Below are 60,948 nucleotides of genomic sequence, written 5' to 3'. Positions count from 1 at the left end.
TTACGTCTGTTTGTCTGTGTCCCATATATAGTGGCGCCGTTGTTTTGATGCGGTGAGCACTTGCCAAAACTACCTTCAATGGTACAATTCTTAAGGAATAATTATGATTTGGAGCCACAACGATTATTGTTGAATTTTTTAAGTTTCATTTATGATTTTGGTGAAAAATTCAAATATTGCGCATTTCTTCCACCATTGGACTATCGCAGAAGTTTTTAAAAGTGCGGAAACGCCAATAAAAGTGCGCAATGTCATCAAATCGGGTAGGTGTCTTCGAGGGATTTATTCTTTGTGAATCGGAGAATAAGTGCTCTGGAGACAACAACGTGATTCGATGCAATCCCGCACTTTCATTCACACTTTCGCACTTATGAGGCCGCACTTCGCAATCCAATGGTGAAAGAAATACACAATACTCAATATCATATTTTCAGCGCAAACGTTCTCTTGATTTGCACTCTTGAAAATTCGAGGTTTGGCTTCAGCTCAATATGGTGTCAATAAAAAAATTCCGATGATTACTTTAAAATAAATCGAGATTTTACATCAAGTTTGACATCCCTAGTGTGCGATGTCAGACTGACCGAAACTGAGAGAGAAGAGAGAAATTGCGTGGTGAATATCTGCATCAGAATCCATCGCAGCGAGATGTGACTGATGTCAAAAGTGAAAAATTTTCGAGAGTCGGCTGCAAACGAAATCTGGATCGAAAATTGTGGAATGCATTGAACGCCAGAAACGAAGTAAATACCGCTGTCGCGTTTGTAATTGCCGGAAGTACGTTGTGCAGTGTGGATTAACCGCGGAAAACGCGAACTGTGCGTGCGAAAGTGGCGAACAGATTTTCCCTTTGACGAAAGACGGGAGGATTAGGTGGCCCCGATAGACGGAGGAGAGAAAGAGAGTGAGTGTGACTGACAATCATCCGACGAATATAAAAAAAAAATCTTCCAGCCACAAAAAGAAGTGTTTTTGATAACGGAGCGGAGGGCTTCTGTTTGAAGTAGGAAAGAAAGCAACACAGAAGGAATATTGTTCTCCGACAATGTCCGGATTCGACGATAACCCGTTCGGCGAGCCAATAGTCGATAATCCGTTTGCGGTAAGTGTTTCTTTTTTTACGTTCAAAGGTGTTTTGCTGACGAAGTGAGTTTCTTTTCTTTTTTCTTCTGCGAAGTGAATCCCCAAAAGGGAGAGTGAATCATGTTCGTTGCACACCTATACGTCTTGTTCTGGGAGGAGGGGTTGTCCCCCTATTTAGTTAATGGGCCTCTCAATTTAGTGTGTTCTGGAAAAGTTGTCCATCTGGAAGTGTGTTTTCCTTGACAGGGTCGGTAGCGGGTCTTTTTTGAAGGCTTGGTCACTGAGAAGTCTCTAAACAGGACACTTTTTAGAGACTTGGTCACCATTTCAATGCAAGTCTCTGATAAGTCTCTATTTATAATTGAATGTCTCTAAAGTATCTTTTTTTATAATGGTCTCTAAAGTTAGGGGCCTTCCTTAGCCGAGTGGCTATAAAGCAAATCGGTGCTGAAGATGACTGGGTTCGATTCCCGATCGGTCCAGGATCTTTTCGTGATGGAAATTTCCTCGAATTCGCTGGCCATAAAAGTATCATCGTAGGTACCTGCCACACGATATATATGCGAAAATGGTAATTTTGGCAAAGAAAGCTCTCAGTTAATAACTGTGGAAGTGCTCATAAGAACACTAAGCTGAGAATCAGGATTTGTCCCAGTGAGGACGTAATGTTTTCCTCCTTGTAGTAAATACTAATGAAAATCTGAAAGCTCAGAAGAAAACTTTAGAGACTCTTACGCGAATATTCTCCAGAAATTTCTTCTCAGATTGCTCGATTCTTTCATCTCGATTTCTTCTGGAATACTTTCAGGGATTCCTCCGGAAATCCCTCCAAAAATTTCTTATGAATGTCCCCGGAAATTCAGGAATCCCAACGCAACTTCCATTAATTTCAACAAAGATTTTCTAGACGCTGTTCCTGTATTTTCTCAAGAGATTTTTCCCCTAAATCGTTCACCGATTGGTCCAGTAGTTACTCTAGCAGATCTCTCAAATATACCTACAGGAGTTCTTCCAAGAAAGTCTTCAAAATTTTACAGTTTTAAAGGAATTTGTTAAGAATTTTTTACAGGAAATCCTACATTAGTTCCTCAAGGAATTTCTACGTCAAAATACTACACATTTCTTAAGGGATTCCGTTTGAAGTTTTTCAACGAATTCCTTCAGAAAACAATACAGCATATTATCCAGGGATTAGATTGATTATTTAGCATATTTTGCAATTTTATTATCCACCAAGCCATGCATCAATTTCCAGTAAAATACATCAAGACTAGTAATCCTTTATAAGAGAGATTCGCGGAAGCTGACGTTTCTGTCAAAGTGTGAGCCAATCGAGCAGCGAGAGCTGTCAAAGTGTGAGCCGAACATGTGTTATGTTTGTTTTGAACTTTTCTTGAAGAGTAATGTAATCCGCTTGAAATTATTTCGGTAAAAGTAATTTTGCATGCAGCAAAATAATTAAATATGTTTCTTTTTAAAATTTTTGTCAATGTGATTATTAGTTCTCGATTACTTTTTCAAATCGACGTAAGGAACTTTCATACGGTTTTGAGAAAACTAATTGAGAAGAATCACAACCTGTATTCTAAAACTGTTTTAAAATGAATCACCTTTTTAACATTTTTTCGCCGTGTACATCGCTCAAATTTTGCATACAATCAGATCGCGTTCAAAAACTAGGTAGTTTCTATTAATTTCAACAAAAATAATTATAACAAAATGATAAGCCGTTTCATACAGTTACTTTCGACGTTTTTCTACCAGTGTAAAATCGGCTCAAGTAGTGTTTTGTTTTGGTTCGTGGTTAAGTCACTTTGTCTCTCTATATAGCGGGGCGGCGAAAGTAGTGGTTAGGTTGCGAAAGTTGAAAATCTTACTTTCGTCGTTTTGTAAATCTGGAAATTAAACGTTCTAAAAGTGAAAAGTTGAGTTGGTGCAGAGCGGTACGTGTAGAATTCCGCCTGCTTAACACGTAGGATCGATAAAGTAAGTTTGTATACTTTTTTAACTTGAGTCTGTATGAATAAGTTTTCGAGAGTTGTTGATTTTTTCGACTGTTTATTAGTTTAGATATGTAGCTCAATGATCTATAACGAAACAAAATACACTTTTTAGAAATGAGGAAGTCATGTCCGTGTTACAATATTATTCTCGACGCCGAGCAAAATCAGCACTGCTGGTCTGTTGCCAAATCATTCAAATTTACTTCCGCTTATCTCTCTATAAAGGATCACTAATCAAGACATCCTCAGGAGTTAGGGATTTTCATTTAATCCTTGCTAAAGTTTATCAGGAATTTATTCGGTTTCAATAGAGATTATTATAGGATTTGTATTAAAAATATCTTCCGGATTTTTCAGTTTTTTTTCCAACAACTACTGAAAATATTTTATATAGTATAGATAACACAGAGGTGAGGGGCGATCCATTAATTACGTAAGACAATTTTGGCGGTTTTTCGACCCCCCCCTCCCCCCAAAGTAAGATTTTTTGTATGAAAATTAAAAATAATTTGTATGGCGCGTAAGAAATCTCAAACCCCCCCTCCCCCCATAAACCCTTACCTAATTAATGGACTACCCCTGACATACCTGGAAATTTCTTGGTTTAATTCTTTGAGATCATACTTGGAAAATTAGGGGCCCTGATAGCCGTAGCTTTAAACGCGCAACTATTCAGCATGACCATGCTGAGGGTCGTGGATTCGAATACCGCTGGTCGAGGATCTTTTCGTAAAGGAAATTTTCTCGATTCCCAGGGCATAGAGTATCTTCGTACCTGTCACACATATACACATGCAAAAATGGCCAATCGGAAAAGAAAGCTCTCAGTTTTTTTTCCTTCTTAATAATTATTTTATTAAGCTGAATTCGCCATTAAGCATCACGCCAGCTGAGTACAGTTTGATATCTGAACACTTGAACGGTATCTGAATACACACTATTACTACTATGATGGTCTATTTTTGGATCTGACCGCGACGATGATGCTTTTTTACCTCTGCACGCAGGTAGAGTGAAGATCACGTAGATGTTAATAAATCTTCGAGCTGTTTAGTAGAATACCTATAAGTAGATGAAAAAACCGAATTTAGTACTATACCATTTAATTCCACTAGAGTTTGTATCCTTTGACAGATACGCGTATTTCGACCTCAACTGTAAGGCCGTCTTCAGTGTAAGTCGAGTCTAGTACACGACACTGAAGACGGCCTTACAGTTGAGGTCGAAATACGCGTATCTGTCAAAGGAAACAAACTCTAGTGGAATTAAATGGTATAGTACTAAATTTGGAAATCTTGGTCGAAATCCTAAGAGAATTAATGGAAGAATCACATATATGGATATATTTGTGAAAGCGATGAAATGTATGGTGGAAGATTGGGCGCGTTAACCAACTAAGCCTCAGAACGGGTAACGATTCTGCAGCGCCGTTGGCCAATCTGAAACCAAAGTCCGTCACGACCCCACATTCTCCTTCACAATTCTACATCTGGTTCGGCTCTCTTAGATGCCCAATTCGACTCCTGTGGTAATATCTGAAGGATAATTTGGTAGGCGAATACTTGAATAAGTTTCTGATGGGATTCCTGGAAAAAGCTTGGAAATATGCATACAATAGTATGAGCAGTGATAGTTGTCATAATCCCAGAAAATAACTATGAATATTATTATCTCCTGGTTCCTGTTAGGATGATTTTTGTTCCTATAGCATAAGCTATACGGCCACTTTTTGGCTTCTGTTCGGTCTCTTTTCTATCTTTTCACTCAAGCATGAAGCCTCTAAAGCTATTTTTAAGACACTCAGTTGCTATTAGCCCTGACTAAAAAGTGCCTATTTTCGATGGAAGCTTTCTAATGTCTCTTTTTCAAGCAAAATGGTCTTATAGGTACCTTTTTTTCCTTTTCTCCACTTTTTGGGTGAATCTTGATGCAAAACTCGTGAGGCTCCAGAAAAACCTTTAGAGACTCACGCGCAAATTCTTCTCTAAATCCTTGCGAAGAAGCTTCAGCAAATCCGCTAGTGATTTCTTCTGAAATACTTTCAAAGATTTCTCAGCCATTTATTCAGAATTTTCTCTAGAGATTTCCCACCAACTGTCCCAGCAAACTGCTCTAGATATTTTCCAAGAGATGCTCAGATGAATTTGTTCCAACGAAACTACCGGTAATTTGCACGTGGATTACTCTAACTAAACTGGTAGCGAGTCACTTTTTAGTCATTTGAACCACTTTTTGTATTAAATTGACCACTTTTGTCACTATTTACGTGATCTGATGATGAAGCAACTAAATATTTATTCACATCTAAAATAAAGATCTAAAATTAAACATAGTTTGATTAGGGTATTTTTTTTATCCTTCTGGAACACTTGAATGGAAAACGTGGATTGTTTCGTTGGGAATCTTGGTAACATTTGTGGGAAAAAATCTGGCTAAATAAAAAAAAAGATTTTGGGCTGAACAAATTTCTGGAAAAATCAGAACCAATATAACACACATCTGCTTTCTGTAGTAATTTTCGTCTATAAAAGAAATATATATATTCAATCTGTTTTCTAAAGAACCTCAATAAAATTCCATCGGAAGGTGATAGAAATGCTCTTAGTTATTCCAATAAAATATTTTCAAAGGATTCCATCAGAAACTCGTCCAGGACTTACGATTTTCGTAATTTTCCTACAAATAATCTAATGAATTACACTAGAAATTCCAACAAATGAGACGTTTTTCCGCTGATCAAACCTTAATCCTGTCTTTCTCACGACTTTAATCGACTACTTCTATATAAAAAAAATAATACGTTTTTATAACGAATATGTACTTGAATTAACAATTTTGCATAAATCAATGCAGCATGATGAAGCACGATGAGTAATTTGAACTGAGTAAGAAATAGCGGTTGAAAACAATGCCCTGAACGAGTTGAACAAAAAATCGATGAAGAGAAATCGATCATTATATGCAGTTACGTCCTTATGATACTGAGCACGAGAATTCGATTATTGAAAAGTTCAGTTTAAACGTAGATTTTTCTGATACGCATTGAAAGATTTTCTAATTTGTTAATAAACAATATTTAATTGATTAGGTTTGTTTCGAGTTCGTCGAAAACTAAATCTCACGTATTTCAGTGAACGATTTTCTCTTTAGCTAACTACTTGGCCGATCCAAGGTTTTCTATTGCTATATTTGATTCCGTATACTCATCGTCCTTCGTCACCCTGCATCGTAAGATTTTCCTAAAATCGATTGCATATCGGGTACTAATCCAAAGAGAAGATCGCTAAAGAAAAATCGATTAACGCAATCCATACCTTTTTGTTTGAAGTTTTTTTTTAATTCTGTCAAGAAGTCCACCTGTATCTTCTAAAGTTTATCCATAATAAAAATATCAGAAAAAATGTGTGTAAATACAATCAAATTTATCCCTAGTTCTTCCACAAATTTGTCCAAAAATGCCTCAATCAATATGTCCTAAAATTTCCGTAAACTACTATGTTCATAAACTTAAATATTTCAATGAACATTAGTAAGTTCCAACTTTTACTATTAGGCCGCTACCAGCCCTGTATTCAGAAGCTGCTCCCTCCCAAGACTTTTACACCAGGAACTAATTACTCCTGTAGTTGTTCCAAAACATTCTCAAAACCTTGATGGACTCTCCTTAATTAATTTAAATTTTCATACAAGCAAAAATGCATACAGAAATTATTTCAGTGATTTCTTACGTCATTCCTACGAAAATTTCTTCAGAAACAAATATTGGCTGATGTCTTTTCAAGGAGTGTCTTCAGAAGACTACTAGATATTATTCGGGGATACGACTCATTATTTTGTCAATGATTGTTTTACCATTCTTTCTAGAAGATCCACCAAAACTTTTTAAGCAGTTCAGGAATTTAACGATCTTTGCAAGAGTTCATGAGGAATTCCTACAAAAACATCATCAAATATTATTTTACGATATTTCGGAATACCTCCTTATTTTAGGAATTTCTCCGATTTTTTCTTAAGAAATATCCTCGTCAAATTTGATTCTCTGAAGGTGATTGAAGATGCATCGAAGCCAAACCTCGAATTTTCAAGAGCACACATCTAGAGAACCAGACAACCTTTTGTGCTAAAAATTTAACTTACTGGTTACTTGCTGGTGGTGACCAGTCGATCAAATTTCCAGTGCGAACGATTGTAAAGTTCTCTAGATTTGTGCTCTTGAGAATTCGGCTGCGATGCATCTTCATCTGAAGAATCATTACACTATAGAACACGTTTTTCTATCAAGCATCAACATCCCGCTATTTAATTAATTAACGGTTGCTGAATCCATTGCCGTTTCCAAAAATGTCATAGCACGTCTAGTTTTTGAGATATTGGCTGTTGAAAATGCAAAATTTGTCTATATGAGCCAACTTGCATGCAAGTTTTCCAGCTTGTAAGGCAATTTTTTTACTTAATTTGCCACAGATTTCAAACTTTATGTGTTAAACAATACTTGTCAGCAAAGTTCATAATACAATCGATGCTCAAAAGTTATTTTTTGATGTTTTAGAAAAGTATTGTATTTTGCCATATAAAAGAATTTAAGAGCTTTGTATGGAAATTGCAAATATGTTGAAAAAATCGACTCAATCTAAAATTTATCGTGCAATTTTAACCAAATTTTAGCTGAATCAAAAGTTTAAGTCCTAATTTGCATGCTTGCTTGATTAGGTCACAAGAAAGTTACTCATACTTAAAATTTCATGCAAACATCAATTGAACCAGTGTTTTATACAACTTTGGCGACCTGTAGCTAAAAATTATGACGTGCAGGGACATTTCTGAAAGCGGCATCACATTCAGCGACCTCAAATCTACTAGAGACACATAATTTGATCCTTGAGACACGCAAAAATGTCATTTTTGTTACGCTGTGTTATGATAGTTTTTATTTCCTAGTTCTTGTTTGATCTCACTTTGGTTCCTGTTTTTTTACCTTTCGCTCCTAGCCCTGCTTTGGGCAAACAAAATATAACTGTAATATTTGATACACATGTACTGTATTCTTATCCATATATTTTCTACACCTCTCCCACAAAGGACCCTTCGATTCAGGCAGCTACTCGCAACAGCACCAATCCCCAACAGACACTGGACGATTATGACCCGTTCTCAAATGAAGCGCAACAGCAGCGTACACAGAACAACTTTGGCCAACCTGCCACCCTGCAGCCCTCGTCACAAACCGTTCCGGCTTACAGTCCGAGTGCGGCGCAGTACAACAATAATGGAGCGCCCGGTGCCAGCAGTCCCTCAGCGATGACACAGATTTCCACTGCCGAACTGCAGGTAAGTGTCCTTGTGCAACCCAAAAGAAGGATGAGCGTCTGACCCTATATGAGTGTACCCCATTAGGGCGGGTAATCCGTTAGAAGGAATAACGCAAATTTGAATGAATCCAACCAGATCAACGTTTATTTCAGTTCCATTTGCGGTTCCAAAAAACTGTGCAAAATTTGGGCACAAAAGGTTTTGTCAACGATGTGCGCATCGTGATTGTATTAGAATTTATGAAAAAACCAGCATTTCTGTTTTATTTTTTATTTTTAGGCGCCCATTTTGTTAAACCATCAACACAAAATACGCTTAAGTGTACTTAAGAATGTGCCTAACAACTTTTATAAAGAAAGTAAGATGCTAGAGTATCTCTAGCAAAAGTTATAACCATCAAAGCTGAAAAGTCTCTTTTTAGAGACTTGCCCAAGTAACATTGGTAGCTGAATAACAGACTATTATGCTAAAGTAAGCAGTATTAAGCGCATTTTAGCTGAATAAGCTGTTATTCAGCTACTAATGTTTTTTGGGTGGTACTTATTTTTTAATGGAAGGTCTAATGTCACTTTTTTACAACCGGAGATTAAAAAAAACATAGAAGACACTTTTGAAATTGTTTCACAGGTTCTTAAAAAAATCGAGGAAAAGTATCAGTAATTATTCTATTGATTTATGCAGAGATTTCTACTGGAATACTCTGAAAAAATCCTCTGCACATTCATCCACCAATTCTTCCAAATTCCACCAGCGATTTTATTGGGATATTTAGAGAGATTTACTCCTTTCCAAATCTACTATCTTCAGTCATTTTTACGAGTATCACTGACAATTTTCCCAAAGACTATCCCAATATTTCTTCCAGAGATTTTTCTCCTATTTCTTTTGCCGAAATATCCAGTTGTTACTCTCGAAAATCCTCCAAACTACAGGAGTTCTTCCAAGAATATCCTCAAAGGTTTATTCCAGAGTTTTGAAGAAATCCTAGGATTTTTTTTTCCAGGAATCCTTTTACAAGAAATCCTTTAGGAGATCATACGCCGATTTTTTTGTAATTGTTTCATACATTTTTATATAGATTTTCTCAAGAAAATCTACGGTTTCTCCCTGAAATAGCTTCGAAAATTCGTCCAGAGATTGTTACAGTAAATCTAACAAGCAACTCTTTAGGAAACCTCATTTTGACTTTTCATAGTCATTTTAGCACTTTACTTTCTTTGACAAAGTTGTTAAGTACATTCTTGTATACCTATGCGAAATTTATGTTATGGTTTCAACAAAATTGGGAGTTTAAATAACAAAAGTACAAAAAATCAGATTTTCTTATATAAAATCCCATAAGAAATCAATCAAGATATGCACATCGTAGACGAAACCGCTTGCGCCCAAATTTCGTATAGTTGTTTGGGGCACCGAGTGGATCCGATAAATACTTTATCTGAAAAAATGGTCCCGATTACCCACCCTAGTATCCCCGATTTGCCATTCACTCACGCGTTTGTATCTTCCCTCTGTGCTTTCTTCTATTCCTGTTCCACTCTTGGGGGTGGGTGGAAATGATTCTTCCCACGCCGAAAACCAAAACATTGCCACACGGGCCATGCGTCACCCCGCACTGCTTGTGGTGGGCACTTTGCGTTTGTGTGTGCGATGTCGCCATCGTCTTCGTCATCATCTATTGTGATTTCATTCACCTGTTCGTTTCGTGGCTCTTGCAAACAGGAATTAAGGGTATGCCATTCCCATCTGCATAGTGCAGGATTGTTGTAGCTTGATTGGACCATGAATGGCGTTTTTTCGTTTCCTTCTACTCATTTTTGTGTGCGTGTTCGTTTGTGTGGTAGATTATCGCTTATCAGCTGGCGAAACGACATTTACTACGTCGGCTGAAAATGTGCTTCGAATATGTAGATCGAATGTAGTAGCACTCTGTTGGTAGCCGAAAAATATATCGCCCTCGTTAATTAGCTTAGGTCACTTTATTTAGCTTTTTCGATTCTGCTTTCAATTTACTGATTGTAGGGGAATTAGGGGCATAATGGACACGTTAAGCGAATGTTCGTTATAGGACCATTAAATGGCAATGTTTTTAATTTACCTCCGGCTAGTTTTCAAGTTTGATGTTAGTACGACGTGCCACATTCATTCATAGTGATAAAAATCATATCATATGTCAGAAAAGCGAGATAGAAAATTGGGTCGAAAACAAGGCTGGTAAAAAGGTATCGGGGCGAAATGAACACCTGCATGAAATTTAGTTATTCCAATATATTCAATGACTGTCAATCGTTCCGATATGCAAAAGGGCTCTCCCTCAATCATAATAGCTAAAAAGAACCTTTCTAGGTTCGTTACTTTGCTCAAAAATTAGATTCTTCCACGGTCCTGCTTATATGCCAATTTGAAACTGAGAAAAATTTGAAGTCAAGTTTTGAAGAACAATTGAAGCAAAAATTAAACTTTTATACCGTCAAACATTTCAAATGCATTACAGATTTCATGCAGTGAATAAACTTTTGATGAAATATGCGTATTATCAGATATTGAGAGGGTGTCCATTTCGCCCCGTATGTTCATTATGCCCCTAATCCCCCTACTATGAATCATCTGAGTTGATTATGTTATAGCGTTTATCACCAGTCATTTGGTTAAGCTTTAAATAATTCTTGTTTTTTTTTCTATCACTCAAAATAATCCAAACGTCAAAGCTACGTGAAAACATAGTTTTTTTTTCATCCTACTTTTCACGTAGCACTTACGTGAATCGTAGGTAGTCAGGAATGAACAAATGAACTCCCATTCTATCGCAGTACAACGTAGTAGCTACGTGAATTCCCCGTACCTATCAACAAGCGTGCATGTAAAAGTTACATTCTGTTCTGGCATATTTTATTGGAACTTTGAATGAAGAGCACGTTATTGAACAATAACATTCATAATCATTTTTTGTGAAAATCACATGGCCAGAAAATTATACAATATTGAACAAAAACATCGGCAATAAATTAGAGCTGATGGTAAAACATTTATTAATATCACATTTGGAAAACTGAAAATCCGGAACACGATCGGAGTAGTTAATTGATCGTTTGTGAGTGACTGTGCAGCACGATATGGCAGCTGGTCTTAGGCGGAAAGTCAGTCACTTTTGCAAGCCAGTAGTACCATCAGTGCATCATATTCCGCTCATTTAAGGAAAGTTATGTGTTCAAATGTTTATTATAAAATAACTATTGTGTCGATCATTTTTTTTATGTCACAATATAGCTCCAAGGGTAGGTAATCAGCGATAATAATTTAATAATTTGAAAAACTTTCATAAAAAAAATATTTAATTGCATTTGTCATTCCATCTTAGTGTTCCTATTTCCGCTCACGGTAAACAGATTTCGTGACGAACTTACTAAAAATCGCATTATTTCGAATTTCGTTATTTATCCTGATATGTTTTATAGTCAAACCATAGCTACTACCGCAATAAAGAAAACTGTATACTGCAACCGACATTTCTTCAAAATTTTGTTTAATTTTTTGCATGAGCGGTTATTGGAACACACAAAAATACCTAGTGATCTAATAACCGCTCACGAGGTCTTGTGTTTTCGATATAAAGAATTATATTATCAAATGAAAATAATGTCAGACGATTTCTTTTGAAAGTTGTTAATATTTCTAGAATATATCCGTGCGAAAAATGTGCCCTGGGCTTGGAATTATATTTTCCAGGGAGCGATGAATTTTGATAATTGATCGCTGTTGTTAGTAGTTTTGATTAGATGTTGGGTGAATTTTAAAGCAATGGCAACCTCTTTATTACAAAATTTAGATTTTATCTTCTGACCTAAAGACTCTGGTTAAACTACTGTACTATGCAGTTGGGCTGCACTACGCTATCACTCATCAAAATTACTTTCACTTCGGGAAAATATAATTTCAAACTGGCGAGAAGATTACAGACTGAGGGTGGGTTAGGAGCACAATCAGACCCTTGAATGTGCAATGTGGGGTAGTAATTGGGAATGCCATTGACGGTTTGTAATCTTCTACGAGGTTTTCGAAAACCAACAGGGCGCGTGCACCGGGTTGCGGATAGGAGCAAAGGGAGATCAATAGCATCTACCTAAAATAATAGAGCAAAAAGCCGTTCCATGATTAGGTAATGTTTAGCGATCTTCTATGGTGTTCTAGTACTATAAAATTCTTCACTCACTGGGAATTCTGGCCTTGATAATATCAATAGTGATAAAAACATAAAATAATATCTAATATTTAATAAGTACAATGTAGCTTCAATGTAGTAATAAATGAAATAAAATCAATTTTCTATACTTGACAAGGTTTTGAAGACAATCAATGAGTGAAAGAACTACCTATTAGAAAAGCCACATCAGCTAAGGCTATACTTATACAAATGTTGGTCATAGGGTCATGGCGAGCATTCGGTATGTATGTCTATGACTGATTCTTATCTAATAGGGGCACTAGAAGACCACGCGGACAATTTCGAAACAAATTATTTTTATACATCGGTCTTACGATCCGAAAGGCTCAGCTATGCTGCAAAGTTTTTGTAAGCTATTCATTACTACTGTTTAATCGTTTATAATTCTAACAAAACTACATAATTAACTCATTACTAATCACTGTTCCTATATTCTCTTTTTCTCTCCTTCTTATCTGTTGCATGATTATGAGCATCACTAATATAATGCATGAGCATGCACAATAAGAATAATTTCAGGATTGAAAGCAGTACATGGATACCTGGATAGAATAGCTTCGAAAAGGATGCTCAAAATAGAATATTTCTGGTCAGGGAAGTATCATCATCAAGGGTATGTAAATTTTTTCCATTATTAACTTATAGATTACACAAACAAATGAACTAATAATATCAAATATTTTTTATATAAATCAACATCGTCAATCAGTGCAAAAACAGATAAAGTTTGTAAAGTTATCACCATCGATTGAATTGCGCTCTTTATAGTAATGTTCAATCAGTATCAAAATCTCCTAAAGCGTCGCATCGTGCCATCAGCAGCCCTTTGCATCATTCTCATATTGTTATTATTTTGTTGTTTATAAAATTTCTAGAAAACGATCAGCATACTCTTTCTTACTTGTACAATGGCCGATCTATCTGAAATTTTAATAAGTCAAATCATCTATCTTAAATTTTAATAAGTCAAACTTCAAAACTCAAATTAAATTGCTTTCAGCACATTTACATTTTGCAGCATTAATCGCATTACTGTGTCAAGTCTTCTCCAATTCCTTATACCCTACCCCAACCCTTCTTATCCTTTCCGATGGTGTTCAAGTGGTCCGCATAGACTATTACGGCCATTACCTATCCCTTCCCCCGGCTTTGGACTGACTTGCGCTCTCATTGCCCCACCAAACGCTGCAAAATGAAAATGAAATATATCCGTGCGAAAAATGTGGATACTGGTGCACTGATGGTATTTCCGCTATTTCCCTAATAATATAAGGAGGGACGGACAAGGTTGAGAACACCTATTCCCCTCAGGACGTCGAGGGAATCAAGACCGTTATGCCGTTAAATCTCGGGACGCACAAAGGGGGCAACCCCTGTCCCTCGAAGGACAGCGTGGGAGTCAAGAACCATCAGCCAGCTTTATCCGAAGTACAAGCACGGACGAAATAGGGGTGATCGGGGCAATATGGGCCGCCTAAGGAAAACGTCATGGAATGCATAGAAAAACAGCGAAAAATATGGTTTAAATACAAGTGCCTTATACTATTACTATATAATGTTATCTTCCATGTTACGTCGATAATTAATGTTAACATCAACTTGCAAATTATTTCAGGAACTTTTTGGAAAACCATGTTTTTCTACGTGGTCACCAACCATATGGGGCAGTATGGGCCACCTCATTCAATCGAATGATTTTTATTTAAAACAGTATAGAGAAGAGTTATTTGTGAAGAGTACATTATTGGAAAGAAAATTGTATTAGCTTTGCTTGAAATTATTGATTCTAGCGGCTTATTTTTTAAAGATACACAATACATAGTAAAACGACCATCTTATACTAGTACTAAATTGCAATACTTGGTTCAACGTATTTTCTAGCAAAGTGTTCCATTTGTATAAATAATAAATAATCTGGTATGTTTAGGCAATGCATTTTTATGTTCAAAACATCGTTTGTTTTGCTTAAATCTAGGTGGCTCATTTTGCCCCGCTCCTTCATCTTGAAAATAATATATTGTTTTTCAATAATTTTGTTTACGAACAAATCTAATTTCACTCACGAACTGTTCATTATAACCAGAAGTTTCAAAGGATTGGTAAAATTAACCAGAATTATAAATATAATTGTCTTATAGGCTTAATTAAAAACTGCCAAAATTATAAGCTTTTCATGACGAAGGACAAATTTGTACATTTTTGTAAATATCTTGAGTGTTCAAACGTATATTCTTACGGTTTTTATTGTGGTGGCTATTTGAGCCATCCTTTAGCAGATCATAATGACACTAGACATTATCACACTGTTTTTGAGGTCAAAACCGGGGTGGCTCATATTGCCCCGTATGTTCATATTGCCCCCATTGTCCCTACACATCTTTTTTCCTACCGTCGGGACATCCTTGCCCTTGGTGGATGGACGAATTGGGGATATGCCTGGGGAATATGAACGCTCATCACCCTCATTGGGGAGGAAATCGTGCAGACCGTAGAGGGACTACTCTACTCAATCTTTTCGAAGAAGTCGACTTAGTATTACTCAACGATGGTTCCGACACTTTCTACAACGGTCACTTTTCTAGCGCCATCGACGTCACCGTAGTTAGTCGCTCAACTCTGCCTAAAGCTCCAGTGGCACACCATTCCTGATGTTCACGGAAGTGATCATCATCCGATACAGATCACCATAGCTGCTAGCTCTTCGATCACTAGGGTAACCAATATATTTTGGACCCCTATATATTTTGGACCCCCTGAGCCATTTTCCTACAAATTTCAAAGTTTAAATCGGAAGACCAACTAAATGCGCCTGCCATTTGGAAAGAGAGGATTATACCGCACTTGCATCAATCGTTTGTACATCCAAAATGTTTTTATTTTATTTTGTGTCCAAAATAATGAAAAACAGTGCTTCACAATTCAATTATTTTCGACGTGTTTTGGGTTGGACATGACCGTATGGGCATTTTTATCTCGTAGAGGAAGTTTTTCTCTACATTTTGGCATGTTCTTTGACTTGGTTACAATGTGCAATTAATTAATTGGGACAAAAAACTAAAATCACTTCCTTAGGGGGTCCAAAATACGACCGTTACCCTACTTGTCGTCCTAGATGGTTGTATGAACGTGCTGACTGGGAAATATAAAGTGGGGCAAAAGTTCGAGTGGGGCAAGAGTTTCTTTTTAAGATTTCTAGCTCAATTCAAAACAAAACTTATAAATGTCATGATGGTTTGAATGCTGTTCAAGTAAGAGACTTTCATTCCAAATATCATAAAAATCGATTGAGATTTGGAAAAGTTATGGTTATTTGTTGTTTTACGACGTGAATATTGTAGTTTTTGGTCAAACTTTCGTTGCATGAAACCAATTGAAGATACAATCTTTTTCAATACCTATTTTATGTAAGGGCGTTTCTAGGCCTATCATAAGGATGCTTTAAGGTGTATTAATTTTTGCATAAATGCTTGGAAACAACTTTTGGCCTATAATGGGGCAAAAGTTCGAACCAGCGGGGCAAAAGTTCGACCCATATATGAACTAACGGAAAAAATTGCAAATTGCCTAAAATCCACATATTATTTTCAAATTTTGCAAAATTTATCTGATCGTGCGAAAATTGTCACAATAATTTTACATTTCCACTTAATTCTTTCTTAACTTTAAGACAATCAGTTTTAAAACTGTTATAACTAAAAATGGGTAAATATTTTGACACAAATTTGTTAAGCAAAATTATAGCCAATATGTTGAAAGTTCACAGCATGGTATTTGTTTTGTTTCGATTGCTTCTGTTTCTCTGGAAACTTTGATTATACCACTAAGTTCGAACTTTTGCCCCACCTTACTCTAATGCTTCTGTTCGTGAAGCACTTCGGGCTGCCGAACCCACCAGTATATCGGTCTTTAACGAACTCATCCACAAAGCAGCTGAGGCTGCAGTACTCAGATCGAGCAACAAGCTTGGACGAAAAGCGCTTCGTTGATGGACGGATGACACGCGAAAAGCTGTGAAGGCTAGAAGAAAAGCGCTTTGTGCTGCAAAGCGGCTGCCACTAGGCCACCCTGAGAAAGAAAGCATGCTTAATCGCTATCGAATGATTCAGACAAACTATCAGGAACGCTAAACGCACTAGTTGGGAAGAGTTTCTGGAAGGTATGAACGCCTTACAAACTTCCGCGGAACTTTGGAACCGAGTAAACGCACTGAGCGGCAAAAGAAACTTAGTTCCATTATCAATACAATTGCAGGATAAATTAGTCACCGATCCTGTTGCGGTCGCCGATACCCTTGGGTAATATTTCTCAAGTCTCTCGGCTATTGATAGCTACGACGACCTCTTTAAGCGCCGTTACAATCCCTCGACATACTCTGTTCTTCATTTCCCCGTTCGATTTAAGAGGTGCAGTCATCAACGAACCTTTCTCACTCCAAGAAATAAAATTCGCTCTTGGCCGCAGTAAAGGCAAATCAGCTGGATCTGATGGCATTGGATATCCGCTGCTAAAAAATCTGCCGTTTCTCGGAAAAATCAAACTTCTGGAAATTCTCAACCAATTTTGGCTGTCGGACACTTTTCCAGCTGAATGACAGGAAAGCCTCGTCGTCCCCATACCCAAAGCCAACAATCCAACTCATGGACCATCAAGCTTCCGGCCGATTGCGCTCACTAACTGTCTCTCTAAGATTATGGAACGAATGGTCAATAGACGGCTCGAACAACAACTGGAGGCTGCAGGCCATTTTGACCGCCGGCAACACGCCTTTAGTGCTGGGTACGGGACTAAGGGATGGTACACACATTATGTCACGTTCAATTTCAACTTTTTCGACATCCTCCCCCCTTTTTGTCACACTTTTCGTATGAGCACTCCAAAAATTGTGTAAGGGTTGTCACGCTTGGCTCGACCCCCTGCACACTGAGGTGATCTCCTTGGACCTTTCCAAAGCCTTCAACCACACCTGGACTCCTCTGGTACTCAAACAGCTTGTAGAATGGGGAATGTCCGGGCACGTTATCCACTTCATCAAAAACTTTTTATCAAATCGCACTTTCCGTGTACTGATTGGTAACAACACATCCAAGCTTTTCGCCGAAGAGACCGGCGTACCCTAAGGATCCGTTATTGCAGTCACTCTTTTTCTTGTGGCGATGAATGGTGTTCTCCGAAATCTCCCAAGTGGGATTTACATTTTCGTATACCGTAAGGACGTCATCCACCGCTCATCGAATTATTTTGAAAAAACTAATTAATTTTTCACAATAAAAGTTATTAACATGTATTAGAATATCAAAATGGATTGTAATAGAGTGAATCTAAACTGGTTTTATATTATATATTTTTGATAATAAATAATTGTATGCTATTTCAGGTGGTTAACGTGAGTTCGTTAATGATTTTATTATGGGAGATCTAAAAATGCTTCTTAGCTGCTATGGTTCATTATGTTGTCGTATTATAGTACAAAGATAATTGCCAGCACGAAAAATTATGAAAAATCAATTTTTGACAGAATTTAATATGTTGAAATGCTGTTAAATGAGCGATAAATGGCATCCTTACGGTACGCGGATGATATCTTGCTGGTAATGTCAGGCCGCACAGAATTAAAACTCAAGCTGCAGTCAACGCCGTCGTCAAATGGACCTCGTCGGCGGGGTTTACTCTGTCGGCATCCAAAAGCATTCGCTATCATATTTGCATCACTGGACATCGAATTACCGGTTCCCCTATCACCATTCAAGGTCAACCCATTCCGCTAAAAAAGACCGTCAAAACCCTTGGAATCATAATCGATAGAGGGCTTACATTCAAACACTCGGTACTCGGTTAAACCTAGTGCGTACAATCTCTCGTCTACATCAATCTAACAATCGGGCGATACGTTTTCGAGTTGCTCACGCAATAATCGACAGTCATCTAGTCTACGGTCTGGAATTAACGTGTATCGCTACCGGAAGGCTGCTCCAAACCCTCGCACCAGTGTACAATACCTACGTTCGCATAATCTCGGGACAGTTACCGTGTACTTCGGCGGACGCCGCATGCACTGAAGCTGGTATACTTCCTTTTCGCCATGTTATATCCGCAACAATCTGCAAGAAGGCCGCTGCTTTCGCCGAGAAAACCTCCGGAAATGAAAGGATCTTCCTCCTCTCCGAGGAAGATCAGAATCCTTTGTACGGTAGCCAACGTGGATTTCCCTCCAGTGGCCAAGATTCATTGGTACGGAGACAAGAGTTGGCATGGCAGTCAGGAAAACCAAAAAATCGATAGTACAATCAAGGACCGTTTTCGTGCCGGTGACAACTCCATCACACTTCGAGCGTCTGTCATCGAATGGCTCCGTAATAACTACCCAAACCACCTTAGCAGATACACTAATGGCTCCCTATCGAACCGTGGCGTGGGAATCGGCATCTATGGAATTGACGTTTCGAGAAGCCTAAGTCTCGCCCCGCTATGTTCCATCTTCTCCGCCGAAGCCGCAGCCGTTTTTATCGCGGCTACTACTCCTGCCGAACAATCCATCTTAATATTTACTGACTCAGCTCTTCAGTCCGAGTCCCCCGCCCATCCATGGCTTCAAGGTATTTTACGGTTTGCCCCACCTGACACAACCTTTGCGTGGATCCTTGGACATTGTGGTGTACCTGCCCAAGTAGCCATCAAGCAGTTAAAACTGCATTTCTTCAGCATTATATTCGCTTCAACGGCAAGACAATAAATGCTCATTAACGATATATCTGCCTATAATGCTGTCGCAATGCAGGTTTTGGCGAAATAACGGGCTATCTTAGTGCTATACCTTCAGGAAAGTTTCCTATGACAGCTAAAAAACGTAACGCCTCAGTACTGAACAAACCAAAACAAAAATATTGGGCCGTATGAATAAAATTAGTAAAGTTGAGTTTACTACATTCTCGGTAGTAAACGCTACATGTGGAACACGAGTGGAACATGTTTGTGTCATTTTCCTTTCTACACCTTTCGAACATGCTACAAACAACGCATTGCTATGAATAAAGGTAGCATTTACTACAAAGCTACTGGTAGTTAGCTTCAGAGGTTGCTACACATGCTTTGAGATTGCGGAATTGAATGGAATAATTTACTTTTGAGTAAAAATCATGGGAAAACGATATGAGTTTTGATATTTCCGAAGGTATTTTGAGTTTTGCTTAGGAATTCTGAGGTTACGAAAATATTCGCCCCGCCAATGCTGAGATCCCGGTAAGATTACCGGCAGTAGCAATTTGTAATATCCGTGTGAATTCTGGCATTACGATAATCATGTTATTTTCTAGGAATTTTAGAATGTCGGTAGAAATTCAGATATTTATAATGTAATTCTGAATTTTACGTGTAAATTCTAACACCTCAGATTTCCTTTTGAATACCAGAATTCCTGTAGGAACTTTGAGATACCGGTAGGGATGTCGGATTTTTTATGATAATTCTGGAAGTATAAATACCATTCTAGGAATATTGCGGAAATATTAGGAATCTGTTAAAAACTCTAGAATTGGGGTGGGAATGGGATTCATAATATTAATCTCTTGGAATTCTGTGGGTATCTTTGAGACGGTATTTCTGTAAGAATTTATGATATTGCGGTGGGATTCCTGCGAATTATTGTGTGAATATTTGTAATTCTGAAAATCAATCTTTGTAATTATTGTAAAAAGATTCCATTGATCTCCAGTTCCGTTGGAAGCATAGCTTCAATATAAACGTTTTGAATGTCGGTAAATATTTTATAGATTTCAATGGGATTTTTTGTGAAATCGATAAGAATTTTAATAATTTCAAAGGGAACCATGGTGTTTTAGGGGAGATCCTCATTGAATTCTAACGACTACCAATGGAATCACTACAATTCCCATAAAAATTTCGACATTCTAAGTTCTAGAAATTCCAAGGATACTATCAGAAACCCCACCAAAATAACGAGAATATCACAGAAACACTTAGAACTTCCGGAATTCAACATGCTGTTAAGAAAACACACGGGGAGCATCAAAATTCTACCGCAATTTCACCAGAATCTCAGTACTGGTGCTAGAAAATATGTGGTTCAAAATTTGATAGCTGTTATCTCAAGATCTCTTCATAGATGTTAAGCTAGTATTTAAAAAATCATCAATCACTGGCGTTGGCGAAGGCCGAAAACTCCCAGAAAATTCTTTGATGTACCATCATCATAAAATCATAGACATAAAGTTCAAAGTTTTTTATTCATATCACCCATTGGGTGGTTTCAAAGTGGGTTCAAAGTTTTTTATTCATATCACCCATTGGGTGGTATGAATAAAACACTTTGAACTTTACTACATGTAGCATCTACTCAAAAACAAAATCCACAAAGTTTACTACACTTTTGGTATGAATAAAAAACTTTTCGAACATGTAGTACTTACTACTTTCGAACATGAGCAGTGACTGAAGCTGCACGTTAAGAAATTTACATTCAGAGTACAGAGTGATTCTGCACGTAAAGAACAATCTATTCAGAGTGACGCCTAAAATTAATACAATCATGCATATGAAGAAAATGCATGGAATCTAATCGATTACACGACAACTTGCACAATTGTAGTGTAATTTTGCGATTAGTCTGGTATTCTCTTTATGTCTATGATTTTATGATGATGGTACATCAAAGAATTTTCTGGGTGGTTTTCGGCCTTCGCCAACGCCAGTGATTGATGATTTTTTTAATTACTAGCTACTAGTTCTAAGTGTTTCTACGATATTCTCGCTATTTTGGTGGGGTTTCTGATAGTATCCTTGGAATGTCTAGAACTTAGAATGTCGAGATTTTTATGGGAATTGTAGTGATTCCATTGGCAGTCGTTAGAATTCAATAAGGATCTCCCCTAAAACACCATGGTTCCCTTTGGAATTATCAAAATTCTTGTCGATTTCACAAAAAATCCCATTGAAATCTATAAAATATTTACCGACATTCAAATCGTTTATATTAAAGCTTTGCTTTGAAATTCCAACGGAACTGGAGATCAACGGAATCTTAAAGGTTTTTACAATAATTACGAAGATTGGTTTTCAGAATTACAAATATTCACACAATAATTCGCAGGAATCCCACCGCAATCTCATAGATTCTTACAAAAATACCGTCTCAAAGATACCCACAGAATTCCAAGAGATTAATATTCGGAATCCCATTCCCACCCCAATTCTAGAGTTTTTAACAGATTCCTAATATTTCCGCAATATTCCTAGAATGGTATTTAAACTTCCAGAATTATCACAAAAAATCCGACATCCCTATCGGAATCCCAAAGTTCCTACAGGAATTCCGGAATTCAAAAGGAAATCTGAGATGTCAGAGTTTACAAGTAAAATTTCAAATTACATTATAAATATCTGAATTCCTACCGACATCCTAAAATTCCTAGAAAATAACATAATTATCGTAATGCCAGAATTCACACGGATATTACAAATTGCTACTGCCGGTAATCTTACCGGAATCTCAGCATTGGCGGGGCGAATGTTTTCGTAACCTCAGAATTCCTAAGCAAAACTCAAAATACCTTCCGAAATATCAAAACTCATATCGTTTTCCCATGATTTTTACTCAAAAGTAAATTATTCCATTCAATTCCGCAATCTCAAAGCATGTGTAGCAACCTCTGAAGCTAACTACCAGTAGCTTTGTAGTAAATGCTACCTTTATTCATAGCAATGCGTTGTTTGTAGTATGTTCGAAAGGTGTATAAAGGAAAATGACACAAACATGTTCCACTCGTGTTCCACATGTAGCGTTTACTACCGAGAATGTATACTGCTTCGCGACTAAAAATGGGTGAACCAACGTGCGAAGTTCGATTTTTGACCAACTTCGCCGCTTCGCAGCTCAATTCTCAATAGTGCGCATAATGCACATGGCGGCCGGCATAGATGCGCACTATAACAAAGCGACTCGCGACGCGGTGAAGTTGGTCAAAAATCGAACTTCGCACGTTGGTTCACCCATTTTTAGTCGCGAAGCAGTATAGTAAACTCAACTTTACTACATTTTATTCATACGGCCCATTGTCTACGCTCTCTTTTTCTCGCACTATCGCTTTTCGTCCTTCTCCTTTTTTCTCGTTTGGCTGTGATTTTTTGCCTCATACTCCATAATTGCGACTCGTACCTGCAGCCTGACGATGTCATGACTTTGCTCTGTCGCGCTCCAGAATGTGCTAAAGGTGATTTGGTTAGTTGCACTGCTTATTTGCCTTATTTAAACCACTGTTCATACACAGTCAACGGGGTAGGTCCTGATATAAACATCATAATATTGTTCATGTTCAGATGTAAATTCAACATGAACATAGCTTGCCAGCCCTTTCTAGTTCCCTTCTAGATTTCTCTAGATTGATCCTCCAACAAGGGTTATTTTTGAAGCAGGGGGTCATCTAGAAGTCGGAACGAAAAAAAAACATTGTTTGCCTGCTTCCCAGCATTTCTCCGCAACATTCTTGAGGGTGGTGGAAAGAGAATGGCGGAGGGAAGAGAGAAGGGTATAGTAAGTACGAGTGATACCACGAGGACGCGGAAGATGTGTTCGATAGAGAAAGAACATGTTGTCAAATTTATAACGTATCACCTGCGCTCTTCTCTCCTGCTGCTTAGAAGCAGTAGAAAAGCATTTGAATTGCTTCTAATCGAAGACTGCTCGTGCAGGAGAAGTGCTGGTTAGTAGCCAACAGATATTGAACAGCAGTGCAAATTCTGCTTCAAGACAGCTAAGCAATCAAACTGCTTCTATAAGACATGAAGCATATCAAATGTTGTATACAGTCCGTTCTGCGGCTTATTAAAATGCTTCTTGGTTACCTAGGTAGAAACACAGCTGCTGATCGCCTCGCTGGTGCAGGATACGCGTCAACAAGGTTCCTGTTCAGGACATCAAAAGATGTATAACCAAGTCCGTCAACGCGCAGTGGGCAACCGAATGGTCCCAGCAGAGCACTTGTCATCTACGCAAGATCAAACAAGATACCCAACCATGGATCGACGTTATTTCATTAAAAGAACAGCGGATCATCTCCCGACTGCTGACTGGATACACCCGTTTATCGCAGAACATGGAAGACTTGCCTTTCCACAGATTTTGCACCACTTGCAATACACACAACAAGGTGGAACATTTCCTATGCGTCTGCCCTCAGTACGAATTTCATCGTAGAAACCATGGACTTACGGGGAGCACTACTGGGGGGGAACCTATGCAACGATACGACTACACTCAACACTGTCATCTGTTTCCTGAAAGATTCAGGACTAATACTCCCAAATATAAGCTTACCACTACTTTTTCCCGCAGTCGGGGTATCTCTGCCGGTGGAGGGTTTCGACCATCCCCCGGGAGAGCTCTACCTTGTTCTTGCCTCCCCTCCATTCTCGGTCTAGTGAGTTCAGTTTTGCGTCGTCCGATAAATTTGGCTCACGGTTTCGCGCATGTTTTCGTCGCCGGAGATTTTTGTTTTCCTGTTTTCAAGCGTCTTGCTGGGTAGTGCTTCGTAAAGCCCAAGCAGGACAGTTCAGTTTTGCGTCGTCCGATAAATTTGGCTCACGGTTTCGCGCATGTTTTCGTCGCCGGAGATTTTTTTTTTCCTGTTTTCAAGCGTCTTGCTGGGTAGTGCTTCGTGAAGCCCAAGCAGGACAGTTCGGTTTTGCGTCGTCCGATAGATTTGGCTCACGGTTTCGCGCATGTTTTCGTCGCCGGAGATTTTTTTTCCTGTTTTCAAGCGTCTTGCTGGGTAGTGCTTCGTGAAGCCCAAGCAGGACAGTTCGGTTTTGCGTCGTCCGATAGATTTGGCTCACGGTTTCGCGCATGTTTTCGTCGCCGGAGATTTTTTTTTTCCTGTTTTCAAGCGTCTTGCTGGGTAGTGCTTCGTAAAGCCCAAGCAGGACAGTTCAGTTTTGCGTCGTCCGATAAATTTGGCTCACGGTTTCGCGCATGTTTTCGTCGCCGGAGATTTTTTTTTTCCTGTTTTCAAGCGTCTTGCTGGGTAGTGCTTCGTGAAGCCCAAGCAGGACAGTTCGGTTTTGCGTCGTCCGATAGATTTGGCTCACGGTTTCGCGCGTGTTTTCGGCTCCTAAGATTTTTTTTCTGTTTTGGAGCGTCTTGCTGGGTAGATATTTGGAAGGCACAAGCAATACGGTTTGTTTTCGGGACGCCAAGAAGTTTTGCTGTCAGTATCAGTTTTGTGTTCAGTCGAGGATGGATTACCAACTGGTGAGTTCGTTTCATTCTTGTGATAACACATATTTTCTTAAAAGCGTAACTTTTAAGTAATTTTAAAACAAACTTTGTATGGTTCGTCACTATAAGTGTCGGCATTATGTTTTTTTTTCTTATACAATTTCAATATACATATATTTGTCTCTTTTATACGTTATTAAAAATTATCTTTTGAATTGTTCGACATTGTGAATGTTGACGTATTTTTTAAAACTTGTACCATATCGAGACAAAATGCACAGTAATACTCATATGTAATTTTCAAACAAACTATGTATAGTTCGTCACTACAAGTGTCGGCATTATTCCTGTTTCATATAATTTAAAATATATACATGTAATTTTCAGTTTTCGTCATTAATAAAAACATCTTTTGAATAGAGTAGTGTTTGATCCTTCGACCTTGACACTTGCTCCTGCTGGGGCGGGTGATGAGGGCAGGATCAAACATGTCGCGCGTCGGTAGTGAAGCGGTGAAAAAGTGATCGGTTCGTAAGTAGTGTTTGATCCTTCGACCTTGACGCTTGCTCCTGCGGGGGCGGGCGATGGGGGCAGGATCAAACTTGTCGCGCGTCGTTCGCTCAGAGAAATGAAAAAGCGCCGCGGATCGCTAGTAGTGTTTGATCTATTGATCGCGTCGCTTGCTCTTGCGTGGGCGAGTGACGAACACTTGTTCGGCGTTTAATGCGATTATCGAATTATTTCGCGAATCCGGTTAGGCGTGATTATATCATGGCTCGCATCACCAAACATTGGTGACTCCCAGATCTTTACCTTATCCCACTAACCCAATATCCTCTCCATGACAACCGTGGAGATGCAGAGGTGATCTCGGTCTCTAGTAACAACGGTAGTCACACTAACATTCCTTCCCTTCCCCGATGATCGTAAGGACGTGGCCGGCGCCGTTATTGACTTTTAAATTTGAGCTCTCGATTTGTGCACATTGAAGAATGGTAAGCTAATCCCAAGCCCCATTCATTAATTCCCTGTGCAACTTCGATTGTTCTGGTCAATCACGGAGTAGCAACTACGAATTGTACGGTCATCTATGCTTATGCTTATGCTTATATGCCCCTCCATTCTCGGTCTAGTGTGAAACAATTATGTTTAGCTTGAACCTGTTGCTGGCGACTAATTTTATCTCACCGAAAACGTGTTTTTCAAATTTTGTGTTAGTTTATTTGTATTCTGATATGCTGCTTGAAAGTCTGTAAAACTTCTTATTAAAAGCAGCCTTTCTGGCGCTTTTCTGACAAATGGTGATGAACTAGCCGTATGCGCTAAAATCGCCTTAATAAAGAATAAAAAAAATGTGTCTGACATTAAACAAGGTTAAACAGGCCTGTCTTATGTTTTCATAGCTCTAGGAAGTCCAAAACATCTTGCACAATGAAAAACTATCAAATTTTGAATTGATGTACCCAGCATTAAGTAAATTGATTACTCTTTCAACCAAAAATCTCTTGGAGTAGTGTGTGGTCTTTGATTCCGTTGCACCCTACAGGAGGTGAGCGACGGAATCAAAATAAATCGTGATCGATACACACGTTAATGCTTTCAGTGGACGATTTGCCCTTTGAAGGAAGCACCACAATAGACAACGGACTAGCATGCAACGCCCAGTGGCACAGTCGAAAAACTTTCCTGACGAAAAATTTTCCGGACTGACGCGTTGTGCGAGTACGAACAGATGTTTGTGTTCAGTCGAGAATGAATTGCCAAAACTGCTCGTTTTATGCTTGTGATAACACTTTTTTTTTTCTCAGCCACGTTACGTTTATGCAATTTTTAAACAAACTATGGATAGTTCGTCACTACAAGTGTTGACATAAAACCTTATTCCTTTTTCATATAATTTTAATATACACGAACCTTTGTTTCCGTCATTCGTTCGTCAATTTTCTCAGAATTCAACCCCTGTTATGGATGATTCCTTGAAGGCTCTCACCAAATCCCCCTCAAGATTGCATGTTGCCCGTTTTTGTTTTCTCGTAAAGATGAATTATTTGTTTGCTGTTCTTTCTTTATGCTACACTGTTAGATGCTTCTATAGTTATAATGTTCTTGCGTTCTACTGTTATGTACCGATAGTAGATATTAAAGATATACTAATGAATTTCGATTTCCCTTCCCAATAGCGGCGCCAAGATGAGCTGGAAAAAAAGGCCCAGGAACTGGAACGTCGGGAGGCCGAACTGATGAACAGTGCCAACGCCAGTCGGCCGAACAATTGGCCTCCGTTGCCGTCGTTTTGTCCGGTACAGCCGTGCTTCTATCACGACATCAACATCGACATCCCGACCGAGTTCCAGAAGATCGTCCAGAACCTGTACTACCTGTGGATGTTCTACGCTCTGGTCATGGTGGTCAACATCCTCGGTGGGTTGGTGTTGTTGATTCATGATGGGGAATTCCGCACGTTTGGATTGGGCATCTTCTACGCGGTGCTCTTCACTCCGGCTTCGTTCCTGTGTTGGTAAGTGTGAAGGATGAATTGATAGTGGGTTAGAGTTGATGATTTGGTTTGTTTGCTTTCAGGTACCGCCCGGCGTACAAGGCGTTCAAGAACGATTCCAGCTTCAACTTCATGATGTTCTTCTTCATATTTTTCTTTCAAACGTTGGTCACCATTATCCAGACCATAGGTTTTCCTGGGTCCGGTACGTGTGGTGTTATTACGGCTATCTCGCAGTTTAGCGCTGGCGGTATTGGAATTTTGGTCGGTATCTTCATATTGGCTATCGCTTTCGGGTATGGCTCGTGCGCTGCTGGCAACGTTTTTATGTTGAGCAAGGTAAGTGTCCTCCAGTGTCAGTCTACTCCGTCAGTCTGCCAGTCGTTATAAATATAAAAACTAAGCTATTGTAGTGATATAGTTATGTCCAAGATGATAAGGTGAACTCAAGGCAAAATTAATTTCAAATGATCTACGTGATTTTTCACGTACCAAGGACGTGTGGATTATTTAGAGTGAAGGGAGAGAATATCGTCATTGGATTGACTTGCGCTCTTATTGCCGTATCAAACATTGCAAAACTGAAATACCGCTATCTGTATTTGATAGTAATACCACAGACAAACAAATGTAACACTCAATTTATTCTCATCATACCGCAAAATTGTGCTCAATTCTAATATTTCGTAGTTGGTCAACGTCTCACTCGCGGCGTTCGTATCATTTTTTGGAGATTGTGCATTACCCGCATCTAAGGAGTCGATGCCGGTTATGGATCCTTACAGAAATACGTAAAATTAACACTCAAAACAATCCAAACCCTTTGATTAATGGAAGAAAATTGATTAAATGAAAAAATGCCAAACAGCTGTTAAGCCAAACGACCATTATATCAAATAACAGAATGTCAAATAGCTATTATGACAAATGTCATTAAACCAAACGGGATCGACCGTGGGTCAATGGGTCAATGAATGAATGATCATTGGAACCGTAACATTTACCTCGATGTCTTTCGCAGATCCACGCCATCTACCGCAGTGGTTCCGAGACGAACCGAATCACGATGGACAAAGCTCGCCAGGAGTTCCAGTCCGGCTTTTTTGGGAATCAAATCGTGCGGGATGCGGCGGCCGGTGCGGCGAGGGCTACCGTGCAATCGCAGTTCAACCAGAACAGGTACTGAAATTCAATCCCAAATACAAAACAAGCAAACAAACACTACAAAAAAACATACAAACTATTACTACTATTATATTTACGAAGCATTACCCACTTTCGAGTTTACCGTTTATTTATATTTAAAATCTATTACATACTGGCGTGTAGTCATGACCCAGAACGGCTGTTGACCTGGTTTTCTACTCTCCTCACTACCTTTGCGATCACTACTTGATCCCCTCACAACCCGATTCTTCCCGTTGATTCTACGTTCTTTCTATAGTGTTCCCGTTTCCTCTGTCCGCTTCAAAGTAACCATGCCCTACTTACTTCACTTTTTTTTCTATTTTAAAAATTATCTGAACGAAAGTAGTTTCTGTTTCTTGTTTTGCTCCGTTGTGGGACTCGTTTCTTCCCATAAACGCTTTATCGATTAAGTATGGTCTGTTCCAATTTGAGATTCGATTTATCATGCTTGAGTTTTTGAGTTTAAATGACCACTCGACGATGAATCATAATCATTGAGAATAAGGAAGCAAATTGTTAGACGTTAGAAAGCATGGAAAGCAGGGCTAAATAAATTGTGAGAACAAACATTCAAAAAACCCTAAATTAAACCTTTATCACGTTAAATGGATAAGCTAGTAACTGCTAAGCATAAATCAAAAAAAAAAAAACAAACCAACACACTTCAGTGATCATTCAAAATGATTAGACTTAACTTTTAAACTTACCACACAGAGACTAAAAGAACCTTCTTGCGCGATATGGTATGCGACATAGACTACGGTAGCGATAACTGAAAGTGAACTGTAGGAGAGGTAGATTTGTTTTTCTGATAGTCATGAGTTGAGAAGTTAGACATGATAAGTTAAAGAGAAAGGCACTGCTTCGTTGTTTATTGCCTACTTAATAATTATTGAATAAAAGATAATGATCAACTCTGAAAAAGAAGCACGTTTTTGATCGTCCTTTTTGAATTAGTTGTTAGGCAAAGCGAAGAAAAGGATATCCGTCTCATTCGTCTTCGGTTGATGTAAGAAGTGAATATAAAATTAGTGAGAGGAGTACACATTAACTCAATTTACATTAAATTAACAAGCATATAAATGTCAGTGCCCTGTTGGTTTTTCGTACTTCACTTCAGGAAGACTGACTCTACTTTTCCAATTCGAGGCGGTTTCTGTAGAAAGATTTAATTTTATACTAAAAAGGGGTACAAAATGGGCGCACCCATACTTAAGCTTTTGTAGGTCGGTTCATGAAGAGCTCGATTAACTTTGTGAGAAATGAGAATTCCAGTTTGTTCGTTTGTTAAACGATTCGCGTGTCTAGATTTTTTATATTTTTGGCAATGGCAATAGTTTTGCGACACGAACAGCACGGTCCATACCCAGATGTAACAAATAACACATTACATAATAAACGTCAAGTCTATTTAAATCAGAATCGACGATTTTGACTTTTATTTCATATTTTTATCACATTTCTTTTTTTATAAATGCTTTCTCTTATTTCATTTTCGCTTCAGCAGTTGTTTCCGTTTTCTGAAAACCCCTTTTATTATGTTTCGCCCGATATCCTTCCACTTGTTAAGTCTAGGTGCCCAAAGCATGGTAGAATTGTTTCAGGTTATTTTTCATCACGATTATTTTATTTTTTGCTTACAATTGTTCGGAATCTTGTGATCATAACTTCTAACAAAATCAGCTGATAGGCATTGGGTTGAATTTGGAAGATTGATATACATTTTCTACGCCGGAGACATGAATGCAAGCATTGGATCAACTAAATTGGATTCTAAGCACCTTGTTGGCACCCCATGATTTGAAAGTATTTGCAACAATGTGTAGAGTTCTGAGACATATTGTTATCTTCCACCATACAGTGATTCAGGTCACGAGGGTTTTTGAAGATTGACGGGCTGAATATCAGCAGTTCGATCTTTAAAAGCTTTCTCTTCCTTTGACGATCGCTATATGCGTTCTTACACTCAGGCAAATGGACTATTGAAATACATAGGAACCCCTTACGAAAATTCACCACAAGAGAGCGCAAAAAAGTTTTCACGGCGATCTGGAATTGAACCAATAATTCACGAGATAATACGATCCAGGACAATCGGCGACGACCACAGCGACGTAAAGGGACAAGCGATTGGAAGCTCGGTACGTGGAACTGTAAAGCCTTGATTACACTACGCGCGCAATGCACGAACGTTCGCTCGAAAAAAATCGTTCAAAGTTCGCGCGAACTGTTCGAGCTTCTGTAAGTACAAATTGTTCGCCCATGTATTACACAGTTCGAAAACACGTCTGTGGTTCCATGACTGTTGGTCGTAGCAACCAATGTGTGGTGTATTCATTGTTCGTCAAAATGTCGCTGGTGCTGTTGTTGTTATCAAAGTATATTATTAACAAACGATTTCCCTCAACTAATCTTTCTTTACTTCCAGATATAATTTTGTGATTCCCCAATGAATTTCTTCAAAAACCCTTGCAAACATCAGTGCAAGATTGTTAAGAATTGTCTAAAGGAATGACCCAGTAAAAATGCCGAGGAAATCTTTTGGAAATTTCGTCGGAAACTCAAGAACTGCATTATTTTTTGAAATTCCCCCGGATATCGTTTATTGAATGTTTCATCGATTCCTTCCGAAACCCATTAGATACCTCCAGGAAGAACTTTTGTTCGGTACCAGATTTTCTAGACCGGTTTCGATAGGGCTCCAGAAATACCTCCAGCAACTCGTTCAGGAATTTTGCCAGGAGTTCCTTCTGGGATTCATCCATGGATTATTCCAGGAATTTTTGTAAGAATATGTATTTCTACAAGGGATCCTTTAACGATTTTGCCAGAAGTTTCTGTCGAAATGCCTTTAGCAAACCAAAGGATTATTCAGGCAACCATTCCAATTGTTACTCCTTCAGAGATTATTCCAAAGATTCATCAAGCGATTTCTACTTATAATCCTCTAATAATTATTCCAGAAACACATAATAATTCCTCTAGGAACATCGCTTTGGGGATTTTTGCTGAGATGTTCTCAAGGCTTTCTCAAGGTTTCACTTCGACAGTTTTTTCAAAGAAATTCCTCAAGTAATCCTCTCGACATTTTTCTAGGAATTATTTCCGACTTTTTCTTCATAGATCGCTCCAAGAATTCTTCCAGAGTTTCCACCGAGAATTCATCTGAGGATTCTTCAAGAAATAACTTCATAAATTCCTATAATGAGTTTCCTTCAGGAATTCTCCAAGAAAACTTACTACATAAATTATTCTTATGATTTTTTTTCCAGGTAATCAGAAATCCCTTTGAAATATCTCCAGAGATTCAACCTGGATCTCCAAAAAATCCCCAGGGGATTCCTCTAAAACTTCCTCAATAAATTCCTATATAGATTCACCCATGAATTTCTTCAAGGATTTCATAAAATAGAATTAGTCCTCCAGGTTTCAACTCCGATTTTTTTTAAGAGATTTTTCCTGGAACTCCTTTTCTGAAGAAAGTTTTTGAGGAATCCCTGGATAAGTTCCTGGAGGGATTCCTGGAGCAATCCCTGAAAGAATCACTTAAAAAAATCTAGAGTAAAGTCTTGAGGAATCATCGGTGAAATTTAAGAATCCTGAAGGAACTCTTGCAAATGCCTATGGAATGATTCCCAAGGAAATCTTTGGAGAAATTCTTGAAGAAATCCTTGGAACATAAACATTTCGGCTACACATACTTTATTTTTCCAATGTTTTTTTTTCTTTTAAAATAAAGTCTACGTAGACGAAAAGTATATTTCATTACAATGTACAGTTGATTCTCTACCAGATCATCCCTGGATCAATTTCTAGAGTAAACCATTGAAGATTTTATGAAGCCTAGGAGGAATTCTTGAAAAAAAAAAACTGTAGAAAATCTCTGAAATCTCTAAAGAGATCCCCTTGAGAGATTTTGCTAGATCCAGGGATTTGGAAGAATCTCTGGAGAAACGCCCATAAAAAGGATTTTCTAAGTTAATTGGAAGAACTTCAAGAGGAATCCCTGGATACTTGTTTGGAAGCCAGAACGAATCTCTCGAGAAATGCCAGGGGAATCCCTGTAGGATTATTTAGAGAGATCCTTAGAGTAGGTCATGGAGCAAGTAATATCTTGAGTTATTCTTTAAGAGATCATTCTAGTGTAATTCCTGGAGAATGCCTTGAAGATATCTTTGTAGAGATTTTCCAAGAGGAATCTTTGGAGAAGTCTCTGAAAATAAAAATTCAAGGATAAAAATTCCGGAGTACTCCTGAAAATCCTGGAGGAATCCTTGAAGAAATTCCTGGAAGAATACCAGTAAAGATTTTACTGGAGGGATCAATAAAGGAATTATTGGAGACATTCCTGCAGGAACTGTTGAAGGTAATCCTGGAGCCCTATCAGAAATGTTCTAAAATGTCTCATGGCGAAATCTCTTGCAAAAGCCCTGGTAGAATCACTGAAGAAACCCCTATAGAGATTTAGGGAGAGATTTCTAGTAAAATCTCTGGAGGAATCTCCAAATGAATTCCTAGTGACATCTTTGTCAGTACATAACTGTAGAAGTTCTCATGAGGACAATAAGCTGAGAAGTAGGCTCTATCCCGGTTGGTACATAACGTTAGAAACAAGAAGGAGAATTTTATATATGTCTTTCGGCAACGGTCTTTTAAGATCTGGATGAAAAATCATTAATTTTGTGCTGTCGAAAATGTTCACACCATACCCTTCTGGAACCGAACCGTCATACCACACATACGTATAAACTACTGAATGTGATATGTACCTTTCCAGTTCCAGCTGTCCTTGTGCCATTGTGCTCAGAATGGCCATACCTACAAAACTGTCCAGAGTTCTAATCTAGGAATCCCTATCTTTCATATAAAGCTTAAGGCTCAAGAATCCATCATTAAATCATAAGCAATCATCAAAAATTAAAAACCATTTTGTTCGTTAAAATTTCAATCAATCCTTATAAAAATCTATTATCGTATTTCAAGTGGCAAGTGAAATACAATGATAGATTTTCAAAAGCATTGCTTCGATTTTGAGCAAAAAAAACTGGTTTTGAAAATTTATAAAACGATGATGGTTATTTTCCTCTTAATATAAATGTGATTTTTTTTTCTAAATGCTTTAGGAAGGAGTAATTCTTGCACGGATTTTTTACAGGAACAGTTTCAGATCCATTCCAATGGCTCTCCAGAAATTTATTGAGGACTTTAACAAAACAAAACTTCCCGGGATTTCATTTTCAACTAATTGACCAGGCTAACGTTGTATTGCCACCCAGGAGGTCGTTTTATTATTCATAATTTTCTCCAAATCTCTATAGTGTCTATTTCTCCAGAGATTCTTCACATAATTTTGCAAGAAATTTAAAGTGGTTAAAAGGCTCTACAGATGAGGGAAAAAAAAAAAGAAATTTATCCAAAACATATCTCTAGGTATTTCCTTGAGAAGAACTTTCAATCACAACCGTATTGCCTACACTAGTTCCGATAAAGCTCTTATTCATTACTCCAGGGATTTCTTCACAGAGTTCTACCAGAGACTTCACTGGTGATTTCTCCAGACTTTTCCAGGTAATTCTCCATAAATTTAGCCATTTGTCAAAGGATTGTTCCAGGTATTTTTCCAGAAAAATATAGACATAGATTTCTCCAGCGAAATCTCTACAGCACTTTTTCCAGATTTTTTTCCAAGGATACTCCAGGAATTTCCTCAAGGGATTTCTCCAAAGATGTATACAAGGATTCCTTCAGTAATTCACCCACATCCTTCTGAGATTTTTCCAGCTTTTTCTTCAGGGTTTTCTCCAGAGATTACTCCAGAAAACCCATTTTATTGTTCCTCCAAGAGTTGTCCTAGGGTTTTTTTCAGAAATCCCTCCAGAGATTTTCCCAGGAATTCCTCCATAGATTTTCCCGGGTATTCCTACAAAAACTCCAGCAAGTATTTCTTCAGGGATTTTGCCAGAGATTTAACCAGAGATTCCTTCAGGATTTCTCCCAGAAGTTCCTTTAGGGATTCCTCCGTCAATCCTACAGGGAATTCTTAATATTGTTTCTATAGAATTGCTCTTGGAAGCCTTCCAAGTATTTCTCCAGGAATTTATTTACGGATTTCTAAAAAAAATCTTCATGGAAGGAGTTTCTGCGATCATTCTTGAAAGAATCCTTAAAAGGAATCTTGGGATTATTTCTGATGAAATTTCTGGAGGAATTCATGATAGAATTTATCTTTGGAAGAATTTCTGGAGAAGTTCATGGAAAGATCCCTGAAGGTATTTTTTGAGGCCTTAGTCAATTGTCTACAATTAACTTTAAGGTAAATCCCTGGAAGATTTGTTAAAGAAGTTTTGTAATTATAAAAATTCTCAAATTCTTTTTTTTGCGATTTTGCTAAAACTATCTCTAGGAGAATTTCTGGAGAAAACTCTTGAAGATCCCTTTAGTAATTAGTGAAGTAATTACTTGAAGAATGCTAGGAGAAATTTCTTGTCGAATCCCCACAGGAATTCCAGATAGAATCACTGAAGCAATCCGTTGAGTATCCCTGAAAAAAATCTCCGGAATAATTCATGGAAGAATTTTGAGAGGACTACATGTGGAATACACTGAATGCATCCTCTGAGGAGTTTCTGTAGAAATATCTGGAGTTATCCTTAAAGAAATTGTCCTAGTGTAACTCCTGGAGGAATCCCTGAAGACATCTCTGCAAGAATCCCAGAAGAAGCATTCTGGAAGAATGCTTGGAGAAGTCTCTGGAAGAATTTCTGGAAAAATATCTGAAGAAACATCATGAGGAATCACTTGAAAAATACCTGGAAGAATCTCTGGAAGAATCCCTGGACCAATCCTTGAAAAAAAATCATGGAGGAATTCTTGGAGATAATCCTGGAAGAATATTATTAAATATTTTTTTTCATGTTACTGCTCTTGAGGAACTCGGTGCGAAATTTCTAGAGGAATCACTGTAGAGATTTTTCTTGAGAAATCCCTGGAATATTCCTTGGAGAAAACCCTGGAAGTATCCCTGGAGGAACTCCAGGCAGAATTTCTGGAGGAACTGCTGAAGGTGCTCCTGGAGCCCTGTCTGATCCGGTCCTTAAAAATCTGGTTGCGATCAAAACTTCTTCGTGATGGAAACTCTGTCAAAATTGTTGTATGGATCACTGTAGAGATTATCTATAATAATTTTGCGGTAAAATCCATGGAGGAATCTTCCAAAAAAATCCTGGACAAATCTCTGGAAGAGCCTTGGGGAAATTTTCTACCAACACCAATGTTTTCATTCTCAATCTGACCAGGACGAATGAATATTTTGATTTCCTTTCCTACTACAAAACTTTCTACCGTTGCTATGCAACTCAAGTTCGACGAACCAACATGTTTGAATGCACGAATATGTTCCTACAAAATGTTCGCTAGTAGTTCGTGCACATATTACACAGTTCGCGCAAACATTCGTGCAACTTGCACAAATGTTCGTGCATTGCACGCACTGTGTAATCAAGGCTTAATTCTCTCAACTTCATCGGGAGCACACGCATACTCGCCGACGTGCTGAAGGACCGCGGTTTCGGCATCGTCAATCACGCAACTCAGCAGTAAATAAATCATGGATGAGTTGGCTCACTCTTTTGACTCATTGTCTCGTATTTCCACAGTTTAATCACACACAGCAATAAGTTCTTGTTAGTCTGGTAAAATTATAGTAATCCTTTCTAATGTAAACAACAACATTCGGGTTTCACAAGTTTTGCGACTGAATCATTTTTTACGGTTTGAGTTGATTGAGTGATTTTGCATCGAAATCTCAAGCGTGAGATTTGCGAAACAGATCTCTAATGAGGGAGAGCGTATTGATTGAGATTTAAGTGTGAGTTTATCAAAACTGGTTGAGGTTCAAAGGCCGGTTCTTCAACTTCAGCTTAATAAACGTTCACAGCCCTCACTCCGCAAGCACTGATGATGATAAAGACGCTTTTTACGCGCAGCTTGAAAGTGAGTACGACAGCTGCTCAAACCACGACGTCAAAATCATCATAGGAGATCTAAACGCTCAGGTTGGCCAGGAAGAGGAATTCAGACCGACTATTGGAAAGTTCAGCGCCCACCGGCTGACGAACGAAAACGACTTATGACTAAGGGCCCATTCACAAATTTCATAACGCTGGAGGGGGTGGGTGTCCTCGCAATGTTACGGCCCATACAAAATTTGTTAAATTTTCATACAAAAAGCGTTACGAGGGGGTGGGTGGGTGTCGAAAATTGCCATTTTTGGCGTTATGAAATTTGTGAATAAACCCTAATTGATTTCGCTGCCTTGTAGAATATGACCAAAGACAAAACATATGATATGACCATTCGTAGCACCTACAGTACAGCCTTCCATACCGATACACCTGAAGAACACCACAACAGACAGAATCACAAATCGACCACGTTCTGATTGATGGACGGCACTTCTCTGACATTATCGACGTCAGGACCTACTGTGGTTCTAACATTGACTCTTACCACTATCTGGTGACGGTTAAACTGCGCCCAAAACTCTCTGTCGTCAACAACGTACGGTACCGACGGCCGCGCCGGTACGACCTAGAGAGACTTCAGCAACCGGATGTGGCAGCTGCATACGCGCAGCACATCGAGGCTGCATTACCGGAAGAGGGTGAGCTGGACGAACTGCTGAGAGCATCTTCGGGTACGTGGGACGGAGTCGATGGAACGATTGGTTCGACGAGGAATGTAGGCAGATTCTGGAGGAGAAGAATGCAGCGGCGATGGAAACATACCAGCCCCCACTTTGAGGGAGGTTAACCTTCATCCAACAAACATTATTTTCAAATGCAAAAAACACACTGAAATGTGCATAACTTTTTTGTTTCTCGATGGATTTTGTTGAAATTTTTAGAACTTCTTGAAAAACTTCTAGTTTATGTTCCAGGAAACTTGGGAATATAGATCCTGATGCTGCATCGACGTTCGAAAACTCCAAGTGCTTGCAAGTCCTCCTCGATCATAGTCTACGTTGCAAAGGCGATCATTTTTCGAGCGCTTTGAATGTCTAAAACAAAGTTATGTTTGTAAGGCGACTAAGAAACTTTGAATCAATAATGAAAGAAATTCATCGACTACAGCGCCATCTATGATCAAAAATGTAATTGGAATCGGTTTTCCCATTTATTTGATCGATTTTCTTCATAAAAACTTCAAGCTATGGGGGTCTAAATGTATAAATTGGGGTGTAACTTAAAGTTTTCTACGCTTTGAATTTTCTTAATTGAAAAGTGGTTACCATCTGATGAGTAAGATCAATCCAACATGTTTCAGTAGTAAAATTTATGATAAACAATCACTTAACTATTGAAAAACAAATTTAAAAAAAAATCCAAATTTTTGCCTGTTTATTCAAGCGTTTCTTATAAAAACGCTTTTTCGTAGAGAAATAGTCGATCAAAATAGTGGGAAAGAAAGGGTTAAATCCTCATTCTAATTTTGAAAGGTATTACACTTTGTGTGGAAATATGCCATAATTTCATTGTGGATCGCTCATCAGCTATTAGTGAAGAATACTCATCGTTTTCGAGGGTTAAATAAAAAAAACTGATGTTTAGAAGTTATTATCACTTTCCTTATTTCGCTCACGCTCAAATCGATCATTTTTTTTTTCAAATTCGCCTAGTAGCAAACCTTATTTCTGTATTGATGCCTAAAAGATTACTTTACTCCTTATTCACTCGTTTTCTAGCGCATATTGATAAGAGCAAATCTATTTCGTCCGTCAATCTCGTGATAATCCCCTGGAGGTATAGGAGAACAGAACAAATTTCTGCGAAACTATTATTCTTACTCAAGTTGTTCAAAGTGATTCAGAAATATAACACTGAAACGTAGGTGTATGATTGTAAGGAGCATAAATTATTACGTGTATAGCCGCTGCATCCTAACACTGAATGGAAGTTCATAACTGCATGATTGTTATAACCAGAGGATCCTCTCCCTTTCTTATGCATAAATTATCTCCTTTCAACTCCGACAAGAAATTTTCTAAGTGTATAAATAGAATGATCAAGGTCCCTATTACTTGTCTGGGCAAAGTATGATTAGATTTGTAGATGTTGTTAGTCGAAAAGTAATTAACCATTCGGACGCGAAGTTATTCACAAAGTGCTAAATTTTCGTTCTCCTAACATTAATGAACTCCCCATAGGAAGTGTCTTTGAGCATCGCATAAATTACCAATATTTAACATGTCGCAAATAGAAGAAACACATTTCGCTTAACTGTAAATCTGAAGATATACTTACCTCATGGCACTATCCCCCTCGGCAGAGCAAATTTACCACAGTGACAGAGTGAAATCGGACAACAAGGCTAAACACAGAAATATAGATTTTATATCCATAGAGCTCAGATGTATTTGCCATAAATACAGCATGTAGCAATAAAGAAACCTACTGTAAAGAAGAAAAGTAACACTCCCGTGTGTTTCATTCAATATCCTAAATTCTACAATTCATCGTCTTCGTCCTCCTCATCCTCATCTTCATCGTCTTCTTCACTTTCCATATCTTCATCGGCTGCGGCTGGTTTGCCACCTCTACTGCTGCTTCCTGCTCCCTCATCGGCTTCCATCGGGCCAAAGTCCATGTCCTCCTTGTATTCCATGTCGGCCTCGTGCGCCAAGCTGTCGCCCATTTCCACATCTCGACACCGAGCCGCCATCAACTCCCGGCGGATTTCAGGGGTGATTTTGTAGTGGGTCTTTTTCCTACAAAAATTGGAATTTACGTAAAATTTTTGATTGTATTTTTTTAATTGTGTTTAGTTTTCATAGGATCAAGTGTTTTGAAAATAGGAAGTTGAGAGACCTTTTGCTTCAAAAAAGAGTCCAAACAGAAACCAAAAAGTAACCTAATTTGAAGCTTTTTTGGGACCATTGGAGCTAGAAGATCCCAAAAAAGCTTCGAATTAAGTCTCTTTATGGTTTACGAAAAGTATTGCTGCTCGTATTACTGTATGTAATTTCATGATTTTCTCCAGGAATTTCATAAAAAGAAATCATTCAGTATTTGCTCAATGCATCCTTCAGATATTGCTCAAGAGATTTCTCCAGGAGATACCATTTAGTGATTAATTTACGAACTTTGTAAAGTATTCCTCTGCAAGAATTCAACCTGGAATTTTTGTAAGGATATCCACAGAAATTACTTTACAGCGTACATCTGGAATTTCTTCAAAGATTCTTTCAGAATTCCGTTTAAAACATTTTTGATAGTTCAACCTATAATTTCTCCAGAGATACCTCCAGGAATTTATAAGGATTTTGTAAACAATGTTTTTCGGGTTCTGAGAAGAATCCTAATTCTTGCCAAATCCATCAATCACTGAATTATGGGAATTCCAGTAAACCTCAATGATTCATAGCAGACTTTTGGGAATTCTAAAGGTATCCGAAATAATCCATCGATATCGCAACAGTATATGGGGATTATAAGCGAAATCATCGGGATTCCTAGCAGGATCTATGAGTATCCTAACGTGCTCATGAGAAATTCCAGCGGAATCTTGTGGAAACCTCTATGGATTTCAAGCAGACATCTGGAAATGTCTAATGTGTAACTTAAGAATGCTGCGTGGAAATGGGTGATTCATAGAAATCTCTTGAGGATCGTAATGATTCCTTGCATAATTATTAATTATGCACATTCTTATCAACATTCCGAGCATATCTAGCAAAATCTTGTGAATTTTGAGTTACTGCACAGCAAAATATAAGAATTACTAGCGGTATTCTTAGAATTTTTATGTACGTTTGAGGATTTCCAAAGGAGTCCAGAACACATTCAGAGCAAACTCTTTGCAATCTGAGGTTTTTAAGAGAGGTTTAAAGCGAGATCTTGGGGATTTCTAGCAGGCATCTGGGATTACCTAACGAGATTCTAAAAATTTCTACTTGGAGCTTCTAAGCAACCTGTGAATTCTATATATATGTTTTAAAATTGTTGGCTTAATTGGTGTCAAATTATACATAAAAATCAATTGTAATGAAAAATGATCATTAATAGTGATTCAATACTAACTTCTCTCTGAATTTATTAAGCTTTTTGATGTAGGTAGTCAATAAACTTTTTGATGTATTCAGTGAAATTACTTTATAGATTGCTTTCATGGTTCTCGAGGGCCACATGCGGCTCTGAGCAGCAGGTTGTTTTAAGAATTCGTCCAGAAATTACTCCAGATTTCTTCAGGAAATCTTTCATAAACTTTTTTTCACTTTGATAAATTGTCCAATGAAGCCTTCATTTTTTTTAGGCGTTCTTCCATGGGAATGTCAACAAGCTTCAACGAAGTTACACAAAATTGATTCGCGAAAGATCGATTTCTTCTGGATCGACACACACTGGTGTTTAATTTAAATATGTTCGAAAATATTGCTCCTTTGTTAAATAATTTTGCTTTTTACATGAAGAATGAAGATACTTCTTAATACTAATAGTTCTCAGTGTGTCGTGAAAGTTGAGAAAATGAAGCACAACCCGGGTAGAGGAGAATAGCAAAAGAATAACAAAATTTACTATTAAAATAGAATGTTTGAATAGCAAAATTTGTTCTTTGTTTGTTTGAAATAAGAGATAAAATAACAAAAATAATAACTAAGTTTATATGGCATAAAAACTAAATAATATCATATTTTGCCATTGTAATAACAAAATAATAGCAAAAATATAGGCAACCGCAAATAACAAAATATGTTATTATTTAGATATTGATAACAAAATAATAACTAAATAAGCTATTCACGAATAGATCGAAATAATGGTAATTTAAGTTCTTTGACTTTAATGTCTAAATTTAGCATGTTTGAAAAATAAACTTTTTGCTTTCCTGCAAAAACATTTGCTTTTTAAATCTTCAATGAATATCATACGAATTGTAAAATGAGCTATTATTGCAAAATTTGATGTTGGTTTGTTCTCATGAATTATATAAATAAAGATTTCAAATATCAAAATAATGACATATTTTACTGTGATGGCGATGTTTGTTATTATGTAGATATTTAATATTTTTTAGTATGTTTGCACAAATAACAAATTTTACCATGATAGTATATTTTGTTATTGATTAGTTATTACATGACTCTCAAGGATAACATACCAATAACAAATTTTGCTATGATTGTATGTTTTGCTATTGATAAGATATTTATGTCATATATTAATAACATAATAATGGTTAAAAAAGATATGATTGCAAAATTTGTTCTTATTTTGTTATTCATTATTTTGTTATTCACCTCTACCCGGGAAATCAGCTTAAAATCCAAATCGATTTTTCAGAATATATTAAAATTACTCGGGGCCCAGATAGCCGTTGCGGTAAACGCGTAGCTATCCAGCATGACCATGCTGAGGGTCGTGGGTTCGAATCCCGCTGGTCGAGGATCTTTTAGTAATGGAAATTTTCTCGATTCCCAGGGCATAGAGTATCTTCGTACCTGCTACACAATATACACATGCAAAAATGATCAATCGGCAAAGAAAGCTCTCAGTTAATAACTGTAGAAGTGTTCATAAGAACACTAATCTGAGAAGCAGTATTTGTCCCAGTTGGGATGTAACACCAGAAAGAAGAAGAAGAAGAAGAATTAAAATTACTCACACGGTGTGTTTCAGAAGAGCCCGATTTTGTGTAATGGGCTGCAAAATGGTAAGTCGACAACTAGGAAGGAGCGTCCAACACAGCTCTGGTCCTCACAAGTTCCTACCTCACACTTCCACGGGTCAAACGATGACAAATACGGCCAGCGAAGGATTGCGTACTTAGCTGGTAGTGCAGCCTGGGCACTGTTGTCCTTCTGACATCAGCTAGATTGAGAAGGTACGTCTCGAGCGTTTCTTCACCAGGAGGTGCGACTGTTGTTGTATCCAGGGGCTGAGTGAGAAATGCTGTATCGCGCACAGCTAAATCCAAGGTAGTAGCCGCATCAGTGCGACCGTCCTAGTGCTAGTTGGGACGTTAAACAGAGCTGGCACGATGGCGCTCCGGCGAGACAGGATTGATGGCGTAGGCCCAATAAGCCACCCGTAAAAAAATCTTGTTGGCCTGGACAGAAGGTGTGGAAAAGCGAGCATCGAGCGGCTACCTTCTACCAAAGCTGTGGCACTACTGATGAGCTAGGCACTTGCTTCATAGTGTTGGGCAAGATGCAGCAACGCGTTATCGGGTGACAGCCGATCAACGCAAGGAAGTGCAAGATGAGGATAAAAGGCCGTTTCTTCATCTACAGCATCATCAACGTACACTGCCCACAAGAAGGGAGACCCGACGACGAGAAGGAGACGTTTTACGCGCAGCTGAAGCAGATATTTGACGGATGCTCGCCGCGTGACATGAACGCACAGGTAGGACGAGAGGAAATGTACAGACCGGTGATCGGGCGGAACAGCCTGCACGCCGTATCGAACGACAACGTCCAACGATGCGTCAACTATGTAGCCTCTCGTGGTATGGTAGCCGACATGTGCAGAGACTGGGACGGAAATCTTCTCACGAACGAACGTGAGGTGGTCTAAAGGTGGCACTACGATGTCCCTTAACGAAGATGTGGACAGTAGCGAAGGTGGCACGGAAGTAACTTTGAGAGCACGCGCGGAGGACGAATGATTACCGCCTCCAGATCTCCAAGATGTTGAAACGGAGATTGGACGGCTAAAAAATAACAAAGCCGCTGGGGTGGACCAGCGAGTTGCTAAAATACGGTGGAGATGCATTCGCAAGAGCACTGCTCCAAGATTTAGGAGGACGAAGTATTACCAGACGATTGGATGGACGATGTCGTATGTCCCATCTACAAAAAGGGCAATAAATTGTAATGCGCAAATTATCGTGCGATCTCAATTTTGAGCCTGCAAGGTACTCTCCCAAATTTTATGCCGCCGTCTATCACCAATTGCTAGAGAGTTCGTTGGGCAATTACAGGCAGGATTTATGAGCGAACGAGCTACCCGGATAAAAAATACAATACAAAAACAATATAACGTATTGGAACAGTACCATTCAATATATTGTAAATACAATACAGTATATTGTGAAATGACAATACAATTACAGTACAATATATTTTTTTGAACAGTTCAATGTATGGTATATGAGATTTTTGCAATATAATGTATGGGTGATTAAGTATCGTAACAATACAAATCTAGATATTTTCTCATACATATATTTTGAAAATACAATACGATATATTGTTCATGTATTGTCTTGATCAGCAATTCGTGTATTGTTGTACAATACAAACACAATTCAACGAACTGTATTCCAATGGATCATTAAAATAACCAAAACGGCCGCTATGGAAAGCATAGATAGCGCCACCGTAGTCTTGTGTGTTTGACATAACAGCAATGCTGTCACAATGTTAAATCCCATATATAGTGGCGCCTTTGTTTTGATGCGGTGAGCACTTGCAAAAACTACCTTCAATGATCCATTAGTGGTGAAAAGTATAGAATTTGTATTTTGTATGGATTGTCCCCCAACTTACCGGATATTTGTGCCAAAAGTAGCAAAATAATTTTAACTTTATAGAAGTAAAGTTTTTTATCATGGTTGCATTCGTGGTTACCAGGCTTTATTTTGCTCATCTTGATCTGATAGATGGAGCGACCTCGTACGCTCACAACAATTATGAGTCAGCATTCGATAGAAGAGTGCATGGTGACGTCACGAAAAATTCTCCTTCTCTGTCCCTCTTTCATCACGCTCAATTGACTCTCTTGCTCTTTGACACTCACTGCTGGAATTGTTTAGATTTTTTTTATATGGAGTTGACATTCACTGCTGGAATTGTTGACATTTTTTTTATATGGAGTTTCGAGGTTAGGTCAAGCGTGCAACGATCTATGTTGGTTGAATAATCCGTGGCTGAGAGAGTGGAGAGAAACGTTGGCTCTATCCAAACGCACATCTTCCATATGACAGCTCTAGCTTACTGCGAGGCTCTGCAAACACATCATCATTGCTTTTGGGATGAACTGAGGTTGGTTTCTCCGTCAACGCAAGAGCATGATTTCGCTTTCCTCTTTGCCCTTTTGGGCAAAGAGCTACAAAGAGACAACGAAGAGCTGTCTAGAAATGCTCTTTCCCGAACTGAGAAATGGGAAAACATGCTCTCCCTCTAACTGAGAAAGGGAGAAAATAATCTCTTTCTCTGTTAAGCACTGAGGTTGTCAAAATAAACTCTTAACCACTGTGGGAATGAAAATAACCAACCACAAACGTGTCAACTCTTCATCCCGCAGAGCTCGTACGCTCAGTTTGTGTGTGGGTAAAATCGCTTCTCTTTTGTAGTTGATCATTAAAAGGGGGAGAACGAGGATAAGTCAAGAGCAAGGAAGAAGCCTGGTCGTTACAGCTAATGTCAAGTGACTTCTAAAAAACTACTTATTTTTGGTTCCGGGTCATTTGGCCGAATGCCATTTGGCCGAACACCATTTGGCCGAATGCCGTTTGGCCGAAATAGGAAATAATAGTGAATTACAGTTAGCATATTATTGTAGTGAGTTTCGAAGCTGAATTTCAAAGAACTTATTCAGCTTACTTTTAAAGAAGGTATCATCATTGATATACACATAATTGGCTCTTTGATGTTAGTTCAAAAAACAGTCAGTGCTGAAAGAAGAACATCCTTAATGTAGGCAAATATTCACTTCTCTGCTAGTGGTAATAGCTGCCAGCAGATGCTTTTGCATTGTGCTTGTAGTCAGCTTTTGACAGTAACTAAAACGGTGCACGAATTATTAGTCCTGCTGCAGGACTGGAATGCTTCGATCCCTCGAAACTTATTAAGTAAATTATTTCAAAGTTCTAGTAACCATACATTTTGTCTGCTTTTTTCACAAAGGGGAAACTTTTTCCTCGTAATTGTTCACCGAGTCAATCGCTTTACTGCTATACGCAAGCAAAGGTGCAGAGCTCAGTTCACACGTTGCAATCGTAATATTGGAGGAGAAACAGAAAGAACAGCCTATGATCAAGAGAACGAAAAATCTCTTATGAAAATTTAAGCAAGTGCTATGCAAACAATTTTTATATTAGTATAACTACAAAGAACTGCCGATGATTTAAAGAAGGTAAAATTCCCAATTAACATATAAGCTGAATTATCGCCATCAGTCACGAAACCAGATAACTCGAAAGAATATCCTATGCTTAAAAGAAGGAAAAACTTCTAATGAAATATTAAAAAAAAAACTGTAACCCTATCATACCGTTGGTAGCCCCAGATGAAACAACCATGAGCTTTGAGTCTTGATGCAATGAGTGGAGTTCACAATTTCGTCCTAATTTAACGGGTCAATTGTATCATTCTCTTGGAGCACTTATATAGTGACAAACATGACGTCTCGTCACAGCATTAAAGTCAATTAATTAGCTGATCAATTATTGGGCAACACCTAACAATCTTAATCATAAGTGTTGTAGTAATTTGATATTTTTTTGTTCGCAATTCGACCAAATGACATTCGGCCAAATGGCGTTCGGCCAAACGGCGTTCGGCCAAATGGCCGGACACCCCTATTTTTACGTTTTGAATATTTTTCACCCAACATTTCTTGCTTTCTGAACTTGTTTTGTTTACTTCTTACAGCAAAGCTACATAGAAAAACACAAAAGTTGTTTTACGCGAAAATAGGAATTTGACCAAAATTGTAAGGTATAAGACCAATTAAAAACAATACAGTATTCTGTTACAATATATTATATTGTTTTTGAATTGTATATCCAAACAAGAATAATGTTTCTTCGACATTCTATTACAATACGCTGTATTGTATCCAATACGTTATATTGTACATCAATGGTTTATTCCATTCACTAAATGATACGTTTTTATCCGGGTACAACGGACCAAATATTCGCCATCCGCCAGATGTTGCAGAAATGCCGCGAATACAATGTACCCACACATCATTTATTCATCGACTTTAAATCGGTCGAGATCAGCTATGGCAGATTATGCACGAATACGGTTTCCCGGACAAACTGATAAGATTGATGAAGGCGACGATGGAGCGAGTGATGTGCGTAGTCCGAGTATCAGGGACACTCTCGAGTACCTTCGAATCTCGCAGAGGATTACGGCAAGGTTTCGTGTTTACTGTTCAACATTGCGTTAGAGGATGTGATAAGAAGAGCGGAGATAGACACGAGTGATACGATTTTCAGAAAGTCCGTCCAGCTACTTGGCTTCGCCGACGACATAGGTATCGCAACACGGAACTTTGAAACGATGGCGGGTACGTACATCCGACTAAGGGCTGAAGCTAAGCGAATCGGATAAATGTTTCGAAGACAAAGTACATGACAGCGAGGGGCTCACGAGAGGTTACGGCACGCCCCCATTTCGAGTTCATATTGACGACGATGAAATCGAGGTGGTCGAAGAATTCGTGTACTTGGGCTCACTGGTGACCGACAACGGCACCAGCAGAGACATTCAGAGACGCATCGTTGCTGGAAATCGTGCAAGCATCTACAAGACGCTGATTAGACCGGTACTCCTCTATGGGCACGAAAAATGGACCCTAAGTGCAGAGGATCAACGCGCCCTTGGTGTTTTCGAACGGAAGGTGTTGCGGACCATCTACGGCGGAGTGCAGATGGAAGACGGAACGTGGAGAAGGTGGATGAACCATGAATTGCACCAGCTGCTGGGAGGTTGCAGCTCGCAAAAAATAGGAGGTTGCGGTGGGCTGCCATATCACCAGAATGTTGGATAACAATCCGGTGAAAGTGGTTCATGAAAACAATCCGACCGGCTCAAGACGACGTGGTACGCAGCAATCAAATTGAGGACGATCTACGGACCCTTCGCAGAATGCGTGGTTGGCGACAAGCAGCCATGGACCGAATCGAATGGAGACGTCTTCTACGTACAGCAGAGGCCACCCAGGCCTTAGCCTGACCGATAAGGTAAGTACGATTTTGTGTAACTTTCTGGAAGGAAGTTTTCCAGTAAATTATTGAAGCATTTTCGAAAAATAAGAAATAATCCTTAAGGAATCCTCTGATGAAACTTGCATAAGGTTTAAAGTAATCCTTGATTAACTCCAACAAAGATTTCTGAAAGAACTTTTGCCTTTTGAGGAATTCTAGGAGAATTTCCTAGATAAATTGCTAAGATAATTGAAAACAATTATCGGTCGAATATACGTATAATATCCTGCAGGTTTCAGGCAGAATTCCTTGAAAAACATCGGATGGAATCCTTGAAGACAGAAGGAATCCAGAAAAAATTACTGGAATAATTGTTGTAGTAGTAACTGGTGTGAAACCTTCGACAAACTTTTGAAGAATCTATGGAGAATGTTACTTGGAAAAGTAAGGTACTCGAGAAGTGTTCAAAAACTCTGTAATACCTTAACCTTCGTAAAAGAACTCCTGTGGATATTTTGAAAGATTTTATTGAGTAACAGCAGGAAAGCTCTCAGTTAATAACTGTGGAAGTGCTCATTGAACACTAAGCTGAGAAGCAGGCCTGTCCCAGTGAGGACGTAATAATATTTATTTTTTTCTTTTAAAATGAAGGGCACGTAATGCCAAGAAGAAGAAGAAACTGGAAAATACGGGGGAAGAATTAGTGTTTTTCAAGGAAATCCAGTGATAGGCTGCAGAACTACTTGGACACTTCCATAATTCACTTTGGCAGGGAGGTTTTTCTCGGTCGAATTGTCTAAAACTTTACAATAAGAAGCATTTCAACAGACGCATGTTTTGGCCAAATAATATGATCTCAGTAGTTTAAAAAAAAAACTACTGCCGGAAAGACTGACAGAATGTACTATACGTTTGAAGTAAAAGCATGAAATGAGCTCACCAATCCTACCGTTATTACGATGGAAAGGGTGTCAGAATGTATTATACGTTTAAGGTAAAAGCATGAAACGAGCTCACCAAATTGATCCTCCTTTCTTGACTTAACAATCACAAATCAATTTCATCTTCGTCATCAACATGCTCAATGTACGCAAACAAAACGCGTGCTAAACAAGGATTAAAAACACCCCGGCGACGCGGAAACCAAACTCGATTACTAGGACCTTTGAAAATCACTTATTTGGAGACTAGTTTTAGCCTTTATTTTAGTTAAAAAAGTTAGATGATTTTTTAGAAGAGTTCTTAATAGATTTTTTCGAAAAATTTCTGAATACATTTTTGGAGCAATTCCTGAGAGTAAGTGTGGATGAATTCTTGTAGGAATCCATACGAAGATACCTCTGGCAGAATAAATAGGAAACATAGGCGTAGGAATTTTTACAGGTTTTTTTTTTGTAAAAATCCCTAAACGAAAACATCGTCAAAAAAAAAAAAAATCTTCGAAATAAACCTTTGTGGATTTTCTTAGAATTTTTGGAATAACTTCTTGATTAACTACTGGAGAAAATTATGAAAGAAATAAGCAAAAATAAAAATATCTAGAGGAAATCCTGGAAAGAAATCATACACACCTAAATTATTTTATAGGAATCCGTGAATTTCACTGTAATCTCAACAGCTGAACAGTTCGGTAAAATGAAACACCGTAATTCCGTCGAAATTTTACAGATTCCGGTGAAATTTTACCGAAGACTAAAAATTTACCGTACTCCGTTAATTTATTTCACCGAACTTTTCAGCTGTTGAGATTACAGTGTATTTCACGGATTCCTGTAAAAAAAATTCAAGTGTGTAGTAACCTAATCCCCGCAAAAATTTCAGGGGGGAGTGTTTGAGTGCTCAAGGGTTTCCTGGAGCAACTTCGGGAGAAAATTATCTAAGCATCCTTTAAACATTGCTGAAGAAATTGCTTTGATGGAAGTAAGAATTGATAAAGGAGTTTTTGAAGGAGTCATTGCACGTATTTCAAAAATCTCTGGAGTAATCACTTGGATACTTTCTAACGATTTTCTTAGAGGAATCTGAGAATTAATTCCTCGAGAACCTGTAGAACAGTCTCGTAATATTCTCTATAGTTTCCCTGGAGACTTTAAAAGAAAAAGTGGCGTCAGAGACCATATTGGTTCGCATAAATCCTAGACCTTCCATTAAAAATAATGACTTTCAGAGACCTGCATTAATATAGTGAATAGAAAGAGACCACATACCAGCCCTGAATTCATCTATCCAGGTTCTGTCGAATCGGAGAATTATTCCTAATACCAATTAAAGCAATCAATACTTACTTCAACAGCTGCAGCAGCGCATCCCGCTGCTCGGACGAGATATCGTTCTTGTACCGTTGGGCAAATGTAAGCAGCGCGTTGTGCCACAGCGTTGGCAGTTCTCGTTTGTCCAGCTCGAACTTGAGGAAATGGAAGACGGCAGCGTCCACCACTCGGTACGGCAGGGCGTACCTTTTGTCCAGAATGATCCGAATGAAAACCGAATTCGCTCCGGAGTACTCCATCTCGCAAATCTTCAACAGACAAGCCGAAGTGTGCAGCACAGGGATGGTTGTAGAACTTATAATGCTACCGAAAATGATGGCTTCTCGCAAGGTGCAATCACCCGATTCCAACAGGGGAAGAACAATTCCCTTCATGAAGGCAGCCGGTTTGAAGAGTGCCTTTTTCAGCGCTCGATAAAGATAGAAGTTGAGTTTGTGATACTCGGCCAAATCGTCTCGGATTCGTGGCAACAGAACCAGATTGTAGAACCTTTGAGCCATGTACTGTGTCAATCCGGATGAGAAAATTCTGGTCGCTTGAAACATTGCCGCAGCGCTCCAATTGTGTGGCTCTGTAATGTAGAGAATCTGTTCCCAGTTCCGCAGCTTTGGAACGATTTTGAATGCCTTCGGGAAGCGACCACTGCGATATCGTTTCAGCACATCTCTCACTCCCTCGTACATTTCCCGTACACGAGGATCAATCTCTTCCATCTTCAGCGAACCGGTATCGGAAAATTGCGTCTGGATTTCCGTTTGCTTCTCCGTAATCTTATCCATGATCAAATCGGCCAATGTGCGAGTTTTGACTCCATCTCTGGAAAGTAATTGCAATCATTAATTTATCCCTACCGGAACGTGTTAGGGTAACCCAGAAAACATGTCAATGCCTGAAAAGTAATGGTGTCCAACACTAGAATGAAAGATATGCTTATTTAGCAGCAAAACATAGCATAGACTGACTGTACATGTCAATAGTTGCTAATCCGTGATTGATCGGAACTGGTAAGAATTGCACTTCGATCCAAATAAATCATATAATTGATCAATAACGGCGCCGGCCTAGTTCTTACAGTCAGTTGGGATGGGGAAGGAATGTTAGTGTGTGATGATTGTTGTTTCTAACGACCGAGAATACCTCTGCATCACCTCAATTACTATGAGAAAGGTGTTGATTAGTGAGGGAGGAAAAAACTCTGCGAGTCACCTTTGGTCGATGTTGCGATCCATGGATAAGGAAGAAAAAACGACTCTTACTTGACACTTGTTTTGCATTTTTGTCCCGTGGTGGCCAAAATTAAGAATACCTTTCATTCTAGGGTTGACTACCATATCCGAACACTGACTTTTGTCTGGGACACCCCATTCCCCCTCGTACTCACTTATTCAGGAACATCTCCAGAGCCCGTTCGTCTTCTTCGTTTATTTTGATGTCGTCGAAGAAATCCTGGCCATCGACATCGGCCTCCTCCCGGTACTCCTCATCGGATTCGTCCGAAGAAGCGGCATCTCCCAACCGGTGGCGCCTTTTTCCGACACTGGCTGCTGCGGCCGATTCGGCCAGAGACGGTCCAAAGGAATCGTCCAGCAGGTTAAGTTCGGCCTGTTGTTTGCGGGCTTGCTGCAGGATTTTCTTGGTTGTCCGGGAATCGACAAATTCCTCCTCCTCAGCCCGTAGGCGAATCTTGGGAGCTTTCGATTTCTTCGAGACTCTGCCCTCGGTGATTTGATCGCCGAGGGACATTTTCGGCCCGGTTAGACCTTTTATTCGGTGCGCTTTCGATTTTCCCATGGCTGTAATGAGTTTTCACTAGTTCACACTGTTTAAATTAGCAAAAAATCACGTATTTTTAGTGCAAAAACTTAATAATTTGTGGGAAACAAACTGAACAACGTGCGGAGTGACTGCGGAATTGAATCAAAACAACACCGCGTGTGATGATTTTTTTGACACCTTCGAACTTGACGAAGAACGAGCAGCGCATAGGCGTCGTTTTCGTTAAGTTTTGTTGAGGGGTAAAGTTTAGCAAGAAAATTAGGGCGCGGCCAGGATAGACGCGAAAAGCGAAACGAAGAGAAAATTGCGTGGGAAGGAATAACAGTTATTTATAATGAAATGTCAAACTCCAAAGAATTTTTGCATCGCTTCGCGTGACGCGTCTACCGTGGCCTACACCTTAGGGTGGGTAATCGCGACCTTTTTTTGCAGGGTGGGTAGGTTCATTCACAAATTTGATAACGCTAAAAATGACCATTTTTGATACCCACCCCCTCATGACGCGTTTTGTATGAATATTTTTCAAACTTTGTATGAACTGTAACATCTCCAGGGCAACCACCCACCCCTCCAGCGTTATGAAATTTGTGAGTAAGCCTTAAAGTATTATGCGTGGCGCAAAAAAATCTCGCGCCGACGATCTTCAAAAACGCTTGTAAATCGTCACAGCCTGGGAGGGAGAAACCGATACAAAATTTCTGTACGTCAAGGTGAGCCGAAATTCTTCTGTTACGTACTGTCACTGTAAGCCCACACGGGAAAAAAATCTGTAGTAAAAATTATTATTTTAGCTGACTACGCCCATTTTTGAAACTACCATGGAATTTCAGACCAATTAACTATGTTTACGGTACATTCCACCACATTACTAGTACATTTGACAGAAATAATTTACAACAATTCGATTTCAACTACAAAATCAAGCGCATTTGTGGTCTGCTGAAAATTGCCGGTGCGAGCGCTTAAGTTAACCCCCTAAAGCCTGGTATCCACATCCTAAGTAGAGCGGTCAAGTACAATTTGTTGCTAATTACCAAAGTAATTTTAACAGCTGCTCGAGAATGAGCGAAGTGTCACTTTTACTTGCGGAATAATTGAGCGGCACATTTTTCCGTACGGAATAGTGACAGCTTCATTTGATTTGTACGACAGGCGTTACCAATGTTACGAAATCAGCTCTACTTGTCAACTGGATACAGCTCAAGCAATTTCGACAGCTGAAGTATTTCTTGGCCATTACTTGTCCTATCCTTTTGCACAGTACTTACGAAGTGGATACTACCCATAAAATTGTAGTTTTTACCGCACAATTTTTTTGCGTGCAGATTTCAAAAAAAAAAATTACCTATGGAATATTTTAAAAACCTTTCGATTATGAAAATATAACCCAAATATTGAACTCTAGCAGGAAAAAATCTGAGGTACATTCGATTTGCATAATCTGCTGGTTCAGACATAGCGTGCGGTAACTTATAATTGCAAATGTTCACTTATCTTGCGTTCATTACGGCTTCTTAATTAGTTTTCACTAAATTGCAATGATCGATACAGTTTTGGTCAGTTGCTACTTTTTAAATCTTATGTAAATTCGTTAATGCTTCATTGTACAGCGGGGATTTGCTGGTTGGAAGACGACTGCCTTCCATCTAGCGAATCCGACCCGTTAGTTGGAACGACTGACAGCTGGTGAAAATGCTCCAGACATACTTAAGGCTAAGTAGCTCGTCATTCGTTTTGGCAACAATCATGACTTTTCACCTTGCTTTTCAAAGTGATAAAACTCAGTCTTGATAGTTTATATTGAGTTAAAAAAGTATCACTGTACGAGGTATTATGCATAAAGTATGCTGATACTTTTTCAGCTGTGTCAGTGGAAAACCAACTGATTTTCTTTGATTCGAAATCGTGAGACGAATTAGCAACAATCATTAACGACCCGTACAAATTTCAATGACGGCCTACTTCGCCTTAAACTATCGTGATATCGTGATTCCTCTGAATTTCATTCAGTAGTTCCTGGAAAGTTCCGCCATAGTTTCCCCAGGAATTTCTCGGGAGTTTCTCAATCAATTAACCCGGAGTTCCTCAATAAATTACCCCGGAGTTCCTCCAGAAACGCATCCAAAAGTTTCTCCAGGAATGCCTGCGGAGTTTCTCCAGGAACGTCCCCGGAGTTCTTCCATAAATGCAACCGTTCGCACTTTGCGATGCGCTTATTGCGATGTAAAAAAGAAAAATTAACGTTGACGATTGTTGAATTGCGAAGATACTTGGGTTAGAAGGTAACAATTTGTTTTTTTTTTTTACTTTAATTGATGAAAAACCATTAAAAATTGAGTAAACATGTGTTGTTGGCCTGAACTTAAGCATTTGGTACTACAATTGGGACAGGGCTTTAGGAACCTATTCTTCTGAAATTTCTCCGGAGATTTTATCCAGAAATTCTTCCAGGGATTTGTTCAAGGAATTCAATTCCCCCGGGATTTCGTCCAGGAACTTATCCGAGAATTTTCCGTCTCGCTTCAGGCTTTGCTAAAAAAATTCCCCGGTGATTTCTCCCAGCAACTCCTCTTAAGGTTCTCACAAGGAAGTCTTCCGGGGATTATTTTCAGGGATTTCCTCTAGTAGATTACTTCCAGAAATTCCACGGAACTTCCCCCGGATTTCTACTGGGAGTTCTTCGAGAAATTCCACTGGAGCTCCTCCAGCGATTCCTCTAGATTCCATCCTGAAAAGTTCCTCCAGATCACTATTGCGAATTTGTTTGGAATTCCTCCATAGTTTCTCCAGGAATTTTTCTGGAGTTCCTCAATCAATTACCCTGGAGTTTCTCCAGAAAGGCATCCAAAGTTTCTCCAGGAACGTCTCCGGAGTTCTTCCATAAATGCTTACGGTCGCACTTTGCGATGCTTATCGCGATTTTTTTTTACCTAACTCGTTTATGGTGCCGTAGGGCATAACAGAGCCGAAATCTTTTCTTTTTTTACATTGCTTACATTTTAAATATTGTACATATTTATTTTAAAAACTATGTTAGTATGGGGAAGTTTTATGGTTAGTGAATACATTTAAACAACAAGAAAGGAAAGGATTTTTCGGGATTTCTTAAGCTATTTAGATTTCTATGTTGATGGGACAGGATATCCAGATCTGTAATGAAACTAAATAGAAACGATTTGTGGGAGACACGACGAGAAGAGGACAATTTGAAGGGGAAAACGAAAGACAGGGAACAAACGACAATCAAACTCGGATATTGATACGCTTCAAAAACAGGTAAATAAAATTCATATATTCCAAATCAATGCCCGCCAACACTTCCCTAACAGGTTTCTGCTGTGCATCCCTCAGGGCCCAAGGGAAACCAGAAAAGGAAGACATTAGGGATGTGTTGGGTAAACTTGACTTTGTGTACATGAAGCTTATGTACAGTTTTTTTTAAACAAGCTAACATCATTGTTTAACTCCCATTTCTTGTCGGTCCACTTGTCCACCTTGTGTCCCCTCGAAACCCGTCTTTGTGTATCGTTACAGGTTGTCATTGTCCACTCAACGTTCGACCAGCAGCAAAGCAAACACGTCACAACTTAAAGCTGCTGAATGTCAACGGAACGATCCCATTGTCCTATCCCTTCCTTGAAATTATTGTTACCCCTAACCTCGACCAAACCGCGAGTTTTTCGGTTCCCCAAAACTAAAATAGAAAATTAAGAAAACACGATGAATTTGTAAATAAAGTCAAAAGAACTCGGCTCCGTAATGCCTAATGGCGCATGAGCCTAATAAATAAATGATTAAGTAAAAAAAAAAACAGGTTTCTGCTGTCTTCCTCGGATCCGGAGAGTTTCAGTCAGTTCAGATCTGATGCTACGATGCTCACCGCATCCCCATACGTCATGTTCGATATTCTGGTAAGCCACGCCGCGAACACAGAGATTGCTTTCAGAGAGCCCAATACGGGGCGGTGGGTATGCGCGCTTAACGAATAGTGATTGGACATAAGCCGACACATGATACGAATGAAATCACGGCTCATGCCCAACCCCTTAAACCATGGTTTCTCGACATTTGTGGAAATATGGAATGCAGCCATCTACCCATTTATCCGTCTCTCCATTTCTGTTGCCAGCTGATCAAGGTCTCCCAACGGGCCAATGCAAAAAATTCATCGAAGGCGATTTGACGCTCGTAAACATCGCCTTCTTTAGCGCCTACCTTAGCCAGAGAGTCCGCTTTCTCATTGCCCGGAATGGAGCAATGGGAAGGGACCCAAGCTAGGGTAATAGTGTAAGAGCGATTTGACAAAATATAAAGGGATTTACTTCACAACACCCAGGGTGTAATGTATAGCTGCTAGTTCAGCAACATATACAGAACATGGCTTTTGAAGCATGAAGGAGGCGCTATGAAAAACGTTGTAAACACCGAAACCAGTGATATCATCCATTTTTGACCCATCAGTGAAGAACTGTCGGTTCTCGCTGACATGCCCGAATTTACTTGCAAACATGGGAGGGATAAACTTTGAACGAAAGTGATCTGGTATACCATGGATATCTTGCTTCATGGACAAATCAAAAACTAAAGTGGAATAGTCGAAGTCTAGGAAGTTGTCACGATTGGTGTTAACCGAAGATGGGCTGACCTCCAGCGTCATGTACCAGTAGAACACACTCGAGAAACGAGTTTGTGGGTTATGTTCAAGCAGCTTTTCGAAGTTTTCAATAACCAATGGATTGAGAATCTCACAACGGATAAGGAACCTGAGTGTTAACTCCGCGAAACGATCTGTAAGGGCTGTACTCCTGCAAGTACTTTTAAACTCATTGTGTGAGTCGAGTTCATGCAGCCTAGCGCGATGCGAAGACAGCGGTACTGAATGCGCTGAATCTTCAGCATATGTGTTTTCGCCGCGGATTGAAAGCAAAAGCTACCGTACTTGTTGCGATTGCGGGAGGTGCATCTGACATCGACTCTTTCAGCAGAAATTAAGACCAGAATATTTGTCTTCAGTCAGCTACAAAGCTATATAAAACATTTATTATAAAATATATCTATTTACATTGAGTTTTACTCACAAATTCGGTGACAAACTGCAGGAAAGCAATTGATTCCTTTTAGCAAGCACCTCCATCTTCGCACAGCAATTCACTTCTAATTATTATCTATGTTATGTATTTGTTCCTGATGAATGCTAACTGTCAATATGCGTATTGCGATAAATGCTATAATTTAAAATGCGCTATTGTGCGCAACACTCCCCCCCCGTAACACTTCTAATTTGAGAAGTTTTACAATATTTTTAAATATAGAATTTGAGCGCTCACATTGAAAACGAAAACACAAAAACGAAAACTTTGAAATTACGTCTAGTTTAAAATTACTATTACAGTAGATAAGCCGCAATTCCTATCACACGACAAGTATACACGGAGAAAACCGAATATACTAGTAAGCATAAGTTTTATTATTTTTCAAACATTTATCTCGTTTAATCATTATCAAACTTAGAAAATAACGTCGAATGATTTCATTTTATACTTTGTCATGCATTTTTCTTTTATATATTTTACCTTGCATATGGAATGACCTATGCCACTCTTTGGACTTATGCGAAATTAATCGTGTTCTGTTCGGTAACCTGCATGCTGTTCGAGCAAGTCACGACGCGTTCAATTGAAAAAGTTCATAATTTTCTCGAGGATTTACTAAGATTCTTCAAGTGTCCATAGTCTGTTAGTGTTACATTGTTGAAAACACAATGCATTCTCTTCCTGTTCAACAGTAAGTGAAAACTCCCGGAGACAAAACCTAAAGTGCAAAACAGAGCTTCAGAGAACGTAATCTTCTGTTGCGCATTTCACCCGAAACAGCCTAAAAACATTCATCAATTCAAGGTTAGTTTGTATACTATAATATTTAAACCATTTAGTAAATATGATGTAAAATCTTTTCAGTTGGTTCTGTGAAAGAAGTTCAACACGGTGATCATGAGGGAGCCGGAAAAATGCAGCTCGGTTATTCTGGAACATCTGCAAGAATCAACTCATTGTGCATTATGGATTTTGCGTGATTGAAGCGGTTTAATCAATGTCGGGCACCAAGAAATGATTTAATAAAGCTGCAGCGAAGAACAGCAATTTAGAGTAGATCCATATATCCGTAGTAGATCTTTATGAAATAAATGAATATGATGATAATTAATACGAAATCAGCTTCCGAATCTTTTTGTTTACATCGACTAGACTAAAATGGCCACTTATATGCAGTTTGTAGGATTACCAACCTTTATACATTGATTGCTTAACAACCTAAAATACATTGGCCAATATAAAACCCGTTTATACTAGCAAGGATTATTGCCCCGAAATGCATCACAATGAGTGAATAGATCGAATATGGATTTAGAATGGTAATTAAGCCAACTAGTATTCTATTTTCTTAGCGTGTAAATGTATATCGTTTGATTAATTTACTACTCGGCCACAGCATGACGATCGCGTTCTGGGACATCGGGCGTGCATCCAAAGCACTCGTTTGGTTCTTATGGCAGCAGAGTGATCGGAAGTTTGCGATTACATTGCCTCCTAGGGCAACACACGGTTTTCCCACTCACTGTTGAAATCCATCTCGGCCGATGCGAATGCTTTGTGCAGCAACTTCGATACCTACACAAATTGGTGTGATAACGGCTGCCGCTCGCGTTGCCTTCTATCTCCAATGACGAACAATAGCCATATCTGGTGACGATCCCTCTTTGGCACATGATGATGGACCGAAATGAAGCTCAGTCAGATTTTCGTGCATCTCGCGTTAAAGACCTGAGCTGAGGTTTATTCTTTACGGTCGACTCGTTTGCCATCGACAAATCAATTCGTTGAATGCATACAACGAATTTCTTTGTAGTGTTGCGATTGCGGGAGGTGCATCTGACATCGACTCTTTCAGCAGAAATTAAGACCAGAATATTTGTCTTCAGTCAGCTACAAAGCTATATAAAACATTAATTATAAAATATATCTATTTACATTGAGTTTTACTCACAAATTCGGTGACAAACTGCAGGAAAGCAATTGATTCCTTTTAGCAAGCACCTCCATCTTCGCACAGCAATTCACTCCTAATTATTATCTATGTTATGTATTTGTTCCTGATGAATGCTAACTGTCAATATGCGTATTGCGATAAATGCTATAATTTAAAATGCGCTATTGTGCGCAACAGTACTCTAAGACCGACAAGTTGGTTGTTTGGTACAGCTTGATCAGATCTTCCGGATGAGCTCCCCACCATGTTCCGGTTATAGTTTGCATGAAGTTGATTCGTTTTTGGCATTTCTGTGTCAGATACGCAATGTGTTTCCTCCAGGTGCATTTGGCATCGAACCAGACTCCGAGATATTTAGAAGACATGCCATGAGTGATTGTCTTACCCATGAGTGTAAGCGGAAACTTGGCAGGTTTGTGTTTCTTTGAAAAGACAACCATCTCAGTTTTCTCCGTAGAGAATTCGATACCCAGCTTTAAGGCCCAAGTAGACAAATTGTCCAGAGTATCTTGTAAGGGTCCTTGTAGTTCAGCTGCTGTTGATCCTGTGACAGAAACAACACAGTCGTCTGCAAGTTGTCTCAACGAGCAATTTTCCATGAGACAGTCATCAATGTCTCTCACATAAAAATTATAAAGAAGGGGACTCCGACATGATCCCTGGGGGAGACCCATGTAGCTAATTCGTGAAACTGGCAAGTTGCCGTGAGTAAAACTCATATGCTTCTCGGACAACAAATTGTACAAAAAATTGTTCAAATTTGATGAAAGGCCGCTTGCGCGGAGTTTGTCGGTAAGGACATCAACACAAACTGAGTCAAAAGCACCCTTAATATCCAAAAACACTGGACCCATCTGCTCCTTTTGGGCAAAGGCAAATGCTTATCGCGATAGAAAAAAGAAAAATGAATGTTGAATCGCGAAGATGCGTAGTTTTTCTCAGGAATTCCTTTGACAGTCCTTTAGGAATGCCTTCAGAGTTCCTCCGGGATATCATTTGGCTTCAGGTAATTCCTTCAGTTTTGAAGTTGCCATAAGTATTGCAATAATTTAGTGTTCGCCCTTTAGCTGTAGTAATACCAGGAAGAGATGACTCTGTAGAGGATTCAGAATAAAATTTTGGAGATGAATTAGAAGCTCTCTTTCCTGGTATACCTAGTACTAATGAGTTTAGACGGGGATACTTTCTAGGTGGTCAACGTCGTCTACCTTGGATCCTTGCTGACGGCTGACAATAACGTTAGCCGTGAAATACGGAGGCGCATCATCAGTGGAAGTCGGGCCTACTATGGCCTCCAGAAGAAGCTGCGGTCAAAAAAGATTCACGCCCGCACCAAATGTACCATGTACAAAACGCTCATAAGGCCGGTAGTCCTCTACGGGCATGAAACGTGGACGATGCTCGAGGAGGACCTTCAAGCACTTGGAGTCTTCGAACGTCGGGTGCTTAGGATGATCTTCGGCGGTGTGCAGGAGAACGGTGTGTGGCGGCGAAGGATGAACCACGAGCTCGCCCAACTCTACGGCGAACCCAGTATCCCGAAAGTAGCCAAAGCTGGAAGGATACGATGGGCAGGGCATGTTGCAAGAATGTCGGACAGCAACCCTGCAAAGAAGGCGTGGAGCGCAGCGAGCTAGGTGGGCGGATCAAGTGCGTATTGATTTGGCGAGCGTGGAGCAGAACCGAGGATGGAGAGATGCGGCCACGAACCGAGTATTGTGGCGTGAAATTGTTGATTCAGTGTTATCTGTGTAGATGTTAACTAAATAAATGAAATGAATTTATAAGACTTAAATCGTTCCAATCTTCTATTGCCTCGATAAATGCTTTATATAGTTAGGTTAAGTTAATTGAAAAGAGATGTTCTCTCATTTTTAGTGACTAGTAAATTAATCCATCAGATCCAATTCAAGGCACATATAAAATGTGTGTTGTAAACAAAATGGTAATACAGTCGACTCTCCATATCTCGATGTTCTACATCTCGTTATATCTCCCTATGTCCATGATTTCATAAGTCCCTTCAGTCTACATACATTTTCACTCTCCATAACTCGATGTCCTCCTTATCTCGATATCTCCATATCGAGATGTGTTTCTGTTGATTTTTCGTTCTCAATTGGTCGGTGTTCAGACAGACAAGTGTTTTTTCATAGTTTCAGGAAAACGAACTCTAGGCATTCCAAGCATCAAAATATTTGCATTATTTGCTGTAATAATGGAACTTATATATTTAATGATACGTCTGTATCGAAAAAGCATCCGAAACATCCTTAACGTATCTTTAGAACGCCCAAATATCATCTAGCCCGGTCTGTCTGAACACCGGCCAATTTTCTCTCCATATGTCCGTAGGTTACTAGACCAAAGTTTTGGGATTCAAA

The 60,948-nt window shown here is 38.9% G+C and overlaps 2 protein-coding genes and 1 long non-coding RNA gene across 5 annotated transcripts; 2 read left to right on the top strand and 1 right to left on the bottom strand.

Annotated features, from left to right (window-relative positions):
- The first annotated feature begins 609 nt into the window (after positions 1–609).
- LOC5563589 (secretory carrier-associated membrane protein 2) lies at positions 610–38,999 on the top strand. 3 transcript variants are annotated; one of them, XM_021852374.1, is made up of 7 exons: positions 610–1,102; positions 8,166–8,414; positions 10,119–10,127; positions 27,025–27,362; positions 27,425–27,680; positions 28,363–28,520; positions 38,272–38,999. In XM_021852374.1, exons 1-7 carry the CDS (start codon positions 1,046–1,048, stop codon positions 38,279–38,281), a joined length of 1,077 nt encoding a protein of 358 aa, XP_021708066.1. In that variant the 5' UTR covers positions 610–1,045; the 3' UTR covers positions 38,282–38,999. The 3 variants fall into 3 exon arrangements, with proteins under 3 accessions (XP_021708066.1, XP_021708067.1, XP_001647933.1); XM_021852375.1 differs by lacking the exon at positions 10,119–10,127 and having other exon boundaries at positions 611–1,102; XM_001647883.2 differs by lacking the exons at positions 10,119–10,127; positions 38,272–38,999 and having other exon boundaries at positions 611–1,102; positions 28,363–29,951.
- Positions 38,913–51,684, bottom strand: LOC5563588 (bystin). Its single transcript, XM_001647884.2, has 3 exons — positions 51,123–51,684; positions 49,757–50,557; positions 38,913–39,294 (listed from the first exon to the last, which is right to left on the bottom strand). The coding sequence occupies exons 1-3, from the start codon at positions 51,530–51,532 to the stop codon at positions 39,033–39,035; spliced, it is 1,473 nt and encodes a 490-aa protein (XP_001647934.2). The 5' UTR covers positions 51,533–51,684; the 3' UTR covers positions 38,913–39,032.
- Positions 51,685–57,141: 5,457 nt separating this feature from the next.
- On the top strand, positions 57,142–57,728 carry LOC110678668. The gene is made up of 2 exons (XR_002501821.1): positions 57,142–57,414; positions 57,475–57,728. It is a non-coding gene; the product is annotated as an uncharacterized LOC110678668 (long non-coding RNA).
- Positions 57,729–60,948: the final 3,220 nt, after the last annotated feature.

This window comes from Aedes aegypti, chromosome 3 (assembly GCF_002204515.2).
Source record: "Aedes aegypti strain LVP_AGWG chromosome 3, AaegL5.0 Primary Assembly, whole genome shotgun sequence".
Classification (NCBI taxonomy): domain Eukaryota; kingdom Metazoa; phylum Arthropoda; class Insecta; order Diptera; family Culicidae; genus Aedes; species Aedes aegypti.
Note: the sequence above shows the minus strand (reverse complement) of the source record. Positions and strands in the feature narration are given on the sequence as shown.

Bases quoted from the DNA above. Each gene is read 5' to 3' on its own strand.
- LOC5563588 (XM_001647884.2), bottom strand. From the start codon at position 51,532: ATGGGAAAATCGAAAGCGCACCGAATAAAAGGTCTAACCGGGCCGAAA. The intron at 50,558-51,122 runs GTGAGTACGAGG...ATTACTTTCCAG, and splicing joins CTGGAGATGTTCCTGAATAA to AGATGGAGTCAAAACTCGCA. The intron at 39,295-49,756 runs GTAAGTATTGAT...CAATTTTTGTAG, and splicing joins GCGCTGCTGCAGCTGTTGAA to GAAAAAGACCCACTACAAAA.
- LOC5563589 (XM_021852374.1), top strand. From the start codon at position 1,046: ATGTCCGGATTCGACGATAACCCGTTCGGCGAGCCAATAGTCGATAAT. The intron at 1,103-8,165 runs GTAAGTGTTTCT...TCTCCCACAAAG, and splicing joins TAGTCGATAATCCGTTTGCG to GACCCTTCGATTCAGGCAGC. The intron at 27,363-27,424 runs GTAAGTGTGAAG...GTTTGCTTTCAG, and splicing joins CCGGCTTCGTTCCTGTGTTG to GTACCGCCCGGCGTACAAGG.